Source organism: Ostrea edulis, chromosome 8 (genome assembly GCF_947568905.1).
Source record: "Ostrea edulis chromosome 8, xbOstEdul1.1, whole genome shotgun sequence".
Lineage (NCBI taxonomy): Eukaryota > Metazoa > Mollusca > Bivalvia > Ostreida > Ostreidae > Ostrea > Ostrea edulis.
Window position 1 is genome coordinate 5,364,820 of NC_079171.1, and position 66,260 is coordinate 5,431,079.

General features: G+C 37.1%; 4 protein-coding genes, 1 long non-coding RNA gene and 1 pseudogene across 29 annotated transcripts in view; 5 read left to right on the forward strand and 1 right to left on the reverse strand.

Moving 5' to 3' along the window:
* Window positions 1-18,772, forward strand: part of LOC125661139 (talin-1-like) — a 106,597-nt gene extending 87,825 nt beyond the window's left edge. For 18 of the 24 annotated variants that reach the window (XM_056147994.1, XM_056148003.1, XM_056148009.1 and 15 more), the window contains 9 exons: window positions 1,384-1,489; window positions 1,820-1,843; window positions 4,450-4,574; window positions 9,565-9,690; window positions 10,704-10,721; window positions 14,343-14,414; window positions 15,028-15,210; window positions 15,764-15,889; window positions 16,852-18,772. In XM_056147994.1, the coding sequence (XP_056003969.1) occupies window positions 1,384-1,489; window positions 1,820-1,843; window positions 4,450-4,574; window positions 9,565-9,690; window positions 10,704-10,721; window positions 14,343-14,414; window positions 15,028-15,210; window positions 15,764-15,889; window positions 16,852-16,983 (912 nt within the window). In that variant the 3' untranslated portion in view covers window positions 16,984-18,772. The remainder of the gene's footprint in view (window positions 1-1,383; window positions 1,490-1,819; window positions 1,844-4,449; window positions 4,575-9,564; window positions 9,691-10,703; window positions 10,722-14,342; window positions 14,415-15,027; window positions 15,211-15,763; window positions 15,890-16,851) is intronic. The other 6 variants (XM_056148012.1, XM_056148013.1, XM_056148022.1 and 3 more) reach the window with 3 other exon arrangements.
* Window positions 18,773-19,812: 1,040 nt separating this feature from the next.
* Window positions 19,813-21,483, forward strand: LOC130049385 (histidine-rich glycoprotein-like; the record flags this gene model as incomplete). Its single annotated transcript, XM_056146841.1, has 1 exon — window positions 19,813-21,483. A coding segment is annotated over one exon (1,356 nt), but the record flags the coding sequence as incomplete, so codon positions are not given.
* Window positions 21,484-32,587: 11,104 nt separating this feature from the next.
* Window positions 32,588-35,494, forward strand: LOC130049846 (E3 ubiquitin-protein ligase TRIM36-like). The gene is made up of 2 exons (XM_056148024.1): window positions 32,588-32,697; window positions 32,957-35,494. Exon 2 carries the CDS (start codon window positions 32,985-32,987, stop codon window positions 34,653-34,655), a length of 1,671 nt encoding a protein of 556 aa, XP_056003999.1. The 5' UTR covers window positions 32,588-32,697; window positions 32,957-32,984; the 3' UTR covers window positions 34,656-35,494.
* Window positions 35,495-47,099: 11,605 nt separating this feature from the next.
* Window positions 47,100-54,864, reverse strand: LOC130049847 (uncharacterized). Of its 2 annotated transcripts, none has more exons than XR_008798187.1 (4): window positions 54,769-54,864; window positions 48,883-48,958; window positions 47,745-47,945; window positions 47,100-47,249 (listed from the first exon to the last, which is right to left on the reverse strand). It is a non-coding gene; the product is annotated as an uncharacterized LOC130049847 (long non-coding RNA). The 2 variants fall into 2 exon arrangements; XR_008798186.1 differs by having other exon boundaries at window positions 48,859-48,958.
* A 1,281-nt stretch (window positions 54,865-56,145) lies between these two features.
* Window positions 56,146-59,201, forward strand: LOC130049848 (uncharacterized). Its single transcript, XM_056148026.1, has 2 exons — window positions 56,146-56,212; window positions 56,472-59,201. Exon 2 carries the CDS (start codon window positions 56,502-56,504, stop codon window positions 58,167-58,169), a length of 1,668 nt encoding a protein of 555 aa, XP_056004001.1. The 5' UTR covers window positions 56,146-56,212; window positions 56,472-56,501; the 3' UTR covers window positions 58,170-59,201.
* Window positions 59,202-65,931: 6,730 nt separating this feature from the next.
* LOC130049860 (talin-2-like) overlaps window positions 65,932-66,260 on the forward strand; it is an 8,741-nt pseudogene continuing 8,412 nt past the window's right edge.

The window sequence follows — 66,260 nt, forward strand, 5'->3', positions numbered from 1 at the left end:
AGTGTTACAGGCCACGTCACTCAAATAGGGGTGTGTCAGCACGGTAAGTGTTACAGGCCGCGTCACTCAAATAGGGGTGTGTCAGCATGGTAAGTGTTTGTTACAGGCCGCGTCACTCAAATAGGGGTGTGTGTTGCTCAAGATTTTTCGATACGATACAATATTTTCTGATGTGATATCCGATATATTGGATATACAATGTAGTTAAGCATTTTCTGAAGTAAAATATCAAAATTTTTAAAAAAATGAAGTGGTTTAATATCTTTTATTTCATAACAAAACAAACAATGACAATTAAAGTCTGAGGAAACTCCAATGTCACAATTTAAAAGCGGGGATTAAAGTCTGAGCAATCTCCGATGTGTCACAATGTAAAAGCGGGGATTAAAGTCTGAGGAAGCTCCAATGTCACAATGTAAAAGCGGGGATTAAAGTCTGAGGAATTGTGCTCCTGTTAGAAGCCATTTTTAAATTATGAACTTCGATCCCGACTATTAAAAGGGCTATTTTTAAACCCGACATTATACCGTATCGTATCATCGAAATACCGTATCGTATATCGCTGGACAGGCGTATACTGGTACATTTCGATATATCAATATATTGATTCACCCCTACACTCAAAGCACAATACAGAAGTGGATCCAGAAATTTTGGACTTAAACCTTAACTCCATACTTGTAGTTTTATCTGATACAAGTTTGAAAAATGTATTTATTTCCATTCATTAGAGTTAAAACTAACAAATTATCAAATAAAAAACATAGGTCATCACCCTTTTTAAGATACGAGACGTACATAAACAGAATCATATATCACTGTCAGAAAATTGCAATTTTCCTTAAACAGCGTTATCAAAATTTCATACAAACTGGTTATGACAATATAGTAGCATTCATAACAATTTCATTAAACTGTATCTTCACAAAAATATACAAAATGTCTGTAAAAAACAAAGAAATCTATCGCATAATAGACTTGATAAAGAAATCAATAGAAACAGAGTTATTGCCCTTAGATTCAATACTTTGAAACGTATCATTAATTATTCATCTATAACTTAAACTTTTAAAATAGTTTAAATTTAACAAGATTTTTTACAATAACTATCAGAAAAGACTCCAACAAAATTTATGTTCCTATCACGCATAAATCTAATTAAATCATTGATTTTGCAAAATATGATGACATCACAGGAGGGTGGAATTACTTTAAGCATGTTGTCACCTTATTTATGTTAAGATTTTAAGAAAGTCCTTTCTTATTATCTGATATGCAGTTCCAAGACTTAGAATGTGAATTCCATTTATCATTATACTGAGAGATGTAGACTTTAAGAAAGAAGGAAAGTTGAATTAATGACATTCAATGTTTAATTCACAGGTGGTTCAAAAGCCTACTCAGGAGGCAAAACAGACACTGGCTGCATTGTCCAGACAAGTGGCTACATCCGTGCAGGACATTGTCCACTGTGCCGAACTCATTAAAGGTACGTAACTCCGCTTGTCTCTGTAACCAACAAGGGGGATGTGATGTATAGTCAACGAATATAAATATACAATTATTATTACTGCAGCATCTGCCTGCTATACTTATTAATGTGCTGGGGATGGCATCTTTATACTATATAACCTGTCAATTGTATTTCCATATGCTAATGTTGAAGTATGCACTAGTAGTAGCCAATTACTCGAAAAAGGGGGGGGGGGGGGGGTGTCACTGAACTTAGATTTCAGAGTACTTCATAAAAAGGTTAGAATGGCACGATGTTTTGTGAAGACGTGTCCCATAGTATAAGCTGTGATTCCTTCTGTTTTAGTGAGCCAAGTTGCGGGAGAAGAAGGTGTGTGGTAACCCCTATGTCATGTTTGCTTTCTTTCATTTGCGTGTATTCTGTCTAATGTCTTGTTTATCAGGAAATGTTTATAGGAAAGCACCATGTGGAAAGCAACCAATCAGAATGGAGCTAGGGGTTGTTCAACCAATCAGAATGGAGCTAGAGGTTGTTCAACCCAGATGATATAAATTTGTTGAAGATGTTCTTCTCTTCTAAATAGGAAAATTATTACTGGCATATTTGAGGAGAAAAAATGTATTCAGTATTTTGTCTGTGCACAAGTATGAAGAATATAATAGAAGATTCTGGGATAATTTATCTATATCATATTCATATATATATATATATGCTTATATTTGACTGGTTAATACGAAATCGGAATGTGTAGTCAGGTGAAGATTCATGTTGCACTATGGGAAATCTGTCGGGAGCCACATTGTTTCTGGAGTACAACCTGTGTATGTTTTGTCCCTGTCTGCATGCCGTATTTTCTGCATTGTTCATCTTGGTCACATAAAGGGGAGATTACTCTCCAATGAAAAATTTGCCTTCATAATGAATCTGATGAAACTTTGTTTTTTGATCAGCGTCCAAAGAGATTCGATGGTCCCATATTGTGTCAGGTAACCATGGCAACAGCTGAACAAGGAATGCTTTCATTGTAGGATAGGAATATATGTGCTGCACTGACATTGAAAGCAATTTATGAATGTTTTAAATAAATTTCCTGAGTAAATTAGAAGTTTGAAAAAAAAGACGAAAGTGTACAACAATAGTATTAAGGTTTTTTTTTTTTTTTTTTTTTTTTTTTTTTTTTTTTTATATAGATCTTTTGATATTTGAAAATTAACCCTCGAGTCTTTCAGTGTTGTTGCAGCTGTTTTACAGCCCAGAACCCAACTTAGGTTCCAGACACGTCACATAACTAACAATCTGGTTAGAATTAATACTTGTATCTCCAAACATTGTAGTCTCTCTGACCTTGACATTCAATCTTATTGTTTGACCTTGAAGGCATTCACATGTCATGACCATGCAGAATATATAAAGTGCAAGTTACTGAGTAGAGTTCGACGTTGTATGACTGTATTCCACCCCATATCAGCATGTCTATAGAGACCAGCGGAGAAGAGAACGGTTTTATGAAATATATCGATATCATATTCTGATGATATTTCTTAATCAAAATCTATATTTTTAATGATAAAGTATCCTAAATATTATTTTGCTGCTTGGAAAACTAGCCATGAAAATGTTTTGAAATCCACAGTTGTGGTCCTTTCGAGCCGAAACTGACCACATCTACACACGGTAGCCGCGAGTCGGTGACTGCATTTCCACGCGTAGATGTGAGTGACCACATCTCCATGTGGTAGTCGCGAGTCAGTGACCGCATCTCCATGCCGTAGCCACAAGTCAGTGACCTCATCTCCACGCGGTAACCGCGAGTCAGTGACCACATCTCCATGCGGTAGCCGCGAGTCAGTGACCGCATCTCCACACGGTAGCCGCGAGTCAGTGTTGAAGCATGTGAAGTATCAGTGTTGTTATACAGCCTACAGTCTATAGATGTTGTCAGAGACAAATACAATGACTTTTGTTGTGGAGAATGAAGTGGATGAGTCAGACTTCCTGAATATACAGAATTTGTTTTTACACAAGTGCAATGTTTAATGTTTGAAGTTTTAAACCCATTACTGTTAATAATATCCTGTTAGTTCGGAATTCATTTATACAGACCATCATGCATTCTGATTGTAGTACTCATGCTCATCAATCCATATTTCATCATGCAAATCTGATTGATGTATCTACCGTTCAATATCAATAATTATAATCCCACATGCTACTCAATATTGACCCTGTTTTATATTATTTATAGATACCGAATCCTTCTGAAAATTCTGTAGTTATTTTGATGGAATTTTGACGTTACCCTGCTATAGAATAGAACACATATCTTGTGCAGTTATATTTATTTTTGGAATTGTTATTGCAGAGTTGGAATGTTATGAAATGTTTAGTTTCCGCATGCTTTGTATGATGTATGTGAATGTAAATGTGAATAAATGCATCTCACTCATTTGAAAAAGATTTGATCTCATCGCATTACAAACTTGAATAATTCTGATGCAGAAAAGATTCGAGAGCTGTATGAAGGTCTCACCATTTTTCCAGGAACTATTGTTAAATGAAACTTATCAGAATATATTCATATTATTTTTAAACGAAACTTATCAAAATATATTCATACTTTTATTGAACAAATGTGTAACATTTTCTTTGCAGTCAGGTCTGTCTTCAGAAATGTAACAAAATATTTGAAAATTCATGTGGAGTATCTTTGGGGAGGGCCAAAATACTTCATATTATATGGGATTTATCTTGAATTGAGGGAGGATGGGGGTGATTAGAATCATATCTGCATCAGAACACATAAGGTTTACACCATTATCAATATACAAATAATTCTGGTATGTATTTTTTGAGTCGTCCTCATGTCATACATTGCTATTGCTGCATATATACACTACCAGTAGTCACAGGACTATGAGCTGATTTATTACTTGCAGTACTTTCATGTCTTTGATTATTTTGCTCTGTGTTACTAGGCACAGACTGGGTTGACCCAGAGGACCCCACAGTGATAGCAGAGAGTGAACTTCTGACAGCTGCCAAGTCAATAGAGGCTGCTGCACAGAAACTCTCACAACTCAAACCACGCAAAAAGGCAAAGGTAGGGAGCATCTCAAAACATAACTCGCCACTCAAACCACACTAAAAAGCCAAGGTAGGGAGCATCTCGAAATGTAACTCACAATGCAAACCAACCAAAAAGGCCAAGGTAGGGAACATCTCGAAATGTAACTCACAACTCAAACATGCAAAAAGGCCAAGGTCGGAACATCTCAAAATGTAATTCACAACTCAAACCATGCAAAAAGGCCAAGGTAGGGAGCATCTCAAAATCTAACTCGCAACTCAAAAAGGCCAAGATAGGGAGAATCTCGAAAACTCCAAATGGGTAGGGAAGGTCTCAAAGTGTTGCAAGTCAAAACCATGCAGTGTGTCTCAGTTCTTGTGTACTGCCTGAGAGAAAAGGCACGAATATTATTAAAGGGTAGTTAGATTTTGATGTACTTTAAGACGCCAGAAATTTGAAGAAGAAAAAAAATTAATGTTCGCGCATGTCCTATATAAATTTTCATAAAAATTGCACATATTGTTTAGTATGTCATCATCATCGAGTATGATATCACCAGTTTCTTCTCTTAAAGCTTTAACTACATTATTTATTTGTCTTCTCTTTTCTAAATTTAAGAAGTACGAGGTATTCTTTTCTCCTTGTTCTATCCAATTGGCCCTAGACCTAACCTGTGCACCTTTATATATTTATATAGAACAAATAATATACAAACCACGGATATCAACGAATATATAAATGCTATAGACTTAGAATTTACATTGAAAGATAAGGAGAAAAATGAATTAGAAATATTTCCCTCACTTCAGGAATGCTCAGAGGCACTCTTAAATATGAAAAGCAATAAATCTCCTGGTCTGGATGGAATACCATGTGAATTTTATCAAACATTTTGGGAAGAAATAAAACAATATTTCTATTGTGTTTTACAAAGTATTTTTGATTTAAATACAATGTCTTTTACGCAGAGATTATCATTGATTACTTTGATTTATAAGAAAGGAGACGAACAAAACCTAGGAAATTATAGACCAATTAGCCTTACCAACACAGACTATAAAATAATAGCTTTTGTATTCGCCAGGCGTTTACAAAAACTGCTAGATGATTTGATATCAATAAATCAAACAGCTTATATAAAAGGAAGAAATATCGCACTAAATGCAAGATTAATTTTGGACATTTTTGATTATTGTGAAGAAAATAATCAAGAACTTATACTTTTATTTTTAGACTTTCAGAAAGCCTTTGATTCAATTGAGTGGAATTTTATGTTTGAAGTACTGAAAAGATTTAACTTTGGTGAAAATTTTATTAAATGGGTTCACATCTTATATGCAAATCCAATCTTCAGAATAAAAAATAATGGATGGATATCTAAAACTTGCATGATGCATAGGGGAATAAGGCAGGGATGTCCGGTATCAGCAGTCTTGTTTCTCTTTGTGGCTGAAATATTAGGAATTTCAATAAGAAACAATCCCAGCATACATGGGTTTCAAAAAGAAGGAATGGAAAAAGACATTAAGATAATACAGCATGCCGATGATTCTACCCTTCCAATGGAAAATGAAAAGTCTTTAAAGAAGGCCCTCGAGGCGATAAGTAATTTTAGTAATGTTTCGGGTATGAGATTAAATATGTCAAAAACAGAATGCATATTAACTGGACCTTTAAAAAACAGATTTAAGAAAATTCATAATGTTTATGTAAATGTTTCATGTGTAAAAGCATTAGGTGTATATATTGGCCATGATAAAGAAATGTGCCTGAGAAATAATTGGACAAAAATCACCAGCGATGTAGAGAAACTTTTTGAATCTTGGAAAACAAGAAACTTAACCATTTTTGGCAAAGTTTGCATAATTAATAGTCTTGCAATATCTAAAATTATATATATAGCTTCGATATTAAACCTACCAGATTCAAACATTATCAAAGAAATTCAAAGACTTATTTACAATTTCATTTGGAATAAGAGAGATAGAATAAAAAGAAATACATTAATCGGAAATATCATTAGTGGAGGCATTGGAGTTGTAGATATCTTATCAAAAATTAAATCTTTAAGAATATCATGGATTAAGAAAATATTAGATAAAAGAAATCCATTATACCATTTTGTGAATAGCATATGTTTGGAAAACAATTATGATCTTGACTATTTAAGTAAAACTAATATCACTAATATCAAACAGTATGAGATAATGGATGGATTTCCTATGTTTTACAAGGAAATGTTCACATCTTTTAATGAATGCAAGGGTAGAAACAGGCTAGATTGTTTGAACAATATACTGAGGGAGCCATTATGGAGTAATAATATTGTGGTATATAAAAATAAACCTATATTTCTAAAATCATGGCTAAAGAGTGGTCTGAAATACGTGATTGACGTGGTGGATGAGAATGGTATTAAGCCGATGGAATGGTTTATAGATAAATTGATTTGCAAGAAAAACTGGATATGTGAATATAATATTGTAAAAAATGCCATAGGAAAATTACTACAACCTTTCGATGTTCAAAATATAATATATGAAAATGTACATATAAAAGATAATTCATACTTTCTACTGCTAAATCAGGGAATTGTACATGTGAAAGATTTCTCAAGTAAAATGTTCTATGATATTTATCGGGATAAGAAATTTGTACCTCCTCTACACCAAAATTTTTATTCTAAAAGCTTCAATGTTTCAAAACAGTCTTGGAGTGCAATATATAAACAAAAAATATGTAATATTTTTGATACCCACATTGCTGATTTCAATTACAAGTTGTTGAACAATCTAACCAGCAACCGAGTTATGTTAAAGAAATGGAAAGTTACTGATACGGATTTATGTTCACTATGTAAGGAAAAAGAAGATAATGAGCATCTGGTACTGAAATGTAAAAATGTTTGTGAAATTTGGAAAATCGTTGAGAAAACATTGAATTTTCAAGTTTCATGGAAAAACATTGTTCTTGGTTTTTTTTGGGAAATCAATGAGAAAACAGTATTTTTAAATAATCTTTTATCACGAATTGCATGTAAAATTTACAAATATAAAATGTATTGTAGAATATTAAAAAAAAGAGAGCAATCTTATGACATTCGAAAGAATGTAAAGGGAATCCTTGAATTCAATGTATCTGTATACAAAAAATTAAACAAGGTATCTTTTTCGCATATTCTTGATAGTATTGTAAAAAAATTATAGTCTTATATATTTATATTACAAATTGTGTTGCATGCTATTCATATCATGTACAAATAAAGTAAAGGGAAATGATCTGCCTTCCCTTTTACATGACTACCCAGGGTCAAAATAGACTTTTTGGAGTGTGAGAAGGGCCCTTTGGGTAGTTGTCACGAAATACTTTAATATCCTCTAGAAATGATGTACATGTATTTATATTTGTATAACTTTGTTCTCATATGATTATATAATCTTGTATTTCTCTCAGGTTTTTTTTCCTTCTTCTACATCCTGCGAGATGTAATAGGGAATATATATTGTTATTTAGGTGGAGCTTAGTTAGGGCCCCATCCCTGGCAGCTTTCCACACTTTTTTTTTTTCTTCTATCGTTTAGTCTATTTGTTATATGTTATAGTGATAGGTCTGGGAAATAAAAATGTCATAAGCCAAAAAAAAAAAAAAAAAAAAAAAAAAATGTTCGCGCATGTCAAAAAGCGGTGTCTATATTCTTAGAACTTTTTGGGATAATCTTGCTAAAAACAAACATCTAGACATTTGACTCGCAGACCATTATTAACAGAGCTTTGTTAGGGATGTGGTGATTGAAAGTGTTTACTAAGCATGTATTAGATTTTCCTTCTTGAAAACAATCAGTCATTGTAGGTCACTTAGGAGATTGACTGACAGCAATTGTGGGGACTTCTGATGAGTGGTGTTGGGTTGATGTATTTTAGTGTAGGGACAACTAGTCCTGATCACAACAGAAATGTTCAAGTCTGATGAATAATCAGATGTCTCAAGTGTGGATAACTTCCCTTAAAGATGGCTTTTGCTTGGATAAGGCATGGGTGTATTCTGTTATTTGGTAGAGAATTGATGCAGGCCTAAAATGTTGGATTTCTTTAAGTAAACACAAGGCATTTAATGAGGCTAGTTGTATAGTTTAGATGTTAGAGTATTTATAGACTTAGTGAGGATAATTGGAGGGATATGCAGCAGTGGATGGATTTGGGAGATGGAGTAATTGACCTGGTGGATGAATTTGGGAGATGGAGTAATTGACCTGGTGGATGAATTTGGGAGATGGAATAATCGACCCAGTGGATGAATTTGGGAGATGGAGTGACTTGGTGAGCTCTGGTGAGATATGTTTGATATATTTGGTGAGTGATTTAAATTCCCACCAAATATCAGACATGTCAACATCATAGCTTACACACCTGCAGACGGGAAAGAGTTGTTCAGAACAGTGTTTGCAAAAGCAGCTGGAGATTTTTTTTCCAGGAGATAGTAACTGGATGGAGATATTCTACCAACATTTGAGAAGGACAGTTTTATTGCCGAGTTTAAGGTTTGCATTGATCGATTGTGAAACATGACTGTAGTAAAGGGATTGTGTCAATACTTTAACTCATCAAACTACAGTTAGCAGTGGAGTACCTATAGTGGACAGTATTGTTGACTGAAGGCAGTGTTAACTGAGGGTTGTGTTGACTGAGGGTTGTGTTGACGAAAGATGGTGTTGACTGAAACTGTTTGCTGAGTATTGATTATTGATGAAGAGTGAATGGAGGTCCATGAAGTTTAGATTGGTGGTTAAAAAAATGAAATCACGGGGGGGGGGGGGGGGGGGGGGTATTGATTCTTTTTGAGTATTATGGGTTATTTTAGGGCCAATCAGAATTGTACTTTAAATCAATATAGGTACTTTAAATCAATAAAGGTAGATTGTTACAACTTAGAACTATGTACACGAGATGAAGCTAGGTTCTAGTTTTCACCGAATTTTTAAAACTTGCTTTATGCTGATCATATTGATGAACTTCTCTTATCACAGGAAGCTGATATGAGCCTGAACTTTGAGGAACAAATTTTGGAAGCTGCCAAGTCCATTGCCTCAGCCACTGCTGCTTTAGTGAAATCAGCGTCTGCTGCGCAACGAGAACTGGTGGCTCAAGGAAAGGTAACTCTTCAGGAACTTTATATTGAACTGTACTGTAGGTAGTCATAATGACACATGTCTGGGTTAACTTCAGGAACTTCATATTGAACTGTACTGTAGGTATGACACATGTCCGGGTTAACTTCAGGAACTTCATATTGAACTGTACTGTAGGTAGTCATAATGACACATGTCCGGGTTAACTTCAGGAACTTCATATTGATCTGTACTGTAGGTAGTCATAATGACACATGTCCAGGTTAATTTCTGTAACTTTATATTGAACTGTACTGTAGGTATGACACATGTCCGGGTTAACTTCAGGAATTTCATATTGAACTGTACTGTAGGTAGTCATAATGATACATGTCCGGGTTAACTTCAGGAACTTCATATTGAACTGTACTGTAGGTAGTCATAATGACACATGTCCAGGTTAACTTCTGTAACTTTATATTGAACTGTACTGTAGGTAGTCATAATGACACATGTCCGGGTTAACTTCTGTGACTAACAGTTGTGTGGGATTTGGGGGGAGGGGGTGTTTCTGAATGGTATACTCTTGGTCTATAAGTCTAGATGTGTATAAAAACTTTTCTGTACACGATACTGAGAGAGAAAAAAAACAAAGCATGTGGACTCCTAACAGAAATTGATCATCATTTAGGCATGTCATTGCTTTGAAGAAAAAAAAATACAACTCTTTGAGAGCTGTAGCCGTCAAAAGCTATCCTCTGCTTAGATGTACTCTTTTAACAAAATGCAAGTAGATTTCTCAGAGATAGAGTGCATGGTAAATCTATGACTTAATACAGTGACTGACAATCAGCGCTCATTATAGAAGTTCTCTGTGCTGTGGCATGTTTTAACGTTTCTGTAACTGTGATTGATGTCTGTGACAAGGCAGTCTTATAGATGGTAGGTGTGTCCATCGTTCTGTCCAGATATAAACAAACCCTATCTGTTTCTAATGATGAACCTTTGTGCTAATTTTTCTGTGTATTGAACATGTGCATGCTCTTCTAACTTTTCAGGTTCGCACGCGCAAAGAGGTAAATCTCGTTGTCTTAGCAACCAATGCGCTTCGCTTTGACATTTTATTATATGGCTATTTCACCTTGTGTATTTTTAACCTCTTAATCTAATACCCACATTTGTTTTGTTTTCTTTCAACAACTGAACTGAGCACAAAACTTTGGATTTCAGCTGTAAATGTTTTCAAAAATTTAATTACCTGATTCTCTATGAAAGAAAAAACAAATCTTGTATTATTTTATCATCAAAAGTTAAGCAATTTCATTCAAATGGAGATTTAAGAGGTAGACAGATATCAACATTGAGGTGTCGGTTTTATTTTTGCAGTGTACTGGTATATATATATATATATATATAGTATGATCACTGTCTGTATCAATGTATTGTATCTCAATATATAAACTGTAAGGCCTCAATAGACAGTCGATTTTATCCAGATAGGGTGTTATAAGAGTCTTTTATCCAGATAGCATATTAAAGGAGTCTATTTTATCCAGACAGGATGTTATAGGAGTAGAGTTTATCCAGACAGGATATTTTAGGAGTAGATTTTATCTAGAAAGGATATTTTAGGAGTAGATTTTATCCAGACAGGATATTTTAGGAGTAGATTTTATCCAGAAAGGATATTTTAGGAGTAGATTTTATCCAGACAGGATATTTTAGGAGTAGATTTTATCCAGATAGGATATTTTAGGAGTAGGTTTTATCCAGACATGATATTAGAGAACAGAGTTGGGAAGTAATACCACAATCTATGGAAGAATTTTCTGCCAGATTTGTGCCAGTCTCTGAATTCTTGAGTTATCTTTTTGATTGCACATTCATGTTTTAGTTAACCCTCCCCTATTTTTATTGCACACCTGGCCTGGAGGTTATAAAAGTTTTACCATACTCTTACTCAAACTCCATGTTTGTGTTTTGAGTATAGAACTCTTGAGTAAGCTTCGAAACAAACTCGAAAATCTTGAGCATGTTACTTCATTTGAATAATCCTGTGGGGATCTGGGTTAGAATAGGTCCTCAGTACCCCTTGCTTGTCGTAAGAGGCGACTAAATGGGGCGGTCCTTCGGATGAGACCGCAAAAACTGAGGTCCCGTGTCACAGCATGAGTGGCATGATAAAGATCCCTCCCTGCTCAGTGGCCATAAGCGCCGAGCATAGGCCTAAATTTTTACAGCCCTTCACCGGCAGTGGTGACATCTCCATATGAGTGAAAGATTCTCGAGAGGGACGTTAAATAATATTTAATCAATCGTTTGAATGATTTGATAAGTTATATATCCTTCCCTTTTGAGTATGAGCATGATTTAGAGCATGCAGTATGAAAACTGTTATAACCTCCTGGCCTGGTCAGTTGTTTGTTACACATATCATCTGTTGGAAGCCGTCAGAATTGTGACTGCTTTAGACTGGGGAGTCAAGGCTGACAAACCTGATGTGAATATCTCAAAAATCTTAAAATAAGGTTTGAGTTTTCTTTTATTTGAGCATTCAAAATTGATGTAAAATCTCAGACTTTAGTCCAAGTTTCAACAGAAATCCTGGCTTCTCAACACAATGCTAATATTTCTACTTAAATATAACACAAGAGTTCAAATTTTGATTGAGTTCAATGATAGTCTTCGGATCTAACCAAAAAGATTGCTGACAAAAACGTAATGAAAAAAAAAAACAAAGAAAATCCTCAGTAGTGACACCATGGTCCTAATAAAGATGACAAGAGTCTTTTTTCAGGAATGAATCACAGTGAGGGTGTGGCCCACCTTGTTTTGCTGTTCATCTTGTGTCCCCTATCTTGTTTTGCTGTTCATCTTAAACATGTTTTGTTTCTGTGTGACTTTGTTGTGCTCTAAGTTTGTTATTAATGCAGAGAAATTGATGCGCGGAACCTCCAAGATATGATAGAACTGTTGGGCAATGGGAAATTTCTCTAGATTTATTTGTAGATAATCATTGCCTTGCTTATCAGTGGAAAGCCTCTAGATAATTTGTAGATAATTTTTCTCTTGATTGTCAATGGAAATCTCTCTTGACAATTTGTAGATAATTTTTCTTTTGATTATTAATGAAAATCTCTCTTGACAATTTGTAGACCTGATAATGATTCTTCTTTGTTGTCATTGGAAACCTCCTTTAGATACTTGGTAGATAATTTTTACTTTGTGTATCAGTGGAAAGGCCTTGTAGATAATTGGTAGATATTTTTTACTTTGCTTAACAGTGGAAAGCCCCTGTGTAGATAATTGTTCCCTTGATTGTAAGATTCCCTTAAATAATTGGTAGATATTTTTTTAACAATAAATGGACCACTCTCTTCTGGATAATATTTTCTTTTTATTGTCATTGGAAAGCCCCTGTAGATAATTGTAAACAGGTCAATGGCTCTAGACATATTATTCACATTGACTACAGATGATTGTAAACAGATCAATGCCTCTAGACTTGATTATTCACATTGACTACAGATACTTGTAAACAGATAAATGCCTTTAGACTTTATTATTCACATTGACTACAGATACTTGTAAACATATCAATGCCTCTAGACTTTATTACATATTCACGTGTAGTTAAAAGCTTGTAATCACCAGTTATATTCACATTTATAGCTTTATGAAAAAAGGTTAAACGACCAATATTCTATTGTAATGTTCATATTTTTCTTTTTCTGACAACTAAAAGTGAAAAGAAAATATCACAGTGAAAATTTTGTTATTTGATTGCTAATGTATAAGTTTTCTGTGTTAATGTTGCTGAAGAAATCTAATGTAAGAGTTTTCTGTGAAATGGTTAACGTCGCTGAAGAGATCTAATCTAAAGAGTTCTCTGTGAAATGGTTAATGTTGCTGAAGAGATTTTTTATATTGCCCTCCTATTGACAGATTCAGAGAGAACAGGAAGAGGTAAAACGAGTCTAAGATCCCGATCTGTATTACATCTATGAAGTTTGTCGTATAGCGTGATAAGCTGTACAGTTATTGTACGAACACACTTTTAGTATAACTAGTATCTTTCTGTGAGATTTAGATGTACGGTGTATCATGTGATTTCATTAATCATTTCCTTCCGGTGATGGGTGTATGGTATATATACTTACGTACTCTCATGAATATTGGAAAACGTGTATGCAACGTGCCCTTAATGTAGACAATTACACACACTATCAAAACCTCTAAGATCTAAGTAATTATTTATAAAGTATTTATTTATTAAGTATTTATTTATAAAATATTTATTTGTAAAGTATTTATTTCAAAACTACAATATGCAACCAAACTATTAACACACGACATACCTAGAACAGCTATTGATGAGACGTATTTAGTCTAATAGAGAATAAATGAGATCTTATACTTTTACGGAAGTTTCATCAAATTATGACAAAAAACATCCAGTGGTTGGATAGGGAAGATTATTGTTAATCCATTTGAAATCATTGTGTAGAAAAGCTGATTGTTAATCCATTTGAAATTATTGTGTAGAAAAGCTGATTGTTAATGTATGTGAACTCATTGTGTAGAAAAACTATTTGTTAATCCATGTGAAATCATTGTGTAGAAAAGCTGATTGTTAATCCATGTGAAATCTGTGATGAGACAGAAATATGCTGACTCTAATTTTTCTGTAAACACAGATTGGTGCCACGTACCACAAATCCCAGATTCTGGACGACGATGGACAGTGGTCAGAAGGACTCATATCAGCGGTAAGTCTCACCCGAGACGCACAAATCTCATCTCAGTACGTCAACGAGATGCACAAGTCTCATCTCAGTACGTCAACGAGATGCACAAGTATCATCTCATTATGCAAGACTAGTGAATTTCTGATCTCAGTATATGAGACTAGTGAATTTCTAATCTCAGTATGCGAGACTAGTTAATTTCTGATCTCAGTATGCGAGACTAGTTAATTTCTAATCTCAGTATGCGAGACTAATGAATTTCTTATCTCAGTATGCGAGACTAGTAAATGTTTGATCTCAGTATGTGACACTATCGAATGTTTGATCTCAGTATGCGAGACTAGTGAATGTCTGATCTCAGTACATTAGGCTAGTGAATGTTTCCATTATTTACACCATAAACAACTCGTAAACGATGAGCAGAACCACAACAGTCTATCTCAGTCATTAGTTACATGACAGTTCATCATATTCATTGTTTAGTTAACACAACAGTATTGATTTACATGAAAATCTTGTAGTCGTGTGTTTAGTGTAAATACCCCCTAGGTTTCCATGTTTCCAGCAGATTATTTGTCAATTTGAGGGAGTTGAGCACACTTCCACTTCTAATGAACTAAAATTTCACTGACAGGCCAAAATGGTGGCGGCAGCGACACACAGCTTATGCGAGTCAGCCAATGCCATGGTTCAGGGTCACGCCACGGAGGAGCGACTGATTGCCTCAGCGAAAGAGGTTGCGGGGTCAACAGCCCATCTGTTAGTGGCCTGTAGGGTCAAGGCTGACCCGGACTCGGTTGCCATGAAGCGACTTCAGGTAAGTAGGAGTCCATTACGGATATCCTGTCTACATGCTTACATACTACATATTGTTTACAGTTACTTATAGAATAAAAACAGAATTATTTTTATGGGGAAACTCTGATTTCCTTTCCTCCACTATTTTGTTCAGTCTTTGTTGTCAAACAGTATTCAGTGTTGATGCATTGTATTAAGTAAATTATCTGGATTTTCGTTTTTGTCTCACAATGTTTCCTTTGTGATAGACATATCGTTCAGTGTTACCTGTCAATGATTGGAACCAAACAACATCCCCATGACAAGCTCAAAGAGATTTTTTAACTAATTAGAAAACGGAAACTGTGTAAGCTTTTGGACTCGTTATAAATACAGACACGATATTAAAAATAAAAGTCCCTTCATACCACAGTCTAGAGAGGCTCCAAGTCAACTTGCGATACAGTTTGATTAAATTCAGAGTTATTTCCCTTGGCTTGGACTGAATGGTTGTTATTAATTTTAACCTCCTTTTCCTGTGTACTTCCTCTGTATTGATTTTAACCTCCTTTTCCTGTGTACTTCCTCTGTAGGCTGCTGGGAACGCTGTCAAGCGAGCGACAGAGGTCCTGGTGAAGGCCGCCCAGCAGGCCAAACAGCGAGATGAAGATGACGTAGATGTGGCGGTGGATTCCCGTAAAGTGGGCGGCATTAAACAGGTCAGTCTGACCTATATCTGGTCTTCTCAATACATTGATTGTCTCACTTCAGTATTCAAGATTATGATTGTATATACATGTAGTTTGTATTTTTATTTTTAAGCTATCTCAACTGAAAACAGGATTGTTGTCAGGATAGGTTTTACATTAGGGAGTTCAGACATTGAATGCAAATGTTTCGTGGTTTGACATAATCTACGGTTAACCGGAAAGTTGTAATAATTTTCATTCAATTTATCAATCATTGTGGCCAAAAAAGATTGTAATCTGTTTTCATTTGAGTGGCTTCATATTGATTATGTACTTTTTTTCTCCGACTCAACTCTGTAATTCTCAATAGAAAAATCAACTCAACTCTGTAATTCCTAATAGAAAACTCAACTCTGTAATTCCCAATAGAAAAATCAACTCAACTCTGTAATTCCTAATAGAAAACTCAACTCTGTAATTCCCAATAGAAAAATCAACTCAACTCTGTAATTCTCAATAGAAAAATCAACTCAACTCTGTAATTCCTAATAGAAAAATCAACTCTGTAATTCTCAATAGAAAAATCAACTCAACTCTGTAATTCTCAATAGAAAAATCAACTCAACTCTGTAATTCCTAATAGAAAACTCAACTTTGTAATTCCCAATAGAAAAATCAACTCAACTCTGTAATTCCCAATACAAAAATCAACTCAACTCTGTAATTCCCAATACAAAAATCAACTCAATTCTGTAATTCTCAATAGAAAAATCAACTCAACTCTGTAATTCCTAATAGAAAACTCAACTCTGTAATTCCCAATAGAAAAATCAACTCAACTTTATAATTCCCAATAACAAAATAAACTCAACTCTATATTTTCACGGCGGCCATGTTGGATTGCATGCTACACTTCAGCCTGTTTATATGCTTTGTCCTCATCATCTAGATTTTTCTTGCATAACCTTTTTCACTCCTTATGAATTTGACAGGAATTACAAATCCAAGAGGAGATGTTACGGAAAGAGAGAGAGTGGATCGAAGCCCGAGAGAAGCTGGCTAAGTTCCGGAAGCAGCGGTATAAAGACAACCCCCAGGACAGCGACTCTTCCTCAGCATTCTAACTCTTCAGCTTTCAAGTGTATACGCATAGTGCCTGTCAAGTGTATTGTGATTTCATAATGGCTTCCATGTCTAATGTCCGGGTCAAAACAAGACCATGAAGACAAACGTTCCAGTGACTGGGCTCTGGGGTGTGTTTTGGATCAGGAAAGCGTTTTAGCAGATTGGTTTTTTGTTAAGAGAGATGAGAGGTGTGCTTGACTGAATGTCATGGTTGAGTGGAAATAGTAAACAGGGATCAGATACAAAGATGACATCTCCTAGTATTTATAGACATGTTATTTATAGACATGATGTAACATGTGGGAGGAGTGATACCAGCATTGTAGAACATTCTATTTTAAGAAATTGTTAAACAAGAAGAATTAAGAAAACACCTTCTACTCAGAATAGATAGAATACATGAGGCCTGTCTTAATGGTACATCTTTATCAAATGGAATTGTCATAGCATAGTGTGTATTTTGTAACACAAAATTTGTGATATATGTGTGTTTAAAATAATAGAGTTATTATGCAATATTAATATATGAATTTTTAATACCACTTTCACTTGAAAACCATATTTTTGTGGATTCGCTATACAACTCTGTAATGAAATAAATAATGTGCTGACACTGCATGTGATGTATGAGACGTATGTACAAATAATAACATTATGTATCAATACCTATATACTAACATCATGGAGTAATCCTCCCTCATTTTTTGGAATGAGTGTGAATCATAATTTTTTTGTTTGCTGTTGCTATAGAAACACTAGGCCTGGGTGTTTATTTTGTTAGCTGTTGCTATAGAAACACTAGGCCTGGATGTTTATTTTGCTAGTTTTACATTGTGTTAATGGTAGACATTTATGGATGACATTTTTATTTTATGGCTTTATGACGAGTAATACCAAGTATTTCACAAGCTAGTCTTCTCCTGTATATGAACCAGTACCGGGCAGACATACATTTATATTGCCTACTCATATGTCTGCTAGACTATTATGTTAACCTCTCCTTCTACACTACCTATCGTACAATTTTATACATGAACTGTATATCCCATGATGCATCATCAGGCGAGTTTATTCTGAGACGTGATGTAACTACCGCATGTTCAATACATGATACCTGTAGAGGAATTCTCTCATTAGTTACATACAGGTTAAAGATACAGTTGGACTTCAATATCTCGAACACCAATATCTCGAATATGGACACGTTAAAGTGATTTATAAGTCCCAAACACTTATGTTTTAAGTATTTATCTCTCAATATCTTGAATCCTTGGATATCTTGATGTTTTTATTTTGTGTTCCATCGACTTTGAGATGACGAGGTTTAACTGTACTTGTATCATACAACCAAAAGGGGACCCAGGCTTTGAACGTTTCCAATTTTTGTATAGCAGTGAGGACTTGACTTCACAATATATCATGAAAGGCGACTGGGGGAGGGGGGGGGGGTCAAAAGATGAATAGCTTGGGTGTCTGATATATTGACTGGTATATCGTTGTACGTGATATATTGACTGGTATCTCGTTATATGTGATATATTGACCGGTATATCGTTATACGTGATATATTGACTGGTATCTCATTGATATAGACTCCTTATGTTGTAGCCACTGAACCGTAAAGAACCTAGCTTGAACTTTCTGTGTGTATGTCTGTAAAATTCTGCTTCATACTTGTAAACTAGATGTGACAAAAGCACATGAACTGCATATCAAAGATTTTAATCTGGACGCTTAACTTTGTATTGAAGTGTTACAAAAGATGACAATAAATTTATGTATTATTAACCAGTGCTGTCATTCTTATCCTCCCTGAATAATTTCAGGGGGGGGGGGGTGGCATTTAGTTGCTGTTGTGTCTGTGTTTATAAGTCCTTCTGTCCGAGCTCGTATCCCCCAAACATTTCATTAGAAATATAATTGACCACAGACGCTCCATGAGACGAGGAGTTTTGGACCCGTCTCTCAAGGGCATTTTGGAAAGGTCAAGGCCACTTTGAACTTGTAAATGTTAATTAATTTAAGAGTTTTTGATGTGAAACCCATCAAATTTTTTGAAATCCGAAACTTTTCATCGGAAATTGATCATAATTCATTCCTTGGGACTGGGAATTTTGAAGCAAGGTCAGTCTAGAAGGTCAAGGTCACTTAGAACATAATACCTTGCGAAAGATGAAGATAACGAACAGTGATCGATTTTTAGAAGAAACGTATTATGGTACAGTGATGTTTGTACGTCCGTCTGTCTGTTCTGGGTTTTCTGGTTCTAATTGCATTTCTCTTCACATATCAAGCTGAAACTTGCTAGGTAGATTATTTGTGGATCACTCGAGATCATGTTGCAATGTTTATCCATTTCAATCTCTCTTGCAGGATTTTGGGACCTTTATTTGAAAATTATTGTTCAATGCAGGGTACATAATTTGTCCGGCTAAGTACTCCCACCATTTTCAAGTGAGGATCATTTTGTTTTACAATGTCTGTATGGAAATTGAAGATGTTGCAAGGATTTTGATTTTCGTCAGTTTTTGAGAAATTTGACATGTTGTTGAAGTTAGTCTGTTTTGAGAATATATTGCAAAAAAAAAAAAAAAAAAAATACCTAAAGCAAATTTCTACAAATGACGTCTTCAGGAAAGCACCTTATATAACCATTATCACGGGCGTGTACCGTTTGCGGTACTCTTGTTCTAATCACCTTATTTCTGTCTCCATAAACTTTTCATTTTCATTTTCTGCAGAACCACGTGGCAAATTTTAATTAAACAAAGTACAAACTATTCTTGGGTGATTTAAGTTTGTTCAACTGAAGGGCAATGTAAACATACTCACCCCACACACAAACTCAGCCTCACACACATACTCAGCCTCACACATACACACAAATACTCACCCCACACACATACTCAGTCTCACACACATTCACACACACACTCAGCTTCACACACATTCACACACACACTCAGCCTCACACACATACTCAAACATGCACATTCACACACTCACTCAGCCACACACATTCACACACATACTCAGCCTCAAACATACACACAAATACTCACCCCACACACATACTCAGTCTCACACACATTCACACACACACTCAGCTTCACACACATTCACACACTCACTCAGCCACACACATTCACACACATACTCAGCCTCACACACATACTGAGCATCACACACATACTCAGCCTCACACATACACACATTCACACTCACTCAGCCACACACATTCACAGACTCACTCAGCCACACACATTCACTCAGCCTCACACACATACTCAACCTCACACACACACATACTCAGCCACACACATTCACACACATACTCAGCCTCACACATACACACATTCACACTCACTCAGCCACACACATTCACAGACTCACTCAGCCACACATTCACACACTCACTCAGCCTCACACACATTCACACACATACACACATTCACACTCACTCAGCCACACACATTCACACACTCACTCAGCCACACATTCACACACTCACTCAGCCTCACACACATTCACACACATACTCAGCCTCACACACATACTCAGCCACACACATACTCTGCCACACACAAACACATTCACAGCCTCACACACATACTCAGCCTCACACACATACTCAGCCTCACACACAAACTCAGCCTCACACATTCACACACACACTCAGCTTCACACACACACACTCAGCCTCACACACAAACTCAGCCTCACACACATTCACACACATACTCAGCTTCACACACAAACTCAGCCTCAGACATTCACACACATACTCAGCCACACACATACACATACTCAGCCACACACATACACATGCATTCACAGCCTCACACACATACTCAGCCACACACATATTCTGCCACATATATTCACACACATACTCAGCCACACACATACACATACTCAGCCACACATATTCACACACATACTCTGCCACACACATACACATGCATTCACAGCCTCACAGCCTCACACACATTCACACACATACTCTGCCACACACATACACATGCATTCACAGCCTCACACACATACTCAGCCACACACATACACATACTCAGCCACACACATTCACACACATACTCTGCCACACACATACACATGCATTCACAGCCTCACACACATACTCAGCCACACATATTCACACACATACACATTTTGTTATAGGTTAAGGACTCACACGTGACACTATTTAAGATGTGGGCAGTAACTCCAGAGCAAGCGTTTCAGAATTTATTGGCAAAAATTGTGAAGAACTAGGTGTGATCTGTGACTTAAATATATATAGCACGGAAATAGCAATGAACTATTAAATGAACATAACTGTCCCAAGTGAAGAAATAATTAATATAAAGCATATAAACTTTATTTGGATACCCACTTCCGCTCTTACCCGGCTCTTACCTGGGGTTGAACTTATGACCAATACGTGTCTAATATGTACGTCCTATACCCAGACAGATACATATTTAATATGTACGTCCTATATCCAGACAGATGCGTGTCTATGTGTGTTCTATACCCAGACAGATACATGTCCAATATGTCTGTTATATACCTGACGAATACGTCTACACAACTTATGCTTGTCAGCAAATAACAAGGAATGTTAACTTCTATATGTTAGGTCGTTCTTGGCACACTGATTTTGACTACGGATTACTCCGTTCACCTCATGAAGGTATAGGACGGGGTGCTTACTCCTCCAGGATACCTGATCCCACCTCTCCATGAGTTCGTGTTTACCGAACTATTTGTATTGCTTGTATGAGTTATGAGATGTGACCGGTCGACAGGAGATGCTTATTCCTCCTTTGGTATACCCCACCTCTGGTATATCCAGGGACCCGTGTTTGCCAACTCTCTATTTTGTACATGTATTGCTTATAGGAGTTATGAGATTTATCACTGTGTGTGCTATTCACCGGCTTCCACGGATGTTGGCACTAGGAGGTCATTTCGTGGAAGGAAACCGGAGTACCCTTCAAGGAAAACCACGAGTCCAAACACAAATTTTGTATAAATCTCCATAACACAAATTGTGTACAGATGATTTGGTATAAATCTCCATAAGACAAACATCATATCATCATTCAATACATCACTGGAAGAAAGTTTTGTTTAACTTAATTTCTAATTCACTAGTTCAAGAAAACATTCAGAAAGTAAGACTCGAACAGTTCAACACGTAATATAGGAAAAGCTCGCATGCGTGAGTGTAGCACACGTTTAATCATACACGTGTGAATGTACATAGATATCTGGAGGTTCATTATTCCATTCAACTCAATCTACCAACAAAAAAAAAAAAAGAAAAAAAAAAAAAAAAATTTGTTAACTACATTGATATAAATCATGTATATATAACGTATCCATCATGTCATTTTCTCACCAGGGGGCGCAATACACAAGCTTCACTTGCACTTCTGAAAAAAAAAAGTCCAGGTAATTTACCTATTTGTTTTGCCTGTAATTCACAGTAAATACATATAAGGTGAGTAAGGCGCATTGTGTCCTCGGGCGAGATAATGATGTTATACCGCTACAAGCAAGACCTGATAAAATGTGTGAGGTGTTGGGTTTAAATTGTTGCATATCAAGGCAAAGAAACTTTGAGTGTCATTAAACAGGCACGTAGTATCTGGTTGTTTTGGTTTTTTTTTTTCATAATGGGGGGGGGGGGTTGAAATATTGATTATATCTTATTTAACGTCTCTCTCGAGAATTTTCCACTGGTATGAAGAGATCAACGAGTCTGGTGAAGGACTTCAAAATGTAGGCGTGTGTTCGGTGCTTACGACCCTTGAGCAATGGGGTTCTGGTTCTTTAGCGTGCCACGCCTGCTTTGACACGGCACATCCATTTTTAAAGTTATCTCCGAGGACTCGTGACATTCACATCTGATGCCGAGCGTTTGGTGATGGAATTGTCACTAACTGTCGCGGTCGGGATTCGAACCCCGGACTTCTACATGCGAGGCGAACACTGTAATCGCTAGGAAGCTGGAGGATGATTTGTTTAAAATTCTTGAATTCAAATTGGCCCACCTTCCAAATTCTAAATTGATTGGGGGGGGGGGGGGGGGGGGGGGGTCGATAGAAGTGAAAGTTACCGGTCTCTCAGATATGACCTTCAAAAACGGAGGTATATCCTGTCGTGCTAGACGTTGGCATGATAAAGAGCTGTAACTGTATATAGTTTATTTTCTGATAAAGAACCCTCACTCGGTCGTTGTAAATGTCAATACTTTATTTTCTGGTACACCCTCACTGAAACGGCTGTTCGTTTTTGTTTTTTGTACCCAAGATGAGGTCAAACTAAATGCGCTCTATCGTGAAATATATATTGCTAAGGGAAACAGAAATCATAGAGAGAACATACTTAGAATCCACCTTTTTATATATCAACAGGGGATGCTTACTCCTCCTAGGCACCTGATCCCACCTCTGGTGTGTCCAGGGGTCCGCGTTTGCCCGACTGCCTATTTTGTATTGCTTATGGGAGTTATGAGATCGATCACTGTTCGTTATCTTCACCTTGCATATTTCATACACATAAATATGTATTTTTAAAAAAATGGAAGAAAGGGATGTGGATGCTATTTTTATCATTTTCTGACCCCCCCCCCCCCCCTCGCCTCTCCTACCAATTGTGACATTGTGTTGTAGAAAATAAATAAATCAAATATACAAGAAGTTAAATTCCAATCTAATTAAAAATCAGATCCTAGGATACGCTCACAATCGCTACAGAGTATACGGCGTGGATCTAAGAAGTCTGATTTTGATTAGATTGAGTTAAATTCCAAAAAACCTTTCAAATTTTATTACTTTTTTCTGATTGCTATCACAGGAAATGATTTATAAACTTTGCCAATGATGAATAAGAGGTGTTCATTCTCCCCCTCCCCTCCCCCAAAACAACATTGAAAAATATAAAACGATTTTCTTAAAAAAAAATTCCCCATACATAACCTTTTCAAATCTAACTTGTTCTTAATCGCACTTTATATTTTCAAGATAAGTGATTATGGATTTGATTTTTTTCTACCCTTGGTATATAAATGTACATATATGTAGCGATTTAGGTCAAATGTACCGGAATCCCGCAGGCATCTGTTAAACCCGAAGAGATACAGCAAAAAAAACCCCAAAAAACGATTGAAGCAGATTGACCCCCTCCCCGATTGAAGTAGAATGAATTCAAACTAAGATGTACACGTCAGATGTAGGTAATGAAACTACTAAAAAAGACTTAACAGATTTATTCCGTAATATATGAAATAGCTAGAAGGCTGCCAGAATTTATGTTTAAATCAAATTAAAATGTCATCTCATTATCAATATAAATAGTTAGATTAGAAATCAACTGTTAGAAGTTCTCGCTCATTTAATGTTAGAAGAATGATGTGGTCACTCAGTCTCTGCTGGTTTTTTTTTTTTTAAAAGTAATAAATCAAACACAAAATGTTAAAACATGTATTATGTGTAAATATATACACGTGACGAGTTCCTACAAGAAGGCGGGGGCATATAAACCTTGACTTTATCAATAGATGTCAGTAGCGGATCCAGGATTTCCGAAAGGGGGGGGGTTGATTGATTGTATCTTGTTTAAAGTCTCTCTGGGGAATTTTTCACAAAGACCGGTGAAGGGCTTCAAATGTAGGCCTTTGCTCGGCGCTTACGGCCATTGAGCAGTGAGGTTTTTTTTAGCGTGTCACACCTCCGTGACATCCGTTTCAAGGTCACCTCCGAGAACCCGTGACATTCACTTCTGATGCCGAGCGTTTGGCGATGGAACTGAAACGAATTTGGTATTATCTCTGTGTGATAAATGTATTCCTATATATTCCTTTAGTCGAGCTAAAGTTGTGAATCCGGAAGTGGATTGAAAGTTACCGATACATTGACCAATCAAATAGCTAGATTTTAGCCAATCATAATGCTCAGTCACTATCCAATCAGCTTGAAGCTGTAGGGTATAAATACTGCGAAACAAAGTCAGTCTACACTTATCTGGACCAAGAAGAACATCGCTTAATAGAGAAAGATTAACAACGGTAAGGTATAGACGTGGCTGAATAAGTCTTTCCTATACAGAGTCAGTAATAATATAACTTTATTAAATACTTTGCATAGGAATGAGACATTGCTCACATTTACCCTTACTTCCGCTACATTATTCTCATTAATACAGACTGAGTCAAATTGAGCAAAGACAAACATTGAGCAATATTGAGTAATTGAAGTCAGTAATTTTGAGTTGATCAAATTTTGCTATAATTGTGCGTGATTTCATTGTTCTTTGTAAAATAGCTAATCATTGGAACTGATCATTGTCTCAAATCATTTTACTGCCAATCACTGTTCAATATCTCGGAATAAAGCCGAGAGGACCCACATCGCTAATCAATATTTTGAGCAAGTAGCTCAGTCTAAATTGAGAAACCACGGTTGCACGCTACATATCTTTTTGGTGGCAGCGGTGGGATCATTTTGAACAATGAATCTCAGTGAGCTCAATGCTACTATAAGAGAAATTGAGGCTAAGTTAGCTCAATACGAGGCCGACAGTCCGTTAGATCACTCAACACCACGAGTACCCAAGTATCAGAGCACGGGATTGTCTGCAAGTGATTCTGATATCACTACAATGAAATCAGATGCAAGGCAAAATCTGAGCACACTTGAGCACAAAGGTAAACGACAATCGGTAAAATTCCAGTCGGATGATACAAAATACGACATGAGTAAATACCTACCAAAAGTTGAGCAGCTCGAAAACACGTCCACGTTGCATCGACCTCTAGATGATTTCAATGTAACAACCAGACATAAAATACGTGCAAGTAAAAATGAGCAGCAACGAGCTCGGGCTCAAATTGACGAACCAACTAGATCGCCAATAAAATCTGAGGAACCTAGGCGTATGAATGTGAAACCGGCTACTTACGATGGTACTACACCATGGCTTGATTTCAGATCTCATTTTGAGGCGTGTGCTAAACTTGGACAATGGAGTGAGGAGGAGAAAGGGCTATATCTTTCAGTGTCCTTACGAGGGCTGGCGCAAGGAATCCTAGGTAATTTGAGCGAAAATGAGCAGCTCAATTACAGTGAGCTCACACGCGCTCTCAATGATCGCTTTGCTCCTCCTGATCAAATGGAGCTTTATAGAATGCAACTAAGGGAGAGACAACAGAAAGCATCTGAGTCATTACCAGAACTCGGACAACATATAAGACGACTCACAAATCTCGCTTACCCTACTGTCCCTGCTGACGTGCGAGAAACTCTGGCAAAAGATCAATTTATTGATGCTCTTGTCAGCTCAGAAATGCGTCTTCGTATTAAGCAGGCAAGGCCTGTTAATCTCAACGATGCCGTTAGACATGCTGTTGAACTTGAAGCATATTTCAAGGCAGAAGGAAAGCTGCGAGAGTCTAGAGGATACATGCAAAACGTAAATACCGCTGATAAAGCACCAACGAAAGAAACCGAAGCCATTCATTCCATTTTAGATGAGTTACGTCAGTCCATGAAGAAAATGGAAGAAAAGATTAAGTCATTTGAGGTTAGGAATAGCTCTCACAATAAAGATAAAACTGATCGTCAGAACTGGAGGAAAAATGTCACTTGCTATAATTGTGGTGGTAAGGGTCATATAAAAAGGGAATGTAAGAAGTCCAAAAGTGCTTTGAGTAAAGGACGAGTCCAAGAAATACAGGGGTCATCTGCAAATGTGCAAACACAGGGAAACTGCGGTGTAAATGGTTATCTTGGGAGTACTGGACTCTTTCTTGAGGCCCTTGTGGAGAAAGTAGGTGCCACATTACTCGTCGATACAGGTGCTTCTTTGACCATCATATCTAAAAGGATTTATGACAGCCTTTCGGGAAAACACTCCCTGGATCCCATTCAAAAGTCAATCACGGGTGCAAGTGGTGAAGCGTTATTTGTATATGGTAGAACGCAAATACTCATTAGTGTAGGAAATAGGTCATACAACATCACGGCTGCTATTGCTGACATCAGTATGGATGGAGTTCTAGGACTGGACTTCATGAGCATAAATAACTGCACTATCAATGTGTCAGAGCGGAAGATGATCATTGAGAAGGAAACAATCCGACTCTTAAAAAGTGGGCATTATGGATGCTACAGGATTGCAGTTGCTGAAAATATAAATATACCATCGAGAAGTGAAATTATTACTTACTGCAATGTGGTCAAACCAAATGATGCTAGCCTACCAGAAGGAGTGAGTTTGATTGAGCCAGACGATGAGTTCCTTGCATCTGAAAGAGGACTTGTTGGTAAAGTGTTGGTACAAAATACAGACAAGGTCCCTGTTCGCATTATGAACATTTCAAACGAGGTAAAAGTTGTAAGGTCCGGAACAGTTGTGGCCAACATGACCCTAATTAATGATATAATTGAGGAGACACGTGCACCAGACACCAAAAAGCCAAACATCACAAGGGAACTTCCACCTCATTTACAGAACCTTTTAGAGCGCTCAAGCTCATGTCTTACTCGAGAGCAGAAGCAATGTGTGAGAAAATTTCTTGCACAGCATTCATCTTTATTTGCTTCTGATGATAAAGACCTGGGACGCACCAGCCTAGTTAAGCACAAAATCGATACCGAATCGAGAGCTGCGATCAAACAACAACTCAGAAGGACTCCTGTACATCTTGAGGACACCATGGATCAACACATAGATGACATGTTGCAAAGAGGGGTTATAGAAAAGTCATCAGGCCCATGGGCATCACCAGTCGTTCTAGTTCGCAAAAAGGATGGCACTACAAGGTTTTGCGTCGATTATAGAAAACTAAACGAGGCAACAGTCAAAGACGCATACCCACTTCCTCGAATAGATGAGACATTAGACCATCTGGCCGGAGCAAGCTGGTTTTCTACTCTAGATCTACTGTCGGGGTACTGGCAGGTGGAAATGGAGGCAAGGGATCAAGCAAAGACAGCATTTATAACTAAACGTGGCCTTTTCCAGTTTAAGGTAATGGCATTTGGGTTATGTAATGCACCAGCAACATTCGAACGACTCATGGATACTATCCTAAGCGGCCTTCAATGGACAACTTGCTTGGTGTACCTCGATGACATAATCGTACTCGGGAAGTCATTTGATGAAATGATGGTGAATCTTGAAAATGTGTTTACAAGGTTATCATCTGCCGGTTTGAAGATGAAAGCTAAAAAGTGCAATTTATTTGCCAAAGAAGTTGAGTACTTGGGACACATTATTTCGGAACAAGGTGTATCAACAGATCCGAAGAAAATTGAGACCATCAAAACTTGGACTGAACCTACTTCGGTGAAAGAGCTTCGATCATTCTTGGGTCTTTGCAGTTACTATCGTCGATTTATTAAGGGATTTGCCACAGTAGCCAAACCGTTGCACAAATTGACTCACAAAAACACGAAGTACATATGGTCAAAGGAATGTCAGGAGGCTTTCGACTCATTGAAACACCACCTTATAAATTCACCAATTCTAGCATATCCCGACTTTGGGAAATCATTTATATTGGACACCGACGCAAGCGATAGTGGTATTGGAGCAGTCCTTTGTCAGATTATTGAAGGCGAAGAGCAAGTAGTAGCCTATGCGAGTCGAACTCTCTCCAAAACAGAACAAAAATATTGTGTGACTCGTAAAGAACTTTTAGCAGTGGTCACTTATGTTAAGCACTTTCGACATTATCTGTATGGAAGAGAATTTACAGTCCGAACAGATCACAGTTCATTGCGTTGGCTTATGAACTTTAAGGACCCGGAGGGACAGTGGGCAAGGTGGCTTGAAACGCTGGCAATGTTCAATATGAAAATTGAACACAGACCAGGCTCTCGACATCGTAATGCGGATGCTCTCAGCAGGAAAACGTTTAAGAAATGTAAATTCATATCTGAGCACAATGAGGTATGCAACACAAATGTGGGGTGTAACACTTTGGAAATGACTCCTGTTGAGGACGTCATAGGAGAAGAGGAGAAAAACATTTCTGATCTTCAGAAAGAAGACATTGAAATCAGCAAAGTGAGGAGTTGGTTGGAACAAAACGTGAGACCGGAACCCCTGGAATTGTCGTCGGGAGGACCAATGCTGAAGTCTTTATGGTCCCAAAGATTACTTTTGGAGGTGAGAGGTGATTTGCTCTGCCGCAGATGGACTGATAAAGAGGGATCCACCCTCCAAGTTATTGTGCCTTTCAGTGAGAGACGACATATACTCAATTACAGCCATGACCACAAGACCGCAGGCCACCTTGGAGTGACAAAGACTCTAAGTAGAATAAGGCAAGCATTCTACTGGCCTGGGCTACAAAGAGATGTCAGACAGTATATAGCTGGTTGTGAGATCTGCATGAAATCAAAGAGCCCGAACAAATCTCTGAGAGCTCCAATGCAGCTCGTAGGAGCTGGAATACCAATGGAACGTATAGCAATGGACATTGTAGGGGAACTCCCGCGCACTGACAGAAACAACAGATACATTTTAGTTGTTTCTGATTATTTCACCAAATGGGTCGAAGCATTTTCTATGCCAAATATGGAAGCAGTAACAGTGGCAGATATAGTTGCAAAAGAAGTTGTTGCAAGGTTTGGAGTTCCATGTGTTATACACTCGGATCAAGGGAAGCAATTTGAAGGCAAATTATTCACAGAAATGTGCAAAGTTCTGAACATTAAAAAGACCCGTACGACGCCCTACCATCGCCAATCAGATGGGATGGTGGAGCGATTCAATAAGACACTGCTCTCGATGCTTCGCACCTTGGTGGATGAGAATCAGAAGAACTGGGACGAGCTCCTCCCATTCGTTCTGATGGCATATAGATCTGTTGAACAGGAGACTACAGGATCTAGTCCAAACTACCTAATGTTTGGAAGAGAAGTAACAACTCCTCTTGAAGTCATGTACAAAATGCCAAATTTAATGAGGAACATTCCCCCAAATCAATGGGCATGGGAACTGAAAGAGAAGCTAGAAGCTGCCCATAGCCTTGTGAGACAGCACACAGCACAAGCTATGCTGCGACAGAAGTCGCTGCATGACCAGAAACTCTATTGGCAGTCATTCAAACCCAGTGACGAAGTTTACGTGTATTTTCCCAGGTACCAAGTTGGAAAATCTCCAAAGCTCACACAGTTTTGGAGAGGTCCATTTGCTGTTGAGGCAAAACTGTCAGATTTAACTTACAAAGTTGTGTGGTTCAAAGGGTAAACCGCAAGTTATACATGTGGACAGAATGCGTCTCAAAAGAAGACAGGAACTGTCACACGAGAAATGTGTTGAAAAGGAAAATCCAATTGATTCGATACCAGAAAGAATTGACCAATCTGACTCAGTACAAGGGTACAAAGAGAACAACGATAAGAGTTATGAGCAAATAGACAAGATTCTTAACAAGCAATGTCTCATTCCTGAAGCAAGATTAAGAAAACCACCAAAGTGGCTTTCAGATTATGAAAGATTTTGAAATGTATGTTATTTCTTTTACAGAAGATGCCTCCAAACACAAAGACTACTACAAAGAAGGAATTTAAATGTCCCATGTGCCCAGTTAAAACGTATAATCTGGGAACCATGAAGGAACATTTAGCAAGTTGTGGCTTACAGATAATGGGAAAGACTATGAGGAGATTCAGCTGGTAGAAGACCTATTCGGTGCTATATAAGATTTCCGTGTCATTGACTTATTACGTTAACAAATTAGTGTAGATTTTTTTTTTGTTGCAAACATTGTTCAAAGCTGTGAGAAAACAGCAGTGAAACGAGTTTAATTTTTATATCTTTCTTGTAACTTTTCTTGAAATGCTCATATTAAAATCATTTGAAAAACCTGTCCAATGTTGAGTTATGCGAGGACGCATATTTTTATTGAGGCGTGGGTAATGAAACGAATTTGGTATTATCTCTGTGTGATAAATGTATTCCTATATATTCCTTTAGTCGAGCTAAAGTTGTGAATCCGGAAGTGGATTGAAAGTTACCGATACATTGACCAATCAAATAGCTAGATTTTAGCCAATCATAATGCTCAGTCACTATCCAATCAGCTTGAAGCTGTAGGGTATAAATACTGCGAAACAAAGTCAGTCTACACTTATCTGGACCAAGAAGAACATCGCTTAAAAGAGAAAGATTAACAACGGTAAGGTATAGACGTGGCTGAATAAGTCTTTCCTATACAGAGTCAGTAATAATATAACTTTATTAAATACTTTGCATAGGAATGAGACATTGCTCACATTTACCCTTACTTCCGCTACATTATTCTCATTAATACAGACTGAGTCAAATTGAGCAAAGACAAACATTGAGCAATATTGAGTAATTGAAGTCAGTAATTTTGAGTTGATCAAATTTTGCTATAATTGTGCGTGATTTCATTGTTCTTTGTAAAATAGCTAATCATTGGAACAGATCATTGTCTCAAATCATTTTACTGCCAATCACTGTTCAATATCTCGGAATAAAGCCGAGAGGACCCACATCGCTAATCAATATTTTGAGCAAGTAGCTCAGTCTAAATTGAGAAACCACGGTTGCACGCTACAGAACTATCACTAACTGTTTTAACGACTTAGGTATGTCGCGGCTGTGATTCGAACCCCCATCGCTGCGGTGGGCACATTTGAAAGTCGAGCATTAGCTGAAATCATCAGCGATTTGGGGTGCCGAAGTTTAACTTACATTATTTTGTAATTTTTTTTTGCGCAAAAAAGGGAATGGCCCGGGCCCCTGCTCTCCAAATCCACCACTGGGTGTCCCTGCCCGCTAACACATGTCAATACCGAAAATACAAGACTGTATTCCGCCATGTAAACTTATACACATACTTATCTGAGCTTAATCAATTTATGGTGCAATGTTTTAAGATAAAATTGTTGTGCCACTTGTAAACAAATTCCCGAAATCTGATTTTAATGTAAATAAGTCGTATTTGTCCGATTCTAAGTGTTTTCTAAGCTATATTAATCATTCTAATTCTTCAATTCCGTTCTGTTCCGCGTTTTAGCAACATCCGTTTCTATGTACCTAGAATGCGAGATTATTCGTGACCCACAGGGTCGAATTTCAATACAAACGGAGAATGACATTAATATTTGATTGCATTTTTGATGACAGCAAATTCTGTCTTCTGACGTAAATGTTGGCATTGCTACCCATTTAAAGTGAAAAATAAAATTTGGGGGAAAATCGTGAATCAGTCCATTTAAATATTTCAATCACATTCATGTATACATTCCTCTTCGCGGTACACACGTTTTAATGATTTTTAATATAAAACCCTGAGAGAAAATTCATGTCATGAGTATTTGGCAAATAGATATTGTTTAAATTGAACCTGATCAAAGCATGAACATTACAAAATATGTACATACATGAAGCTGCGCTCGCTCAAACGGTAACACCATCAACATATTGATAATAACAAATATTCATTGTATATACATTGATTGTGGGGTTTTTTGAGAGCAAATTCTGTCCTCTGACGTAAATGTTGGCATAGCTACCCAACATGAACTAGGTCAAAGCAAACTTTAAACTATTTGAACAGGCGATAACACATCACTAGCGTATACAGGCCGACGCGCCGCACAGGTATTTAATCACGGGACTAGACGGAAGGTCGAAAGAACAGGGAGGCCATGTTGGATTTTCAGGTTAGACAAAATTATATCAACGCATTCTGACATTGTAGTGTCAATAATATCGATATTTCTGTGATCAGTGAGATATATCTGATCACCTAGATAATGATTTCATATAATTCGGGGAGGGGGGGGGGTATATCGATGCCTTTTACTTATCATATCATTTGAAATATTAAAATTATTGTATTATATCAAAGTGTAATTGTTTCTTGTCAATTGTTTTGACCTTTTAAAATATTTTATTAAGATCCCCCTTTTTTATTGACAGTAAACTACTCGTGATCCCGGCGTCAGAAATGCATCCCTGGCGCAGTGCTCAGGAAGTCCTATTGTGTGACCTCTGTGAGACTGTCCCCCTACAGAGTCGTTGTGAAGTTTGTAATATAAATCTCTGTGTTAACTGTGTAGGAAAACACCTCTCGGACTCCTCTAAACAACACCATGTCATGCCCTATTTACAAAGAAAGTCTACTCCCAACTACCCGAGATGTCCGAAACACGTCGAAAAACACTGCGAACTTCACTGTGAGAATTGTGATATTCCTGTTTGTATTAAATGCGTCTCCTCCGGTAAACACGAAGGTCACAAGTTATCAGAATTTCTGGAAAAACTCAGCGCTAAAACAAAAAATTTACCAAAAGATTTGGAGGAACTCGAGACCAGAATTTACCCGCGATATGAAGAAATGGCGTCCAATATCCAAACCGAAAAAGCCGACATAGAAACAAACTACGGGAAATTGACCACAGCTGCCGAACAAGAAGGTGAAATTTTACACCGGGAGATCACCGCCATTGTCAATCAGCGGAAATCTGTCATTCAGAAGATGAAAAACAAACACCTATCTACCCTGAACAAAAATACAAAAGAAATCACACAGAAAATGGCGGAACTCAAACAGATCATTTCCGACTTGAAATCAATCCTAAAATCAAATGACGTCTCCTTAACCTCTACTTACAAATCTAGGAATTCCGAATTTAGAACATTACCGTCTAAAGTCCGAGTTACATTTCCGAGTTTTACTCCTCAGAAAATAAACAAAGATCAGCTCAATGAAATGTTTGGTTCTCTGTCGCCATTATCCATTAACACAGAACATGGCGACACAATGAAGTCAGCAGAAGCTGTATCGTCTCGTCCAGTCAAACCACTGCTTGATGAGCCGCGCCTCACCGCCACCATAGACACTGGGTATAGAGAACTATACAGTGTTAGCTGTCTGAGTGAAGATCAAGTCTGGACATCCGGGGATAACGAAACCATGAAGCTCCTCAACCTCCAGAGTAAACTACTGACATCAATACAAACCAAGTCAGGGAAGCCGCCACAGGACATAGCAGTGACACGGGACGGAGATCTTGTTTATACTGACACTAGTAATAACACCGTGAACTTAATTAAGAATAAAAAGATACGGACCGTGATCACACTACAGGGGTGGAGACCTCGCTATGTCTGCTGTACCGCGGCTAACGACCTCCTGGTTACCATGGTCAGTGATGATGGAAAACAATCCAAAGTCGTGCGTTACTCCGGCTCCACAGAGAAACAAAGCATTCAGTTTGATGATCAGGGTCGTCCTCTCTACTCATATAATGTTTTTATCAATAACTATAAATACCTCAGTGAGAATATGAACCTCGATATCTGTGTGGCTGACTGGTCAGCTAGTGCAGTAGTGGTGGTCAATCAGTCAGGAAAACTCCGATTTAGATACACTGGTCATCCCTCTAATACCGAGCAATCATTTGATCCATACGGCATCACTACAGACAGCCAGAGTCACATCCTGACAGCAGACCATTACAATAACCGTATCCACATCCTAGATCAGGACGGACAGTTCCTCCGTTACATTCACTGTGATTTAGATCGTCCATCAGGTTTATGTGTGGACATCAGAGACAACCTCTTTGTGGCTGAGTATCACACTGCTAAAGTGAAGAAAATCCAATATCTATAAACACAGTGTTAATTGCACCACAGCTCTACAGTGCTATTTACATCAGTGTGTTGATTACATCTGCTTGTTAATTACGGTCCTGTGTTAATTACAGCCCTGTGTTAATTACAGCCCTGTGTTAATTACAGCCCCGTGTTAATTACAGCCCTGTGTCTGTGATGTGTAATTAACATGTGCTTGTGTTTGTGAGTTTAACTGATAGAACATTAGTCTCTCACTGCTGTTTACTAATTATATTTTATCTGTATCATTATGTTTAGTGGAACAGTATTAATATTAGTACATGACTAACTAGTTTGACTTTGTTACTTATTATCTATAAACACTCTTTTGTGGACTAATTTGACTGTGTTACTAGTTATCTATCTTTATACAATCTTTTGTGGACTAATTTGACTATGTTACTAGTTATCTATATACAATCTTTTGTGGACTAATTTGACTTTGTTACTAGCTATCTATATACAATCTTTTGTGGACTAATTTGACTGTGTTACTAATTATCTATCACTATACAATTTTTGGTGGACTAATTTGACTGTTACTAGCTATCTATATACAATATTTTGTGGACTAATTTGACTGTGTTACTAATTATCTATCACTATACAATCTTTTGTGGACTAATTTGGCTGTGTTACTAATTATCTGTATACAATCTTTTGTGGACTATTTTGACTGTGTTACTAGTTGTCTATATACAATATTTTGTGACTTATTTGACGGTGTTACTAGTTATCTATATATAATGTTTTGTGGACTAATTTGACTGTGTTACTAGTATCTTTCAATATGTGTATAATTTTTAATGTGTATATTATAGATAAACATGATTTAGAGTTCAGTCTTACTTTATTACTGAGTACTTACTTAGATTTGTGGTACTGTAACAGAGAGTGACCACAAACGTCCGGTCTTTATCACATATCTTCAGATCCAAGGTCACAGTCTTCTGTTTACAATCAATAACATCACAGCAAGTAACCAAATAGCCACCGTCCTACAAAACAAACACAGATAAAGTGTTATCATGTTAAACTGAATTATCAAGAATTGTCTGTGGTATAAATATGCAAGGTAATGGAAAGGCGAAAATATTGCTCAAGCGGGAATCAAACCTGAGTCTCCTAATTTGAGCTATTCAGACCAATATCCATGATTTGACTAGACCGGGCCTGGGGGTTACAACTTTTTGAGCACGTTTTCATACTCAAACTCTGTGCTCTAAATCGTACTCGTATTCGAAAGTGAAGGTTTTAAAACATTTATAAAACCATTCTCACACTCAAATGGAGTACAGACTCAAGATTTTTCGAGTATGCTGGGAGCTTGCTCAGAGTTGTACTCAAAACAAATATGGCTGAGATTGAGTATGAGTGCAGTAAAGGTTTTAAATATCCAGGCCAGGATGCAAATGAAATGTGAAGATAGCGAACAGTGATCAATCTCATAACTCCTATCAGCAATACAAAATAGATATTTGGGCAAACACGGACCTCTGTACATACCAGAGGTGGGACCAGGTGCCTAGGAGGAGTAAGCATCCCCTGTCGACCGGTCACAACCACCGTGAGCCCTTTTTCCCGATCAGGTAAACGGAGTTTAAATGTAAAGGGAAGGGAAAAAATGCATAGCTCAACCAGGAATCAAACCTGACACCCCTGCATTTGTAGTCAGGTGTTCTAACCACTGCGGTATTCAGACCAATACATATGGTTTGTTTTAACCGGGAATCGAACCCGAGACCTGTGTATTACTTATCTAATAGTCAGGTGATCTAACCACTGAGCTATTCAGACCAATGTCCATGGTTTGTCCGGACCGTGAATTGAACCTAAGATCCCTGTATTACTAGTCAGGTGTTCTAACCATTGAACTACCCAGGCTGATAGTCGCAGTACATATAGCCGGGTGTTCTAACCATTGAACTATCCAGGCTGATAGTCACAGTACATATAGCTGGGTGCTCTAACCATTGAACTATCCAGGCTGATAGTCACAGTACATATAGCCAGGTGCTCTATAAACATTAAGCTATCCAGGTCGATAGTCACAGTATATATAGCCAAACCACTGCTACAACATTCACTAGTAATTCTGTACTGATATGCTGTAGCTATATTTATAGTAAGAACATTGTTATTAACTCACCTGTGACAAAGGCTCAAGTGAAGTATTCTAATCGGTATTTGCCAGTGGTCAATGATTAATTATATTAATAAGCAAGCATCCTTAGGAGATGGATATTCAAGTTTGTTGGCATTGTTGTCCACAGGGGAAGGTGGAGCCCACAATAGGAGATGAAGTTTCATGTGGGAATTATAGAGAAAAAAATCTTCTTAATAACAGCTGTGCCATGATTAGTCATATTAACATACAAGAGAGAATATACAAGTTTACTCAGATGTAATTGGTCAGCCCCCATTGCCTGTTGTGCGCTAACAATAGAACATTGTTTTTAACTTCATGATAAATACCCTTCCAGTTCTTTCAAAATTCTATATGAAGAATCTTTTGGACAAAGATGATTTCTGGACTCCTACATTCAAGGGGCCTTAGAGGCAAGGCAAAAGTGCCAAAAAATTAAAATAGGATTTTATTTTCTAAATTTGTAGACAGTCCTTTGGGATAGTGATTGATACATTAAAAATGTTCAGGTGACTGGCAAGGCCTGTTGGTCTCTTGTTATTTCATGCCCCTAAAACTATAGTTTTGTTAGGGGACCTATTGTCTTTTCCTACCTTCAGATCGCTGTCTGAAACTTGAACCTTGCTCAAAACTTGAATGATGAGTGATAGGACTCTCATATTTTGCATGTGAGCATTCTATGCGATAAGGCCTCTCGTTCGGTATCTGAGTGTTCAACATTGTGATATTGGAGTTTGACCTGTTTTTAAGAATATCCAACCCAGCTAATAGCTCTTTACTATGTAAAGTTTGGTTTTCATATTTTGTACCTAAATTCCTGACGATAGGACCTTGCATATCAGAACATTCTCTGTTATTCGTGATTTCAGTTTCTTGAATATCTTAAGATTCTGCTTTTCACAGTTCTTCAACTTTTATTTCCGACCATATACTGATGTTGATTGATTGCATCCTTAAAACGTCTCTCTCAAGAATTGTTCACATATATGAAGACGTCACCAAGACCGGTGAAGGGCTTAAAATTTAGGCCTTTACTCGGTGCTTATGGTCATTGAGCAGTAAGAGTTCTTTAGCCTGCCACGCCTAATGTGACAAGGGACATCTGTTTATAAGGTCATCTCCAAGGACCCGTGGTATTCACACCTGATACCAAGCATCTGGCGATGGAACTGTCATTACTTGTTTCAACGACTTAGGTCTGTCGCGGCCGGATTTCGAACTACAGCCTTCCACTTGTGGGGTGAACTCTCTAACATCTAGGCCACAGCGGCGGTTCTTCAACTTTTAACTCTGATATTAAACTGCTGTTGAAAAGGAACTAGATGTGTCGTAGTGTAGTGATACAATGGCCCCAATCAACAGTCATAACTCTGTCAAATGTTTTCTGACCACACCCATATCACGTATATACCCAAAAGTATATACCCCAAACTTCAAATCGAAATGTCTGTGTATGATGGAGATGATAGACGGAGACATTATTTTTTTTAACGTAACTACATGTATATCCACAACTTCAATTCAAAATGTTCCTGAAGGACTAAGATAATGATGGGGACTGAAAATTGTATAAAGTTGTCTACATGTAAGTCCAAGGGGCATAACTCTGTCCAAAAATCATTTTATCGAAACCCTGATAAGGAACCTTGACCTTCATCTTCTTATGATATATATGTATTCCAACTTTCTCTTCATCTTATGATATATCTGTATTCCAAATTTCTCTTCAAAATGACTGAGATAACATGGAATGTTCTTAGAGGAGAAATTATATACCCCTAGACCACACTGTATGATGGGAAACAGTGAATTTGTGTTTAAATGAGGATACTGGTTGTTAAGATATTCTCTGGATAATGATATAAAGCATGTAAACCCCCCCCCATCCCTTAACAAAAATCCATAACTTCCTTGAATGTTAAGAATCTCTCAATCAAATACTCTGATAAGTGGCTGTTAAGATTTAAGATATACTCTGGTAAATGATATGATACATGTAAACCCCCATCCATAAAAAAGGAGTAATTCACAACTTCCTTGAATGTTAAAAAATATCAATCAAATACTCTGGACAAACTTCGTTTGCTGGATGTATAATAAGTAGAGACCAATACTTATTTAAAACCGTCTAAGTCTAAGGGACACAACTCTGTCAAAAATAATTTAAACATAACAATGAAAAACTTGATTGGGATGCTCTGTTGATGTATTTATATCACAAATTTCAGTTGAAAAAGCACATCATTAGTACAGATGCTGAACGTACACTGAATTATGATGGACCGATGGAAGTACCGATCGATGACAAGGGCTGACACTATGCGCCAGTCACTTCATGGTAGAGAAAAATGAATATTTACACAATTTCATTAACAAACCTGACATTTTCTATAGCAGTAGAGGTTTCCATATCTTGAATTATGTCAGACTCTTTGGAAAATCATCCTCATGATTCAGCAGGACATATCTTGTAACTGCTACCTTGTAAAATTTGTTCTCACATTTAGGATTTGGCAACCAAAAATAACCTCTTCAAACCATTAGATTGTGCATCTAGAAGAAATATAAATAAAAAACTTCATAGAGTCGTGGTAGTGTTAGATACTTGGCCTTCCGACTAGCTCTAGTTAACCCTTTAGCTTGATTGGTAGAGTGATGGTTAGTGGGTAACCCTTTACTTTGATTGGTAGAGTGATGGTTAGTTGGTAACCCTTTAGTTTGATTCACAGAGTGCTGGTTAGTGGGTTAGCCCTTTAGGTTAATTGGTAGAGTGATGGTTAGTGGGTTAACTCTTTAGTTTGATTGGTAATGTGATGGTTAGTTGGTAACCCTTTAGTTTGATTCGCAGAGTGCTGGTTAGTGGGTTAACCCTTTAGGTTGATTGGTAGAGTGATGGTTAGTGGGTTAACTCTTTAGTTTGATTGGTAATGTGATGTTTAGTTGGTAACCGTTTAGTTTGATTAGCAGAGTGCTGGTTAGTTGGGTTAACCCTTTAGGTTGATTGGTAGAGTGATGGTTAGTGGGTTAACTCTTTAGTTTGATTGGTAATGTGATGGTTAGTTGGTAACCCTTTAGTTTGATTCGCAGAGTGCTGGTTAGTGGGTTAAACCTTTAGGTTGATTGGTAGAGTGATGGTTAGTGGGTTAACTCTTTAGTTTGATTGGTAATGTGATGGTTAGTGGGTTAACCCTTTAGGTTGATTGGTAGGGTGCTGGTTGGTGGGTTAACCCTTTCGCTTGATTGGTAGACCACTAGACTGCCGAGCCAGAGGTCACAGGTTCGATCCTCAGCTAAGGAAAATACTAGAAATTGCTACACAGTGATACTGAATGTATCAAAATAAGACTGACCCTCAATTTAAAAACATTCATAGACACCTGATCTCACCTCCAGTATATCCAGAGCTCCGTGTTTGCTCAACTTTCTATTTTGTATTGCTTGTAGGAGTTATGAGATTAATCACTGTTCGTTATCTTCACCTTTCTTGTAGGAGTTATGAAATTGATCACTGTTCGTTATCTTCGTCTTTCTTGTAAGATTTATGAGATTGATCACTGTTCGTTATCTTCGCCTTTCTTGTAAGAGTTATAAAATTGATCACTGTTCGTTATCTTCACCTTTCTTGTAAGAGTTATAAAATTGATCACTGTTTGTTATCTTCGCCTTTCTTGTAAGAGTTATAAAATTGATCACTGTTCGTTATCTTCACCTTTCTTGTAAGAGTTATAAAATTGATCACTGTTTGTTATCTTCGCCTTTCTTGTAAGAGTTATAAAATTGATCACTGTTCGTTATCTTCACCTTTCTTGTAAGAGCTATAAAATTGATCACTGTTATCTTTGCCTTTCATAACATTTCTCACTTGATTTGTATAGTTTTAGTTGTACACCTTATCTATAGAAATAGATCTCCACCCCCTCACCCCACAACGTAAAGTTCAATACTCATTATCATGTTTAAACCATTTTGTTTAACTGAATAAATGTGTAATCAATGAGAAAAAATGAGAAACCTCATAATCCCCACAATGAATAAAAACAAGAATTTCCTGCTCACATACCACACGCCTCCACAATAAATCTAAAGCAGAATTTCCAGCTCATATACCCTACACCCCAACAATAAATCTAAATCAGAATATCCAGCTCATATACCCTACACCCCCACAGTGAACTAAAACCAGAGTTTCCTGTAGATATGCACATTTACTCACTGTATGAAATTCTGTTCAGCAGTTTCAGCGGAGTTACGTTGACAAACTAGTTTATTTAATTTTGGTCAAAGTTTGAAGTCTGAAACTCAAAGGGAAAACTGGTCTACATGTTTGCAGTTACGCTCCTTACACCGGAAGTTGGGGGCACGTTTAAGATTGCGCCCCGAAGCTTCACATATATAGTATTAACAAATAGTGTATAGTAAAGCTTACGTTATCAAATTCTTTATTATGCTAAGTTTTAACAGGTTGTAATATTTCTACGACAGAAACAAGGTTTAAATACTTCAATTTTATGGTGAAAACTTTTTAAGATATGCACTTCGTCAAATTGTAGAGTGGGGGATGGGAGAGAGGGTGTTATAGACGTATTTGACGTTTATCTCTGTCCAAATTATGCAACTAATACTAAAGATTTCAGTGGTGACATGTTTTAACAAGAGGCCCATGGGTCACATCACTCACCTTAGTCTTCTAGGCCCATACTTAAATCTTTCCATATATATTCACATGTAAAACTTTGATCCCTATTGTGGCCCCAACCTAACCCCAGGAGCCACGAGTTTTACAAATTTAAAATGCACTATCTCAGGAAGCTTTCATGTAAATGTAAACTTTTTTGACCCAATGGTTCTTGAGAAGAAATATTTTAAAGATTTTGTCTATATATTAGTATGTAAAATTTTGATCCCCTATTATGGCCCCATCCTACCTCCACACAATATGAGCAAGCTTTTAGGTAAATTTCTACTTTCCTGGCCCAGAGGTTCTTGAGGAGAAAATCTTTAAAGATCTTTCCTATACATTTGCATGTAAAAATTCGATCCCCTATTGTGGTCCCATCCTACCCCAGGGTATATGATTTTAACAAACTCATCTGCACTATGTCAAGAAACTATCACGTAAATCTAAGCTTTTCTGACCCAGTGGTTCTTGAGAAGAAGATTTTTAAACGACACACCCTGCTTTTGTGATTATCTCCTGTTTGAAGAGAGCATGTCCCTTTGTCAGAATAAACTTGAAAGTCCTTCACCAGAGGATGCTTTTTGCAAAGTGTTGTTTAAACTGGTCCAGTGCTTCTGGAGAAGAAGTCGAAAATGTAAAAAGTTTAGAGACAGACGGACAGGTGACCAGATGGATGGACAGGCGAAGGACAACGTGCATACGATTAGAAAAGCTCACTGGAGTTTTCAGTTCAAGTGAGCGAAAAAAAACCAGCGCCAGACTCCTAGAATCAAAAGCACAATGAAAGTATGTGATACATGATATAATCAGGTACATAGCATCGTTTATAAAGTGTGTGTGTGTGAGATGTTGACTTCATAATATTGCCTGAAAATTCTCAAAAAACTAAATTAAAAAAAACATCCAAAGCTCAAAAAGGAAGGCCGCAAGGGTTGATGTTTCAGTTCCATGCATCCGTTAAATTTTACATTTCCATTACAGTACCATTCACCACAATGTTGTTGTGTTTTTAAACAAGAGTACCGCAAACGGTACATGATACGCCCGTGAAATGCTTACATAGGGTGTTTTTCTTGCGCTATAATTTGTATAACTTTGCTTCAGGTAGTATCAGCCATCGTGAGGCTGTGACAAACTTTCATATGAACAAAGGGTCTTAGCTTAAAAATCGAGATTTCCTCAAAATGAACCAAGTTCAACAACCTGTAATTTTCTCAACAATTGTAGAAAATCAAAATCCATCCCACATGCACATCTTCAATACCCATACCAACACTCCACAAAATAAGAAGGCTCTCACTTGAAACTGTGGGAGGAGTAGGACGGAAATACTATGTACCCTACATATAATAATTGTTTCCAAATAAAGGGGCAAAGCTCCTGGGAAAAGGGTCGAAATGGATCAAAATTGCAGTATGATCTAGAGTGACCCACAAAGAAGCTACACAGCAAGTTTCAACATGATATGTGAAAGGGAAATGGAATTATAAAGAGAAAACCCCGAACGGACGGACGGATGGACGTACAGACATCGCTGTACTATAATACGTCCCGTCTAAAGACGGGCGTATGAAAAGAGGAATGGGGGGTAACCAGCCTATATACAGCTATATCTCTGGACGTAAAAAATATCCAATTTGCATATAATGATAAGAGGGGGTAGATTCATTGTTGCTGCGTGTCTGATGATTGTTTTTGTTCTCATTTGAATAATTGAAGTGCAAGCAGAGCTTTAAATTGGTGTTCACAACATTTAACTTTCAAAAGATTGAATCACACAAGAAAAAATATCTGAACAGAAATATTACACTAGAGATATCAATTCTTGATAATCATGTTTTGTTTATTGGCACCTGGTGTACATTACACAGGAGGTAGTTTTGTTCAACAAATGGATATATGTATACACTCGTATCTTATTGCATGTTGTTTTGTGTTTTCATGAGCCACATTGCTCACCTGTGCCCATATTCAAAGAGTTTCCCTCTATATTTTGCATGTAAAACTTTGATTCCTTATAAAGGTCCCACAATACCCCTAGGGACAATGGTTTGAGCAAACTTGAATCTGCACTATGTCAGCAAGCTATTATGTACATCTATTATCTTCTGGTCTGATTTAAGAAGAATTTTCCTATATACTCGTACTTACATGTAAAACTTAGATCCCATATTGAGGCCCCACCCTACCCTCGAGGACCATGGTTTGAACAAACTTAAATTTGCACTATGTTACGAAGCTTTCATGTAAATGTCAACTCGTCTGGCCTAGTGGTTCTTTACAATAATAATTCCAAAGATTTTCTCTATGTACGCACATGTAAATCTTTTATCCCTGATTGTGGTCCAACCCTACCTCCATAGACCATTTGCACAAACTTGAATATTCACTATGTCAGGAAGCTACCATTTAAATTCTGACTTTTCTAGCTTGATAAAATGTTTACAGAGTTTCCCTGTGTTTTCACGCCTAAAACTTTGACCCCCTATTGTGACCCCACCCTACCTCTTGAGGCCAATATTTGAGCAATATTGAATCTGCACTACGTAAGGAAGATTTTGTGTAAATTTCAGCTATCCTGGTCCAGTGGTTCTTGGTAGGAAGGCTTCAAATAACCCACCCCAGATTTACATTTCTTTGATTATCTCGCCTTTGAAGGTGGCATGACTCTTCATTTGAACAAACTGGAATCCCCTTTATCCTCGAATTATGTGTACCAAATTTGATTGAAATTGGTCCAATGGTTCTGAAGAAGAAGTCGAAAATGTGAACAGTTTACAACGTAGACAACGACAGACTATGGGGAGTTCTGATTAGAAAAGCCTTTGGCTCAGGTGACGAAAGCTCTACCTTAAGTAAATAAGGACACAATAAATACGTCAGCTTTTTATTTAAAGTAGGTCAAACATTCAGTTCAAGGTCATAAGATCACAGACCATTGCATCACAAAAAGATCTTTCTATAAAAATGCACATACAAAATATAAAAGCCCGTCCTTAGATAGTTCAAGAGAGAAGTTTAACGATTATTTCTATGTATACGTTCCAGCTTATAAAACATTGATCCCTTGTTGTTACCCCATCCTACCCCTGGGGGTGGAACCCTGGATTTGATCAATTTTGAATGCTTTTATCCAATGATGTTCTGTACTGAGTTTGTTGAAATTGCACTAAGTATTACTAAAAATGCTGGAAATATGTAAAGTTTACAGACGGACAGACAGACAGACAGCAGGCAAGGGATAGTCAATACTTATAAACTAGGCGAGCTAAAAGAGAGACATTTTACCAGCTCATTACAAAACACCATCCCTAAAAATAGATCGGATGGGAAGGTAACCTAGCCACTTCTACTGTTAAGAGACATGAAATGCTCCTATAGTCATTGTCTCACCGTCTTTTGAGGCCCAGTAAGCTGTAAAACCAAAAAGTTGTAATGAGTGCTAGAATGACCAGAAATCAGACAGGGAAGTAAAATTTTGTTGAAATCCGAAGCAAGTTTTAAATAAAATTTTAGCAAGCAAATCAGCACATGAGTCACAGGCCTGATAGTTAACTAAGGGTAAGAAATCTACAACAATTGTTCCTATATTAGCTCTGCCCTACAGCCCGTCCCTTACTGATCCCCGCTTAGATGCACAACCTAGGGTAGCGAAATTACAATTTTAAAATATATCTTGTTTTTTTTTTCCTGAAGTTTGAATGGATCAGTAGTGTGTATACTAGTGAGGATAATTTCAAATGCTGAAGACAATAAATAGCAAAGATCATGTACAGTAGGTCCCACTCTGATAACCAAGTCACTACCCCAGATTCATGAAATTCACATGTGTGTTATCCATCACCAGCATTAAAGAATATGTTATTCAATGTTTCACACACTAAGACACTAAAATCTGTCGACATGTAAGATCAAGAACTTGTAATTTTACAAACAGTACACCAAAGAAGAAAAAAAACGTTGAAGAATTAAAACCCTTGATCTAAAACTTTTAGTCGTCTGTAAATGTCCCTGTCCCAAAATTATGAAATTTACAAGTGTGGTGCATTAAAGAAGATGTTATTCAATGTTTCACCCTAAATCTGTCTACTTGTACGTTCAAGAACTTGTAATTTTGTAAACACCAAATAAAAATATAAAACAACGTTAAAGAATTAAAACCCTTGATCTAAATCTTCCAGTGGCCTGTAAAGGTCTGAGGTTGTAAACAGTGACTGGAGTCACACAGACACACCACGTACTCATGGTGATACGTCCTCAAAACTGACAAGTTCAACAACCTGTAGTTTTCTTTAAAAACATATAAGGAAATCAAAATCTTTGCTACATGTACATCTTCAAAACCCATACAAGAGTACCACCAAAGGCAGAAAACACTAACCGATACAGCAATATAATACGGCTATGAAAGGCCACTATAGGATGTTTTCTTACGCCATGATTTGTACAACTTGGCTTCAAGTAGTGTCAGCAATCATAAGGCTTTGACATACTTTCTTTGCATTGTAAAAAGAAAAAAATAATGTACTCTCTCTGTAACATTTCCGCAAAATAACTAAGTTACACAATCTGTATTTTCTCAAACAAGGTTTTCTAACAATGTGATGGTCCTAGTCCCAACGGCTTGGTCTGGACCCCGTTACTAGGCATCCTTTACTTGGCAGAAGGTGTATGTGTACCAAGTTTGACAATCCTAGCTCCAACAATTCGGTCTGTATCCTGTCTGCAAGGTTTTCTTACTAAGTGATACAATGACCTTAAACTTTGACCCTCAAGAACAAAACACATCCTCCAATTGGCCCGAGTTTGACAGTCCTAGCCCTAATAGTTCAGACTGTATTCTGCCTACCAGTACAAAGTTATCTTAACTGATACTACGACCTTGACCTTGGAAAACAATATACACCTCTCCATCATCATGGTAATCAACTGTACCAAGTTGTAATATTCTGGATCTTACGGTTCGGTTTGTATCCTGCCGAGGTCTGGACAAACAGACAAACATACATCACCCATACCATAATACGCCCCGTCTTTGACAGGGTATAAGACTATATAAAAAGACAATTCTCATTTGAAAGCTGACATCAATCAAAACTGAAACATGATCAAGAGTGACAAATAATGAAACTACTCAATAACTTTCAGTTTGATTCTTGATAGAAACATGAAAATAGAAACCGGAAAGCCCTAATGGACGAACAAAAGCACAGACGTTGCTGTCTATAATACGCAACATTTAAAGAGGGGCGTATAAAAGTTTTCAACTGTTGAGGGAAAATGCACAACGACGGATGCAGAACAATACCAATAGGTTACCCGAATACAAAGGTGACATGAAAATACATTCTTAGAGAATCAGATATATGAAATTTACTATTAAATGTGTAGTTCTATGCAGATAATTATATGTAAACTGGGGTACTACATGCAGCTATAGCTAATGCCTTTGATTAATGACCAGATTGAAAGTATTCAAACAGCAGTATCTGAAATCACATCATTAGTAAGTACTGTGTTATACATGTAATATAGTCTAAGGGAGGTAACTATAATATCTGCCTTCATGCTCTCTTCCACCTGAACTTATTACGAGAAAAATGAATACTTCACCGACTCTTCTTAGAGGAAATGAGAACTTCCACTGATTGATACATCTCAGGAAGACCACAGTAATGTTTATTGAAGTATTCAGCCTCCACCAGCAGGTATAGATGTGACGAGAAAAAATAGTCTGCCCACTAACAACTCCTCTTTCAACCAAGTCCCTAAAAATTCAAGTGATAAGTTATCGCCAAAATTGAGAAAGTGAATGAGGCTGAAATGATCAAGTCACAGATGTTGCTAGGCGGTGGACGTCAAGACCCTCAGGAGAAATTTGTACCCACAAGTAATCCTTGTTTACAAGGAATGTCGCCTACACTAGTGCCATGTGCTCGGGGATTGGTGAGTGATGACACTACAAAAACCCACTATACTCAAAGGTGGGTGAGTGGCTTTGCGATACTACAATAACCCCCTGTACTCGTAGGTGGGTGAGTGATGACACACACAATAATCCCTGTAATCGCGAGTGGGTGACTGATAACATTTATAATAACCCTCTCTACTTGGAGCTGGGGGTCTGGGAGTGGGGGTGGGTGAGACGTTCTTGCACTCAGCAACATAAACTATGTACTCATGTGATAAAAATATCACCTCAATGAGTGAAATAATTACAATGGCGACAAAGAATGAAATGTGCTTAAAATCTGGTCACTTACTAGGTAAGGGTAATGTCCACCATTTCTGTAGTCCTGGGGTCTGAGAGACAAACCTTCAAATGCACCACATCATAGGGAAACGAGTTTACCTAGGTAGGAGTCAGAACCCCCCTGTGAGAGTGGCCTAGAGGTAAGGAGGTGACCGCTGACCTGGACAGTGATGCTGGTCAAGTGGCAGATTTCTTCTACCAGTAAGGACGCCTAGAAAAACACCAACACTCATCACTACATGTCAGAGAGACGAAACAATTATGGAGAATTTCAAAACAAAATTAAATGTCATAGGAGAACCATAGGTTGAAACCAGACATTCACCCGATAGGTTTAGGGCTGGGGTCAGTTAAAGTCCAGCAGGTGTAGAAGATACATTTACCGATAACATGAAAAACAAGCTCGTATTGATGACAAATTTGCTATGGTGAAATGCGACATATAGGTGCTCGCGCACCATACAGAAAAAAATCCTTGGAATGCTGAAGGGGGATAAAAAACAACTAGGTACGAACATCACACATCTCTAATATCTATTTCAAACTTACATCAAAAATTTAAATACTGTATGTGTAGTAATTCTAGCAGAATATGACAAATAAAATGGTTGACATTGGATTCAGAAGAAAGACATAGGTATAACTACATTAGTCTGACGAGATATTTGCAGAAATTCCTTCGGTAAAGTTGGTATATACCCTGTGAATCAGTCTCGAAACAGGTAGTCCCCTGTTTGATTATATGATTTGTTGCGCACCTTTACATATATATCATTTATCTCACAAGTGATCATCTCAAAAGCTTATAGAAGGTAGAAACTGACTATTCAGAACGACTTATAAGAGTAATCGGTGGGCGAAATAACATACTTAGGATAAAGTATTGGTTTTGTATAAAATGATTTCATTCTAGAAGGGGATATGTACATAATATCTGTGATGAGGATGCGGACATTATGATTTGATGAATTACATATCATAGAAGGATATATATCAAAATAATTTTAAAAGATCGCGGTGATCACGAAACTCGCGAAACTGAATGTAAAACTAGGCCTAATATTTCTTATATGGAACTCTAAATAAATAACCAGATAATTCAACAGTACGTAATAGTACTGTACCTGACAGTCATTTCTGCTAAGTACCTGCAAATATCCCAAAATAAGCTTTCCTTCACATTCAGCAGCCATTTCCGTTTTCACAGCAAGTTTCTTCTGCTTCCTAAGGACAGACAACTCTTGTATATGGTATGAAATGAACATGTAAGGAGTTGTTCTTCTTGATAACATAAAACTATGTTTTGGTCAATAAATTCGCCCTATATTTCATTACATAATAGTTCAAATATGATTGTTTAAATCATGAAAATCAAAATGTTTAATTGTTCTTGGTATCAGGCACAATATATACGGTTACGGGTATATCCAATATTTCATATTCTTTGCCATTACAGTATATAACATCTTATACTTGTATGTGTTATTTTCTACAACCATCTGTACATGGACCACAAAACAAAATATGGGAAGTTTGATACGTATGAATAAAGTTCAACATAATTATAAGTGTACGTGTCTCTATGAATAAGTTATGACCTCTGTATACCAATTATAACACAAGGTACCAAACTTGAAATGTCAACGAATGATTATCTCCTCTGAGAATGTCGCCTTTAAAGATAGCAGGGGATATTTGATGTAAATGTAACTTTGGACGCACTGATAACGCATAGAATGAAAACATTTTAGTCGATGTGTTGTAACATCAAATCTCATTGTTTTATTATCGTATTAAATTGATACAATGCCATCAGAACATAACAGCTAAGATTTCCCGCGTGGAGATTTAAAAAAAATATTTTCGCCGGTGTATTTTAAAAGAGAAGGAACCAGATCTACCAAAATCACTTTTGTTCATCGTAGACATTCAGATAATAATGGAATATGACACATGTGCGGTTCTTGAGAAGAGGATTTTGAAAATTGGTCAATTTTGGATAGTTTTTGCCCCACCCCTAAGACCCTAGGGGTGCATGAAAGCAGTATAAAACAAGATGTGTTCTTAACACTCAAATGCTCTCAAAAGTGTATATACATTGATGAAAAGATTTAAATGATATATGTACTTAGTTAACAGTAGTCAATTTGACGGACCCATCCTAGATTCAAAATTCTGGGGTTGTGAAATTCACCATAGGCAAGCTACTAACAAACAAGTTGATGGTTCAGGTGTTTCAACAGTCTCAATTTAAGTCAGCATTTCGCAAATTCTATGGTCGTTATAACGATCTAGTTCGTCAATACAACCTATCATTAGGTTAAATGCTGTCTGGCTTGTTTCATACCGATTGTTAGGCCGTTCTTGGCACACTGATTTTAACTACGGATAACTCCGTTTACCAGATCAGGATATGGAGCTCACGGCGGCGTGACCTGTCGACAGGGGGTGCTTACTCCTCCTAGGCACCCGATCCCATCCCTGGTGTGTAGAGGGATCTGTGTTTGCCTAACTATATATGTTGTATTGCTTAAAGGAGTTATGAGATCGATCACTGTTCGTTATATTCGCATTTTTGTACATCCGTTTCTACTTAAAGGCCACAGAGAAAGTTTCTATTTTTCATTTTTTCATCAAAATTTATTCTGTTCATGCCTAAAACTACTTTAAATGTGTTTTAATGAAATATTTTGCGTAGTTTTCGAGTTTGAAAGCGATGAAATTAAAATCTTGCGATGTCCATATTTACTTCGATATTCTATGCACCATTATGTGTGACGTCATATGCGCCTTACGGTTTGAAAACACCTATTAGCCATATCATAAACAGATTATATTTAATCGATAAAAACAGTTATCATGTTAACGGCTTTTGGCATAACATTGTATTCAGGTGTTTAGTGTCATATAAGGGTGTTCTAGTTGTTGGTAGAAAGGATTTAGACAGAATACTTTTCTATTTTTCGAAGTAAGGTACAAGAAAAAATACGTAGATATTTTTTTTTCTTGGCGCAAGAACTTTGCCTTTAAAAAAACACCCAGTCACCTTTCAAACACTGCTCAGACAAAGACCCAGATAAATTGCGAGAAAGTGGATATATCAAAGCTGTTTAAGCATATAAATTATGTTTTAGTCTTCAAATTCAATACACACTGGGATCAACTGACCTTCACCTTGTAACAACATAACTTGTGCTTCCAGTTTCTACCAATCGGTAGATTTACAAAAATGTTAAAGATTCAAACTAATTTAACCTTTAATTATAAATAATAGAATATTGTATTTCCCAACTTTAAATTGAAATATAAAATTCTTCCTCATTGGATTCGTACATGTAACATCTTGATTGTGTCAATGTACGCTGTCTTCCACTTCCTAATGACGTGCATATCACAATTCAATAATAATAATCATAATGCTTTATTTAATTAAAATATTGCGATTTCGACTTTAAATTTGATTATTTTTATTGATTTGTGTGCCTGTTTTTTTCTTTCTTTCCAAAATGCACCCGTGACAGTAGCTAGGCCTAGTAGTCCATACACTTTTCAAACATTGTTTTGGTTTGGAGAAATATGTACTTACTATGCCTGTAAAATGAAGAAAATTATTTATGAAATGTCGCACTTCAAATCACCGTTTACCCATAGACAGAGGAAAATTGCATGGTATTCCTCAGAATGAGAGACTATGTACATTTTGTAATAAAGGAGAAATAGGAGATGAATTCCATTTTATTTTACAGTGTCCAACTTTTTCACAATTAAGGAAAAATACATAGATCATTTTTTGTTATGAAAGACCAAATGTTCTGAAGTCGTCTAATTTTTTGTCAACTCAAGATATGGAAATATTAAGAAATATCTGTGTTTTTATTTCTCATATTTTTTAGATTGCCTGTTGTTCTTCGTAATTGTTCTTCTGTTACCTCTTAAACATATTACCATTATGTTTATTTATACATGCATTGTATATTATGTTCCTCTTTGGTATCTAAGAAAGTTGTATTGTTCCATATACCCTATATAAACTTCTGACGATTGTTCTCGTGTGTATTATATTTAGTGTACCTCATGTACCGTTTAAAATGGTTTTAGCGAAAATGAATTGAAGTGAATTGAATTTGTCAACAATGTAACATATCATAATTTGACTACATCCAAAAAAATAGATAATGTTTCCACTGTTTATTTTAGAAAACAAAATATCAATTACAGATGTATAAAGGAATAACATTACCAAATAGTGTGTAGACAACGACCCATATAAATATTATTTAGTCGCAATATTGTCGATTTCATAATCGCTTTCCTCGCTATATTTAGGTAATTACATCGCTATTTGTATACACTGGTGGCGAAAACATAAAACTTGGAATTTGTTTTTCAACATTGGTTTAGATGTTGTCGACATTGAACAAAATAGGCCCTTAAAAGCTGAGTTCTGTATAATGAAAAGTGAAGATAACGAACAGTGATCAATCTCATAACTCCTACAAGCAATACAAAATAGATAGTTGGGCAAACACGGACACCTGGACACACCAGAGGTGGGATCAGGTGCCTAGGAGGAGTAAGCATCCCCTGTTGACCGGTCACACGCGCCATGAGCCCCATATCCTGATCAGGTAAACGGAGTTATCCGCAGTCAAATCAGTGTGCCAAGAACGGCCTAACCATCGGTATGAAACACGTAAGACAGCATTTGACCCAATGATATGTTGTATTGGCAAACTAAATCGTTATAACAGCCATGGAATTTGCGAAATGCTGACTTCAATCGAGACTGTTGAAATCCCTGTACCATCATTTTGTTTGTCAGTAGCTTACCTCGATTTAAAAACTGACTATACCCAGAACAATAATATATCACACTACTTTCACAATCAGTTGATTGAAGAAGTGTGCATGTGATGTCACTGTACCACGTGACTGCCCAACTAATTAACTAAACTTTCTGAAATTAGGGCTTAGATTTAAGTCTGTATTGTGGTTTATTATCGTAATATGTCGGCAAACAAACTATTTGTATACTTTGAAAACATGACATGTGTCCTTTAAAGAAGTCTTTCAAATCCCAAAACAAAACCATTACCCTCTAGAACTATAACATTTACAACCAGGTTAGAATAGGTCTTCAATACCCCTTGTTTGTCCTAAAAGGTAACTGAATGGGGCTGGCCTTCGGATGAGACCGCAAAAACCGAGGTTCCGTGTCACAGCAGGTGTGGCAAGATACATATAAGTAAAAGATTCTCGAGAGGGACATTAAACAATATATATGTACAGTCAACCAACCTTACAAGCGATACAAGACCTGATACAAATATGTGGGGTTTAATTCATTGCGCTTAAAGGCAAACAACTTCGAATACCATTCAACAGACACGTAGTATTCTTTTTTTTTCAAAATGGGGAACCGGAGATGTTGGAAAACGACTTGTCTAAAATTCTTATATCTAAATTGTTCCAACCTCTAAACTAATTATGTTTGTGTGTGCGGGTGGGGGTGGGGTGGGGGAATACTTGAACTAAAATAACCTAACCATCAATGTAGTGTCAGACACCTGGAAAATCAGTTTCGAATACTATCTTCTTAAATACACTAAAATAATACATAACATGCTCTGAAAAATATGGGAGTCATGCAATATAGTGGAGGTCTGGGAGGGCAGTGCTCATGCTTCATTACATAAACTTTAAGTACTGAATCTACATGATATACTATCAAATGATAGTAGGGGAAGTGGGGGAACTCTACATATCTTAAGCAAGAGATATTAATGATAGTGTTCATTGTCAAAACGGTGCAGGTTACATGCCTAACAACTTTAATATTACTATAAGAAGCTGTCAGGGTTGGGATGTGGATGGGGTTCTACATGCTTGCTAAATTTGATATTATAATACGGAACAGTCCAAACTTTGATTTACCCACTAAATGTTTACATGTATATGAATGTTTCACTTTTAATGTTTTTAAGTAAATTATACCTGTAAAAAGTTGATATCATTTACGTCTATAAATAAAACAATAATCCTTACATAGGTATTTAAATCCTTCACCAAGCGCCCTGCAATAGGAATGAAAGTCACCGGTCTCTCAGATATGACCTTGAAAACGGAGGTCTGGTGTCGTGGTAGACATTGACACGATAAAGAACCCTCGCGTGATCGTTCTATCTGTGCATAGTTTTTTTTTCTGATAAAGAACCCTCACTCGGTCGTTGTATCTGTGTATAGTTTATTTTCTGATAAGGAACCCTCACCCGGTCGCTGTAAAGGTGCATATTTTATTTGAAAAACCAAACCAATATATAAATAGAGATCCCATAAATGTGTTGTGGTTTTTTAAGCTTAAATGACGTCCAATTGAATACCCCTATAGCAAAAAAAAAAGGTATTGCCAGTATTGTAGTTTTTTTTGTACATGCAAGATTATTCGTGACCCACAGGATTGAACTTCAATATAAACGGAGAATATCTGACACAAAACCATTATACTAACATACAGATATTAGATATGATTTTGTTAAGTCTTTTTGATGTGATCGATTTCTGTCTTCTGATGTAAATGTTGACCTAGCGACCGAACATGAAGTACTTTAACAGACGATAACGAATAGATAGTGTATACAGGCTGACACCTCACACATATATTTAATCACGAGACGGGAGGTCGAAAGAACAGAGGGTTAGACAAAATTATACCTACGCATTCTGATATTGTGGTGTCAATAGCATCGATATTTCTGCGATTAATGATATCTCTCTGATCACTTAGATAATGAGATAAGGAGAACAAATAATATATTAATGCCTTCTACTTATCATTTCATTTGAAATATTAAAAACAATGACCGCAGTGTTTTATATCATGCTGTAGTCACAGTCTCTGTTAGGTTTTCTAAGTAATAAATCAAACCCAAGATGTTAAAACATGCTGACTTCATAAAATCTTCAATTGTTGTTTTATACATACCATTCTCCTGTTGGAAGTACATACAATATATTATGTGTGAATATATACATACCATTCTCGCTGTTGTACGTACAAACACACGCTGTATTATGTGTAGATATAATTCTACACGTGACGACTTCCTCCGAGAGGGCTGGGACATATAAACCTTGCCTCTACCCATAGGCGTCAATGGCGGACCTAGAATTTCCGAAAGGGATGTCACATTTGATTGATTGTATTTTGTTTAACATCTGAATTTTTCACCCATTGAGACATCACCAAGACCGTTGAAGGGCTTCAAATTCAGGCTTTTGCTCGGCACTTACGGTCATTGAACATTAAGTGTTCTTCAGCGTGCCACACATTCTGTGACACGGGCCATCCAATTTTAAGGTCATGGCCGAGGACTCGTACCATTCACACCTGAAACCGAATGTTTGGCGATGGAAATGTCTACCTGTCTTAGCGACTTAGATCTGTCACAGTTTGGATTCGAACCCTGGCCTTTCGCATGCGGGGCGAACGATGAAAGGTGAAGATAACGAACAGTGATCAAACTCATAACTCCTCATAACGATCTAAACTTAAAACTACCGCGGCGGTAAGCACATTAGAAAGTCAAGTATTAGCTAAAATACTCAGCCATTTTGGATGCCAAATCTCGAGTTTTATTTACATTATTTTGTAAATCGTTGCTCTAAAACGAGGAGGTACCGGACCCCCTGCCCTATAAATCAGCCACCTGGTGTCGTTACTCGCTAACACATGTAAATGCCGAAATTACACGACTATGGACCGCGCTGTAAACGTAAACAAACACTTGTCTGAGCTTAATCAATCTACGTTGCAGATATTTAGAAAAAACGGTTTTACCACTTGTAAACAAATTCCTGAAATTCGATGTTATTGAAAGTAAAGCGTATTTATCCGATTCTAAGGTTGTCGAAAGTACATTAATCATTCTAAAACTCACATTCCGTTCCGTTCCGTTCTCCCTTTCGTTCTGCGTTTTTGTACCAGGAATGCAAGATTATTCGTGACCTACAGGGTTAACTTTCACTATAAACGGAGAATGTCATAAACATTACTCATCCTATGAATATCTTATTTAATCATATTTTCTGATGGTTTACCTGATCAGGATATAGGGTTCACGGTGGGTGTAACCGGTCGACAGGGGGTACTTACTCCTCCTAAGCACTTGATCCCACCTCTGGTATGTCCGGGGTCCGTCTTTGCCCAACTATCTATTTTGTATTGCTTGTAGGAGTTTTGAGATTGATCACTGTTCGTTATCTTCATCTTTCATCAAGTATTTTGGATGAGAGCAAATTATCTCTTCTGACTTAAATGTTGACACAGATACCCAACATTAATTAGATCAAATAAACTTTAAACCATTCAAACAGGTGATAACACATACTAGTGTATGCAGGCCGAAACGCCACGCAGGTATTTAATCACGGGACTAGACGGCAGGTCGAACGAGGAGAGAGGCCATGTTGGATTTTCAGGTTAGACAAAATTATATATACGCATTCTGCCATTGTAGTGTCGATAATATAGATATTTCTGTGATCAATAAGATATATCAGATCACTTAGATAAAAGATTTCAAAGAATTCGGAGGGGTATATCGATGCCTTATACTTACAATTTTACTTGAAATATGAAATTAATGACCGCAGTGTATTATAACATACTGTAATTATACCTGATTAATTATTTTGATCTGTTAAAATATTTTATTAAGATCCCCCTTTTTATTGACAGTAAACTACTCGTGTGATCCCGGTGTAAGAAATGCATCCCCGGCGCAGTATTCAGCAAGTCCTACTGTGTGACCTCTGTGAGACTGTCCCCTTACAGAGTCATTGTGAAGTTTGTAATATAAATCTATGTAAGGCCTGTGTTGGGGAGCACCTCTCTGGTTCGTTTGAAAGGCACAATGTCATGCCCTATTTACAAAGAAAGTCTACTCCAAACTACCCCAAATGTCCCGAACACGCCGAAAAACCCTGCGAACTTCACTGCGAGAATTGTGACATTCATGTCTGTATTAAATGCGTCTCCTCAGGTAAACACGAAGGTCACAAGTTATCAGAATTTCCGGAAAAATTGAGCGTTAAAACACAAAGTTTACAAAAAGATTTAGAGGAACTCGAAACCAGAATTTATCCCCGATATGAAGAAATGACGTACGATGTCCAAACCGAAAGAGCCGACATAGAAACATATTACGGGAAATTAAAAACAGCTGCGGAAGAGGAAGGTGAACTCTTAGAGCGGGAGATCAACGCCATTGTCAAACAGCGGAAATCTGAAATTCAGGAGATGAAAAACAAGCACCTATTCACCCTGTATAAAAATGCAGATGAAATAACACAGATAATTACTGAACTCAGACAGATCATTTCCGACTTGAAATCAATACTAAAATCAAATGACGTCTCCTTAATCTCTAATTACAAATCCAGGAATTCCGAATTTAGAACATTACCGCCTGAAATCCGAGTTACATTACCGAGTTCTACTCCTCAGAAAATAAACACAGACCAACTCCGGGAAATGTTTGGTTGTCTGTCGCCATTATCCATTAACACAGAATATGGAGGCACAGTGAAGTTAGCAGAAGCTGTATCGTCTCCTCTAGTTAAACCACTGCTTGATGAACCGCGCCTCGCCGCCATCATAGACACTGGGTATAGCGGACTATACAGTGTTAGCTGTCTGAGTGAAGATCAAGTCTGGACATGCGGGAATAACAACACCATGAAGCTGCTCAACCTCCAGAGTAAACTACTGACATCAATACAAACCAAGTCAGGGGACACACCGCGGGACATAGCAGTGACACGGGACGGAGATCTTGTTTATACTGACTATGATTCGGTTAGACTAGTAAAGAATAAAAAGATACGGACTGTCATCACACTACAGGACTGGGTACCCCACTATGTCTGCAGTTCCGCCTCCGATGATATCCTAGTTACCATGGTCAGTGTTTATCTCAAACAATCCAAAGTCGTGCGTTACTCCGGCTCCAAAGAGAAACAAAACATTCAGTTTGATGATCAGGGTCGTCCTCTCTATTCATCTGGCTATAGCTATAAATTCATCAGTGAGAACAGGAACCTGGATATATGTGTGGCTGACTGGTCAGCTAGAACAGTAGTGGTGGTCAATCAGTCAGGGAAACTCCGATTTAGATACACTGGTCATCCTTCTAATACCGAGCAATCATTTACTCCAGTCGGCATAACTACAGACAGCCAGAGTCACATCCTGACAGCAGACAGTGAAAATCAGCGTATCCACATCCTAGATCAGGACGGACAGTTCCTCCGTTACATTCACTGTGATTTACGCCGTCCATTCGGTTTATGTGTGGACATCAGAGACAGCCTTTTTGTGGCTGAGTGTGACACTGCTAAAGTGAGGAAAATCCTATATTTATCAGCACAGTGTTAAATATACATCTCTACAGTGTTAATTACCTATCTAAAAACAGTGTTATTTACACCAGTGTTTTGGTTAGAACTGCTTGTTAATCACATACCTGTGTACATTACATATACGTGTCTGTGATGTGTACTTAACATGCACTTATGATTCTGAGTTTAACTGATTGAACATTGGTCTATCACTGCTGTTTTTTAATTATATCTTGCAATATATGTATTAGTATATTTAGTGGTGCAATATTAATTTTAGTACATTACTTACTTATTTGACTGTGTTACTAGTTATTTATCTATGTACAATCTTTTGTGCACTAATTTGACTGTGTTATTAGTTATTAATCTCTATACAATCTATGTGGACTAATTTAACTGTGCTACTAGTTATCTATCGATATACAATCTATGTAGACTAATTTGACTGTGCTACTAGTTATCTATCTCTATACAATCTTTTGTGGACTAATTTGACTGTGTTACTAGTTATCTATATACAATTTTTTATGGACTAATTTGACAACGTTACTACTTATCTATCTCTATACAATATGTTGTGGACTACTTTGACTGTTTTACTAGTTATCTATATTCAGTCTTTTGTGGACTAATTTGACTGTGTTACTAATTATATATCTATATACAATCTTGTGTGGACTAATTTGGCTGTGTTACTGGTTATCTATATAGAATCTTTTGTAGACTAATTTGACTGTGCTACTAGTTATCTATCTCTATACAATTTTCTAATTGTCTAATTTGACTGTGTTATTTGTTATATATCTATATACATTTTTTGTGAACTAATTTGACTGTGTTATTTGTTATATATCTATATACAATATTCTGTGAACTAATTTCATTGTATTACTAGTTTTCTATCGATATACTGTGTTACTTGTCTCTATCAATATGTGTACAATGTTTAATGCGTATATTATAGATAAACATAATTTAGAATTCAGTCTTACAATATTACTGAGTACTTACTTAGATTTGTAGTAATGTAACAGAGAGTAACTCTAAACACCCGGTCTTTATCACAGAGCTTCAGATCCAACGTCACAGTCTTCTGTCTACCATCAATAACGTCACAGCAAGTAACCAAATCTCCACCGTCCTACAAAACAAACACAGATAAAGTGTTATCATGTTAAACTGAATTATCAAGAATTGTCTGTGGTATAAATATGCAAGGTAATTGGAAGGGGGACATTTATTGCTCAAACGAGAATCAAACCCGAGACCCCTGATTTAATAGTCCGGTGATATAAACATAAAGACCAATATCCATGATTTGACTAGACTGGGCCTGGGGGTTATAACTTTTTTGAACGCGTTTTCATACTCAAACTCTGTGCTCTAAATCGTACTCATATTCAAAAGTGAAGGTTATAAAACATTTATAAAACCATTCTCACACTCAAATGGAGTACATGCTCAAGATTTTTCGAGTATATTTTGAACTTGCTCAGACTTGACTCAAAACAAATACGGTTGAGTATGAGTACAGTGAACGTTTTATAATCTCCAGGCCAGGATGTCAATGTGAGGGGAAGGAAAAATGTATAGCTCGACCTGTAAACAAGCCCGAGTCCCCAGATTATTATTCAGGTGTTCTAGCCACTGAGCTAGTCCAGGCTGATATTCATATACATATAGCCAAAATTATAACAACAACATTTACCAGTAATTATGTAATGATATGATGTACTTGCATTTATAATAAGAACAGTTTTATTAGGTCACCTGTGCCAAAGGCTCAGGTGAAATATTTCAATCGAAGTTTTTGGTTGTCGTTGATTAAATATATCAATTAGCAAGCATCCTTAGGAAGTGCAGATTCAAGTTTGTTGACTATTTGGTCCCCGGAGGAAGGTTTGGGACACAATAGGAGATGACAGTTATATGTGAGAATTAAAGGAAAAATCGTCTTAATAACAAGAGTGCCCTGATTAATCATATTGATATGCACCTATCTGCAAGTAGTGCAAATTCAAGTCGATTCAATTAAAGGGGCTCGGGGTGTCATAAAGATCAAAAGTTTTATTTAAGAATACACAGAAAATAAAGACAAGTTATTTCCAATTGTAGCTGGTCCACATTGAATCGTCTTAAATGCAAATTTTCCCAAGTTGTGTGGTCTATATAAATTAAAACTGCAAATAGATGTAATTCTGGTATCCCAAAAAATCCAATATATCCCTCTTTTAAGGGACAGTAGGCACGGCGGAGACTACAAAAAATCCGTCAGAAGACGATACAGGCGGGTAAAAACTGTGCTGTGGTGTACAAAGACCTTCCGGAGGAAATCAGCACGGTAAGTGTTACAGGCCGCGTCACTCAAATAGGGGTGTGGCAGCAGGGTAAGTGTTACAGGCCGCGTCACTCAAATAGGGGTGTGTCAACACGGTAAGTGTTACAGGCCGCGTCACTCAAATAGGGGTGTGTCAACACGGTAAGTGTTACAGGCCGCGTCACTCAAATAGGGGTGTGTCAGCACGGTAAGTGTTACAGGCCGCATCACTTAAAGCACACTATTAAAAGGGTTATTTTAAACCCGACATTATACCGTATCGTATCGTCGAAACACCGTATGGTATATCGCAGGACAGGCATATACCGGTAGAGTTCAAAATATCGATATATTGATTCACCCCTACACTCAAAGCACAATACAGAGGTGGATCCTGAAATTTTGGACTTGAGCATGTTGTCACCTTATTTATGTTAAGATTTGAAGAAAGTCCTTTCTTATTATCTGATATGCAGTTCCAAGACTCAGAATGTGAATTCCATTGATCATTTTACTGAGAGATTTAGACTTTGAGAAAGAAGGGAAGTTGACTTAATGACATTCAATATTTAATTTACAGGTGGTTCAAAAGCCTACTCAGGAGGCAAACAGACACTGGCAGCAGTGTCCAGACAAGTGGCTACGTCCGTACAGGACATTGTCCACTGTGCCGAACTCATTAAAGGTACGTAACTCCGCTTGTCTCTGTAACCAACAAGGGGGATGTGATGTATAGTCAACAAATATAAATATACAATTATTATTACTGCAGCATCTGCCTGCTATACTTATTAATGTGCTGGGGATGGCATCTTTATACTATATAACCTGTCAATTGTATTTCCATATGCTAATGTTGAAGTATGCACTAGTAGTAGCCAATTACTTGAAAAGGGGGGGGGGGGTCACTGAACTTAGATTTCATAGTACTTCAGAAAAAGGTTAGAATGGCACGATGTTTTGTGAAGACGTGTCCCATAGTATATAAGTGATAAGCTGTGATTCCTTCTGTTTTAGTGAGCCAAGTTGCGGGAGAAGAAAGTGTGTGGTAACCCCTATGTCATGTTTGCTTTGTTTTATTTGCGTGTATTCTGTCTAATGTCTTGTTTATCAGGAAATGTTTATAGGAAAGCACCATGTGGAAAGCAACCAATCAGAATGGAGCTAGGGGTTGTTCAACCAATCAGAATGGAGCTAGGGGTTGTTCAACCCAGATGATATAAATTTGTTGAAGATGTTCTTCTCTTCTAAATAGGAAAATTATTACTGGCATATTTGAGGAGAAAAAATGTATTCAGTATTTTGTCTGTGCACAAGTATGAAGAATATAATAGAAGATTCTGGGATAATTTATCTATATCATATTCATATATATATATATATATATATATATATATATATATATATATATATATATATATTTGACTGGTTAATACGAAAACGGAATGTGTAGTCAAGAGAATAATCATGTTGCACTATGAGAAATCTGTCGGGAGCCACATTGTTTCTGGAGTACAACCTGTGTATGTTTTGTCCCTGTCTGCATGCCGTATTTTCTGCATTGTTCATCTTGGTCACATAAGGGGAGATTACTCTCCAATGAAAAATTTGCCTTCATAATGAAACTGATGAAACTTTGTTTTTTGATCAGCGTCCAAAGAGATTCGATGGTCCCATATTCTGTCAGGTAACCATGGCAACAGCTGAACAAGGAATGCTTTCATTGTAGGATAGGAATATATGTGCTGCACTGACATTGAAAGCAATTTATGAATGTTTTAAATAAATTTCCTGAGTAAAATTGAAGTTTGAAAAAAAGACGAAAGTGTACAACAATAGTATTAAGGTTTTTTTTTTTTTTTTTTTTTTTTTTTTTTTTTAGATCTTTTGAAAATTAACCCTCGAGTCTTTCAATGTTGTTGCAGCTGTTTTACAGCCCAGAACCCAACTTAGGTTCCAGACACGTCACATAACTAACAATCTGGTTAGAATTAATACTTGTATCTCCAAACATTGTAGTCTCTCTGACCTTGACGTTCAATCTTATTGTTTGACCTTACAGAACATATAAAGTGCAAGTTACTGAGTAGAGTTCGACGTTGTATGACTGTGTATTCCACCCCATATCAGCATGTCTATAGAGACCAGCGGAGAGGAGAACGGTTTTATGAAATATATCGATATCATATTCTGATGATATTTCTTAATCAAAGTCTATATTTATAATGATAAAGTATCCTAAATATTATTTTGCTGCTTGGAAAACTAGCCACAAAAATGTTTTGAAATCCACAGTTGTGGTCCTTTCGAGCCGAAACTGACCACATCTACACATGGTAGCCGCGAGTCGGTGACTGCATCTCCACGCGTAGATGTGAGTGACCACATCTCCATGCAGTAGTCGCGAGTCAGTGACCACATCTCCACGCGGTAGCCGTGAGTCAGTGTTGAAGCATGTGAAGTATCAGTGTTGTTATACAGCCTACAGTCTATAGATGTTGTCAGAGACAAATACAATGACTTTTGTTGTGGAGAATGAAGTGGATGAGTCAGACTTCCTGAATATACATAATTTGTTTTTACACAAGTGCAATGTTTAATGTTTGAAGTTTTAAACCCATTACTGTTAATAATATCCTGTTAGTTCGGAATTCATTTATACAGACCATCATGCATTCTGATTGTAGTACTCATGCTCATCAATCCATATTTCATCATGTAAATCTGAATGATGTATCTACCGTTCAATATCAATAATTATAATCCCACTTGCTACTCAATATTGACCCTGTTTTATATTATTTATAGGTACCGAATCCTTCTGAAAATTCTGTAGTTATTTTGATGGAATTTTGACGTTACCCTGCTATAGAATAGAACACATATCTTGTGCAGTTATATTTATTTTTGGAATTGTTATTGCAGAGTTGGAATGTTATGAAATGTTTAGTTTCCGCATGCTTTGTATGATGTATGTGAATGTAAATGTGAATAAATGCATCTCACTCATTTGAAAAAGATTTGATCTCATCGCATTGCAAACTTGAATAATTCTGATGCAGAAAAGATTCGAGAGCTGTATGAAGGTCTCACCATTTTTCCAGGAACTATTGTTAAATGAAACTTATCTGAATATATTCATATTATTTTTAAACGAAACTTATCAAAATATATTCATACTTTTATTGAACAAATGTGTAACATTTTCTTTGCAGTCAGGTCTGTCTTCAGAAATGTAACAAAATATTTGAAAATTCATGTGGAGTATCTTTGGGGAGGGCCAAAATACTTCATATTATACAGAATTTATCTTGAATTAAGGGAGGATGGGGGTGATTAGAATCATATCTACATCAGAACACATAAGGTTTACACCATTATCAATATACAAATAGTTCTGGTATGTATTTTTGAGTCGTCCTCATGTCATACATTGCTATTGCTGCATATATACTACCAGTAGTCACAGGACTATGAGCTGATTTATTACTGGCAGTACTTTCATGCCTTTGATTATTTTGCTATGTGTTACTAGACACAGATTGGGTTGACCCAGAGGACCCCACAGTGATAGCAGAGAGTGAACTTCTGACAGCTGCCAAGTCAATAGAGGCTGCTGCACAGAAACTCTCACAACTCAAACCACGCAAAAAGGCAAAGATAGGGAGCATCTCAAAACGTAACTCACCACTCAAACCAACTAAAAAGCCAAGGTAGAGAACATCTCGAAATGTAACTCACAACTCAAACCACCTAAAAAGCCAAGATAGGGAACATCTCAAAATGTAACTCACAACTCAAACCATGCAAAAAAGCCAAGGTAGGGAACATCTCAAAATGTAACTCACAACTCAAACCACCTAAAAAGCCAAGGTAGGGAACATCTCGAAATGTAACTCACAACTCAAACCATGCAAAAGGGCCAAAATTTAACTCACAACACAAACCAAGCAAAAAGGCCAAGGTAGGGAGCATCTCAAAATCTAATTTGCAACTCAAACCATGCAAAAAGGCCAAGGTAGGAAGCATCTCAAAATGTAACTCACAACTGAAAAAAGGACAAGGTAGGGAGCATCTTGAAAACTCCAAAATGAGTAGGGAAGGTCTCAAAGTGTTGCAAGTCAGAACCATGCCATGTGTCTCAGTTCTCTTGTTCTGCCTGCGAGAAAAGGCAAGAATATGATTAAAGGACAGTTAGATTTTGACGCCAGAAATTTAAAAATAAAATGTCGAGCGCATGTCGAAAGTGATGTCTATAATTTTAGAACTTTTTGGGATAACCTTGCTAAAAACAAACATCTAGACATTTGACTCGCAGACCGTTATTAACAGAGCTTTGTTAGGGATGTGGTGATTGAAAGTGTTTACTAAGCATGTATTAGATTTTCCTTCTTGAAAACAATCAGTCATTGTAGGTGACTTAGGAGATTGACCGACAGCGATTGTGGGGACTTCTGATGAGTGGTGTTGGGCTGATGTATTTTAGTGTAGGGACAACTAGTCCTGATCACAACAGAAATGTTCACGTCTGATGAATAATCAGATGTCTCAAGTGTGGATAACTTCCCTTAAAAATGGCTTTTGATTGGATAAGGCATGGGTGTATTCTGTTAATTAGTAGAGAATTGATGCAGGCCTAAAATGTTGGATTTCTTTAAGTAAACACAAGGCATTTAATGAGGCTAGCTGTAGAGTTTAGATGTTAGAGTATTTATAGACTTAGTGAGGATAATTGGAGAGATATGCAGCAGTGGATGAATTTAGGAGATGGAGTAATGGACCCAGTGGATGAATTTGGGAGATGGAGTAATGGACCCAGTGGATGAATTTGGGAGATGGAGTAATTGACCTGGTGGATGAATTTGGGAGATGGAGTGACTTGGTGAGCTCTGGTGAGATATGTTTGATATATTTGGTGAGTGATTTAAATTCCCACCAAATATCAGACATGTCAACATCATAGCTTACACACCTGCAGACGGGAAAGAGTTGTTCGGAATAGTGTTTGCAAAAGCAGCTGGGGATTTTTTTCCAGGAGGTAGTAACTGGATGGAGATATTCTACCAACATTTGAGAAGGACAGTTTTATTGCCGAGTTTAAGAAGGTTGGCATTGATCGATTGTGAAATATGACTGTAGTAAAGGGATTGTGTCAATACTTTAACTCATCAAACTACAGTTAGCAATGGAGTACCTATAGTGGACAGTATTGTTGACTGAAGGCAGTGTTCACTGAGGGTTGTGTTGACTGAAGATTATGTTGACGAATGATGGTGTTGACTGAAACTGTTGACTGGAGTTTGATTTGCTGATTATTGATTATTGATGAAGAGTGAATGGAGGTCCATGACGTTTAGATTGGTGGTTAAAAAAATGAAATCACTGGGGGGGGGGGGTATTGATTCTTTTTGAGTATTATGGGTTATTTTGGGGCAATCAGAATTGTACTTTAAATCAATATAGGTACTTTAAATCAATAAAGGTAGATTGTTACAACTTAGAACTATGTACACGAGATGAATCTAGGTTCTAGCTTTCACCGAATTTTTAAAACGTGCTTTATGCTGATCATATTGATGAACTTCTCTTATCACAGGAAGCTGATATGAGCTTGAACTTTGATGAACAAATTTTGGAAGCTGCCAAGTCCATTGCCTCAGCCACTGCTGCTTTAGTGAGATCTGCGCAACGAGAACTGGTGGCTCAAGGAAAGGTAACTCTTCAGGAACTTGATATTGAACTGTACTGTAGGTAGTCATAATGACACATGTCTTGGTTAACTTCAGGAACTTCATATTGAACTGTACT

Coding starts and splice junctions, on each gene's coding strand:
- LOC130049846 (XM_056148024.1), top strand. CDS start 32,985: ATGCATCCCTGGCGCAGTGCTCAGGAAGTCCTATTGTGTGACCTCTGT.
- LOC130049848 (XM_056148026.1), top strand. CDS start 56,502: ATGCATCCCCGGCGCAGTATTCAGCAAGTCCTACTGTGTGACCTCTGT.